General features: G+C 48.1%; 3 protein-coding genes and 1 long non-coding RNA gene across 16 annotated transcripts in view; 1 reads left to right on the forward strand and 3 right to left on the reverse strand.

Annotated features, from left to right (window-relative positions):
- ZNF853 (zinc finger protein 853) overlaps positions 1–3,332 on the reverse strand; it is a 9,504-nt gene extending 6,172 nt beyond the window's left edge. Inside the window, exons 1-3 of one of the 3 annotated variants that reach the window (XM_078074293.1) lie at positions 3,120–3,332; positions 1,957–2,151; positions 1,092–1,209 (exon numbers count right to left, since the gene is read on the reverse strand). In XM_078074293.1, the coding sequence (XP_077930419.1) occupies positions 1,092–1,209; positions 1,957–1,968 (130 nt within the window). In that variant the 5' untranslated portion in view covers positions 1,969–2,151; positions 3,120–3,332. Of the gene's footprint in view, positions 1–1,091; positions 1,215–1,956; positions 2,468–3,119 lie in introns of those variants that run through there. The other 2 variants (XM_078074292.1, XM_078074294.1) reach the window with 2 other exon arrangements.
- Positions 3,333–24,573: 21,241 nt separating this feature from the next.
- INTS15 (integrator complex subunit 15) lies at positions 24,574–37,807 on the reverse strand. 3 transcript variants are annotated; one of them, XM_036103006.2, is made up of 6 exons: positions 37,514–37,807; positions 36,783–37,004; positions 34,673–34,838; positions 30,250–30,774; positions 29,454–29,493; positions 24,574–25,349 (listed from the first exon to the last, which is right to left on the reverse strand). In XM_036103006.2, the coding sequence occupies exons 1-6, from the start codon at positions 37,673–37,675 to the stop codon at positions 25,148–25,150; spliced, it is 1,317 nt and encodes a 438-aa protein (XP_035958899.2). In that variant the 5' UTR covers positions 37,676–37,807; the 3' UTR covers positions 24,574–25,147. The 3 variants fall into 3 exon arrangements, with proteins under 3 accessions (XP_035958899.2, XP_035958898.2, XP_035958900.2); XM_036103005.2 differs by having other exon boundaries at positions 37,484–37,807; XM_036103007.2 differs by lacking the exon at positions 37,514–37,807 and adding an exon at positions 37,206–37,477.
- A 1,343-nt stretch (positions 37,808–39,150) lies between these two features.
- ZDHHC4 (zDHHC palmitoyltransferase 4) lies at positions 39,151–51,620 on the reverse strand. 7 transcript variants are annotated; one of them, XM_036103012.2, is made up of 8 exons: positions 51,431–51,620; positions 50,956–51,054; positions 50,716–50,839; positions 49,883–49,956; positions 48,778–48,956; positions 46,486–46,611; positions 44,944–45,188; positions 39,151–39,493 (listed from the first exon to the last, which is right to left on the reverse strand). In XM_036103012.2, exons 3-8 carry the CDS (start codon positions 50,830–50,832, stop codon positions 39,203–39,205), a joined length of 1,032 nt encoding a protein of 343 aa, XP_035958905.2. In that variant the 5' UTR covers positions 50,833–50,839; positions 50,956–51,054; positions 51,431–51,620; the 3' UTR covers positions 39,151–39,202. The 7 variants fall into 7 exon arrangements, with proteins under 7 accessions (XP_035958905.2, XP_077930428.1, XP_077930427.1 ...); XM_078074302.1 differs by having other exon boundaries at positions 50,952–51,054; XM_078074301.1 differs by lacking the exon at positions 51,431–51,620 and adding an exon at positions 51,141–51,413.
- Positions 51,621–52,262: 642 nt separating this feature from the next.
- Positions 52,263–60,684, forward strand: LOC118542628 (uncharacterized). Of its 3 annotated transcripts, none has more exons than XR_004920690.2 (3): positions 52,263–53,148; positions 57,505–57,631; positions 58,292–60,684. It is a non-coding gene; the product is annotated as an uncharacterized LOC118542628 (long non-coding RNA). The 3 variants fall into 3 exon arrangements; XR_013448671.1 differs by having other exon boundaries at positions 58,428–60,684; XR_013448670.1 differs by having other exon boundaries at positions 58,833–60,684.
- The last annotated feature ends 264 nt before the right edge of the window (positions 60,685–60,948 follow it).

The following is a 60,948-nucleotide window of genomic DNA, read 5'->3' on the forward strand; positions in this document are numbered from 1 at the left end:
AAGGACAGGTATTTTTCACATACACACACTAGCCAGGAGTAGGCGCATGGTGAGCAAAGATAGCCATGCAAACCTGTCCTCTGTCCCCCAAGCAGGTCTGAGCCACTCCAGCCTCCCGCCACCTCTGAGAGCAGCAGGGACACATCGCGCCTCTGTTTGAGTCCTCACATTTCTAGCCCAGCATTTGGCCGTGTGGCCAGTCCCGGCTTCTTGCAGCCACGTCAGCATTTTTAACAATGATGTTTTAGTAAACATTAAGTTCACCTGATGTGTATACCCTTGCAAGACTTTTCTCGGTCAAATATTTGAGCCGGAAGACCCCTCATTTCCTCCACACATCCCCACCCAACCCCTCCAATTTCGTTGGTTCTTTTCACGCTGTTCAACCTTGAGCCAGCCCTCACTTAGTGCCCTCAAAGGACAGAGAGGGAAACTGGCTCCCAGGAGCATGACCACCATAGAAAGTTGGCCCAGAGTGGGTGCCAGAGGGAGAAGGCATCTTGGAAGGTTCTACAGGCCACATTTGGCTCTGGGCAAAAGGGGAGAAAGATGGATGGAAGCAGAGGTCAGGAAAAGCGGACAAGGTCAGAGAAGGCCACAGGAAAAAGAGAAGCCAGGGGGCCAATGCCTGGGGCACAAGGGAGAGAGCCCCTGATTTCAATCTGAGAACTTGAGTCTGGAGCCCGGGACAGGTAGGAGGGCAGTGGAGACTACATGACCACTGAGGACACAGCAGCAGCTCCCAGCCAGCACACATCCGGGGTCCAGGGCATGGGCTGAGAATGTCTGCACTGTCAGGAGCCTGTCACCAGCAAAACCACAGCCTGACGGAGCCGCCTCAGAAAATCCTGAGGCCAACCTGCCAGTGTTACTGCAGGCAGCTCAAGTCAGCTGGCGTGAGAGGTTGCAGCCTGCCCTCCCCACCTGGAAACCACCAAGTGAGCGCCCTTGCAGACAGCAGGCTGCCCCGCACCCTACAGCCCCCCCTCTCTCGGCCACAGCAGGCCTGGGGCCCTGTCAAAAGGTCCTCCCAGGGGCTGAGGACTATCTCCTGCTCTAGGTCAGAGCCACACCCCTCACAAGCCCCTCACCTGAGAGGGTGCCAGGCCCTGGGCCCCCATCTTCAAGACACCGAAGCTCCAGCACGAAGGTCTCAGTGGCTGCCCCCAGCTCCATCCTAGCGTTCAGACCAAGATCCCGGGGGGGCAGCTGTGCTGAGAGGAATGAGGAAGCTGTTCAGGTGGGCAGGAGTGCTGTGAGCCCCCAGCCCCGTGGCACTGACTGCCAGAGAGCCCTCCATCTCCACCCAGGCTGGAAAGGAGGACGGTGCAATCCATAGCTGGGGAAGGGAGGCGCAGGGCTGCCTGGAGGCTCAGCTCCCAGGGCCCATTCATCCCCCCCTCCGCTCCCCCCCAGGGGCAGACCTTCCTGTCCCAACTTTGCAGGGCCCATGCTCAGCCCCAGGCTTAGGGGCTGCTGGTACATCTGCTCCTCACTGAGAGCCGACTGTGGGAACCGGCTTTCACTAGGGAGCTGGAGTCCCACAAGGGACATTTGAGGAAGTTTGCAGAAAAAGAGAGACACCTCACATTCCACCGCCCCCTTCAAAGCACTGACAAGTGTGTTCACCTCCCTGGTTTCTTGCCTCCCAGAGCGCTGTTGGGGTTCACCCAGCCTTCCAAGGCCACAAGCAGGCCACAGGTTCCAGATGCCACCTCAGCTCCCTAGGAAGGCAGGTTTCCAGAGCACAACCCATGGAATCAGCTCTGGCCCAGGGGCTCCTGAAGTCTGGAAGGTTCCCCACCTCTCTCCTGCATCCACTCCGGCCCCTGCAGAGGTATCCCCACATCCAGTCCTGCCTCCCCTCCGAGCAGGATAACTCCAACTCCCCTTTGCAGAATCCAGTCCAGAAGCCCTCCGGAGAGCGCCCCCCGCCCACCTCCCCGCTGGGCCCACCTGGTGCAGCATTTCCTGCTCTTCGCAGCGGCCTCGGCGCCAGGGGAGGTGTGGTCAGCAGCGGCGGGAGCGTGCAGGCCGCTAGCTCCTTCCTGAGGCGCCTCCATCCAGAAAGAGCCGGGGAGGCGCTGGGCCACAGGGGGCCTTTCTGGGCACCGCGGCGGGCCTGTCGCTGTCAGGGCCGTCGAGGTCGCCCTGGGCCAAAAAAGGGGCAGAACGGAGTTCGCGAGCAGAAGTTGGTGTCGGCGGCCAGGGGAGGGGGGGGTAGGGGGCTGGGGGCCGGCCGGGGCGGGGGTCCGGCCCCAGGTCCCCGGGGGGGGAGAGGGAGGGGGCCGCCCGGGTCCGGCCGGGGTCCGCCGGCGGCCACAGGTGCCCGGAGCCGGCGGGCGGGGGGCGGCCCGCGCCGGGGTCCCGTTGGCTCGCCCGCCCGCCCGAGCGTGTGTCCGGCCGGCAGCGGGCAGCGGGCCGGGGGCGGGGGCGGCGGGGCCGGCACAGGAAGTCCCCCCGGCATCCGCATCCTGTCCCCCGCCCGCCACCCGCGCGCCCCGCGCCCCGGCCCCCGCGCCGCCGCCGCCGCCGCTCTAGGCCGCCGCGAGCTCGGTGGGCTTAACCCTTCCCCGCCCGGCCGCTCACCCGCGGGTGGCGACTGTCGCTGCCCCGGGGGGGCGGCGGGCGAGGCTCCGGGCCCGGGCCCTGCCACCCCCCGGGGGGCCGGTGCAGCCTCGCGGCGCCCCTGGCCCGGGTCCAAGCTGTGGCTCATTAGCACTCCACTGGAGGACACTCACCTAAAGAGGGGGCCCCAATCCGCCCCCCAGCGGACCCAAGAGGGGCTGCTGCCTCCGCCCGTCGAACCCCTCCTCCTGGAGCCTCGGATGGTGAAGGCAGGGCTGGGGGGGGGCGGGGCGCGGAGTTTGTGCGCCTTTGGACAGTGGGCTGGGACCCCAAAGGACCAGATGGGGCCGTGGGAGCCACCCTCGTTAACTAAAGGGTTAGCCCGGCTCGCCTCCTCTACGCACAAGGCCTGCGGTCAGGTCCCCCCTCTGTCGCCCCCAACCTCTGCCCTCCCCAGGTCCCCACCCCAGGAGCCATGTGCAGAGGCGTCCCTGGACAGGCCAAGCTGACCCCTGCCTGGGTCAGGGGTCTCCTCCTCAGGGAGGCCTTACCTGACCATCTTGATATCCCATCACTTTGCTGCACTGTCTGAACCTGGAGAGTTCACATTAAAATCGGGATACTCCAATTCTCTTGAAAAATCCCAAGATCTGGCCTTAGAGAGCTGTTCCTGGGCTAGAGTATGGGAATGCCTCACTGGAGGTGGGCACAGCCCTCATGTGGTCACAGTCCTCTTCCCTCCTTACTGTCTCCATCCTGGCCTGGCCGCCCCGCCTTGTTCCATTTTTGGATGCTTCCTGGCCCCACAGGCTGTGGAGTTTAGGACTTCTCCTCTAGCCCTCTGAAAAGCTTGCGCTCTGGCTGGCAGCTTCACCCCCAGACTGGAAGCTCCAGGCGGCCGAGGACTGCCCCTGCCTCTGCCTCATCAGGGGAACCAGCGCAGCAAGAGCCTAGCTCTGGAGGCAGAAAAATCTGGATTCACAACGGCCTCTTCCAGTTGGGTAATGAGGCAAATTATTCCCTTGCATCTGTGGAATAGGGACAGCACTCTGCTAGCCAGGAGTTTAAGGAAAAGCGAGCATCTCCCCTCTGGCCAGCTAGGTGTGCACCTTCCCTCCCCCCGGAGGGCTGGGAACAGAGCTATCTCTGCCTGGTCCTTCCTCCAGGGAGACCTCATGCCCAGAGGATCCAGAGGATCCACTCACTCCTTGAATCTTTAACCTCTCTCTCTGCTGGCTTCTTTCCAAGAGCATTTGCTCATTCTCCCGGCTCTCCCATCTTAAAAACATGCAACCTCTTCTCTCTCCTGCCCTCGGTGGCCAAACTGCCTAGGAAGATGCCCCATAGCAGTTCTGTCCATATCTCCATCTACCTGTCCCTCCCCCTTCTCCAACTTGGCCTCGGTCCCATCACTCCACCCAGACAGTTCCCTCCAATGTCACCAGTGACCTCCATGTCACTCAGTCTCATGCTATTCCACCTCTAGGCAGCTTTGGACAGTTCTCCGGTGGCTGATGAGAGGGACCACCCTTGGTTCCCCCTTCCTCTCGGTCTGACTCCTTAGCAGGTACGTTGCTCACCTTTACATCATCAAAACCTGCATAAGGTGTCTTCCCAATCAACAGTTCTATCCTGGAGAGTATTTCTCCTGTCCATGACCATGACTGAGCACCTCACAAACAACAGCCACCCTTTTCCTCCTCTTTCTCCCTTTAATTTTTTTTTTTTTTTTAAGAAAGTGAGAGCAAGCAGAGGGAGTGGGGAGGGGCAGAGGGAGAGGGAGAGAGAAAATCCCAAGCAGGCTCCATGCCCAGTGTGGAGCCTGACATGGGACTTAATATCATGACCCTAAGATCGTGACCTGAGCTGCAATCAAGAGTCGGACACTCAACTAACTGAGCCACCCAGGAGCCCCTCTCCCTTTAATTTTTTGTCCAGGCAATACATATACTGAATTGAATAAGTCAAATTGTTCTACGAGGCTTTAGCAACAACAAAAATCTCTCCTGGCTTCTGAGTCCCGTCCCGTTTCTTCTGATATTTTTTTTGCCATGTTTCTAAATAATATGCTTATAATGCTATTACTTGGTTTTTCCATTTTACGTAGTATCTATGGACATCCCACTCTGGAAGATGCAGATTTAACTCTTTAAGCCACACATACACGTTTTCTTCCTCCCTATAATAATTTGTCTGGTCTTTATCCAGTTTTCTGGGATAGAGCCCTTGCAATTTCTCCAGTGATAGGAATGTCTTTGTTATTCGGGGGGCAAGGGGGCTGGATTAGCTCCAGGATGGGGGCTGGTGATACTAGAAAGACCAACCATATGATTACAGGGTTGGGGCTCTGAGCCGGGTGATATCAACCCAACCTCTGGGGCTAGAGATTGAGGTCAGTCACATGGCCAATGATTCAATCGATCATCCCTACGCAATGAAACACCAATGAAAACTATGGGCACCATGATTCAGGTGAGCTTCCTGGTTGGTGATAGATTCTCCATGTCCAGAAAGAGGACATAGAAGCTCTACATTCAGGACTCTTCCTAGACCTTGGATCTCTTCAGGGACCATGGCTGGTCCTGCTTTGTATCCCTTGTAGTAAAACTACTCGTAAGTATAGCACTTTCTTGAATTCTGTGAGTTGATCTAGTTAATGATCCGGCCTGAGTAGGTCAAAGGAATCCCTGAATTTGTAGCCCGTTGGTCAGAAGTGCCGGGGGCCTGGAGACTCCCAAACTTGCAGATGGTGTCTATGTGGGGGCAGTCTTCCTGGGCGTGATGCCCTTATCTTGTGGAGTCTGTACCAACTCTGATGGTCAGCTGCAAAAGTCCAGGACGGGACCACACCTCTCCACAGTTTCATCACAGTCAGTGGTAAATCCACATGTACTGTTCCCACGAGTACATCTCTGTAAATATTTTTCCCCGCTGAGCCCAGTAAAAGGATTTGTATTAGTTCCCTTCTTGTACAACTCTTAGTTCTTCCTAGAATTAATCTCTCCTCCTCTCTTTTTTTTTTTTCTTTTTAAAATTTGCTTTGATTCAGTCTTAGAATCTCCTGAAAAGTCTTTCCGCATCCTCCTTTGGCTCTCTAAATGCCTGTGAACCCAAATTTCCACCTGGTCAAACACATCAGAAAACCTATTTGTTTCATTTTGTTTCCAGACATCCCTTCTGGAGCCTCCTTCCTTTGGACCCAAATTGGGCAGTTGGCCCTCTGGAGTGCTCTGTCAGCCTGGAACTCTGGTGTCATCATCTGGGACTCTGTGTCTCTTACTCTCTCTCTCTCTTGCATCAATCTGTTTCCTCACACGGCATCTCTCTCCTTTGGAAGTCCTAATAGAGACACTTAGTGCTCACCAAATATTCCAAGTCTTCTCCTATATTTCCAAGTCTTATATGCAGTTCAACTGGGATTAAATGATTAATTTGGCCAAGGGACTATGACAGGAAGTGACCTGGGCTATGTTTAAGCCAAAGTACTTAGGAGCTGGTGGGCCACCTCCATTTCACGTCTCCCCTGCCGCGTGGCATTGGAGGTGATGTGTTCCTGATGGTGCAACCCTGAGCTGTCCCTCCAGTCAGGAAAATACCAGAACTCGTAAGTAATTAAGCAGAACATTTAATACAGGAAAATGGTCACAAACACGTTAAAGGGGCTGGAGCATGACACAGGGATGATGGGACTACCTAGGTTAGGACCTCTAGGGCCAGAGGGGCAAGAGGGCAAGAGGGGAAAATGGTATTATAGACACAATTGCTGCATCAACGAGGCTGGGGTCGGCATTGTGCGAACTGGGCCGTGTAAGCAAGAAACAACCAGCCCAGACTCTCCAGCCAGCGACGGCTCCACCAGAAACAGGGAAGGTCTTTGCTTGCATCTTGACTTCTGATCCCTCCTTGGTGCTTTCCATTAGCAGAATCTAGCCAGAGGCCAGCTGGTAAGGGAGCCCAGGGAAATGTCATTTCCCATCTTCCAGCCTCGAGCATTGGAGCATATGGAAGGATGGGGATTGAGTCAAAAAGCAACAGGCAAAGAGCTTGCACATCTGGTGAGGGTAGAGCAAGCCTCCTGCCAGACCAGGTTGGAAATGCAGACATTTCTGAGCTAAGGCAGGGATGGGGATGCTGTGCGGCTAGCGTTGATCATCCTGACCTTCATTCCGGGGAGCACATTCTTTAGTGGTCTTCCTGAGAAAGAGCATACGGCAAGAAAAATTTGGGGAGTCCTCACATCTAAAAAGTTTTTATTTGGGGTGCCTGGGTGGCTCAGTTGGTTGAGCATCTGCCTTCAGCTCAGGTCATGATTCCAGGGTCCTGGGATCGAGCCCCGCATTCGGCTCCCTGCTCAGCAGGGAGTCTGCTTCTCCCTCTCCCTCTGCACGTCCCCCTGCTTGTGCTCTCTCACTCTCAAGTGAATAAATAAAATCTTTAAAAAAAATTAAAAGTTTTTATTCTTACATGTGACTGAACATGGATTCTAGAATGGCAATGCCTTCTCCTCAGATTTTAAAGACACCCTCTCATTGTCTTTTGGCCTCCAGTGTGGCTATCCAGGATGTCCCGTGACATTTTGATAGGGATCCTTTCTGTGTGGCTGGTATTCTGCCTCTGGAAGATTGTAAATCTTTTTTTTTTAACCTGGATTCTGAAGGTCCATGATGACAGGCACTCAGGTAGACACCTGAGTCAGGAGACTCATGCTTTTCTGTTCGAGAAATGAATTTGACTTATTTATTTCATAGTGTCCCCTTCCATTTTCTCTTTTTTGCTTTTCTAGAATTTTGAGTTTTCGGATGTTGGACCTTCTGTTCCAATCCTCTAATGTTCATTGTACTTTCTCTTTCATTTTCATCACTTAATCTCTTAGTTACATTTTCCTTTTTTTTAAAAAAGATGTTATTTATTTATTTATTTATTTATTTATTTATTTATTTATTTATGTAAGAGAGAGAGAAAGAGCGAGGAGAGGAGCAGAGAGAGAGGGACAAGCTGACTCCGCACTGAGCAAGGAGCCCGTCCGACATGGGGTTAAGTCCCACGACCCTGAGATCATATCCTGAGCAGAAATCGAGAGTCTGACGCCCAATTGATGGAGCCGCCAGGCGCCCCTTTTGGTTACGCTTTCTAGAAGAGTTTCTCATCACTGTCCTCTAACCCTTCTGCTTTTTTTTTTTTTTTTAAAGATTTTTATTTATTTATTTGACAGAGAGAGACACAGCGAGAGCAGGAACACAAGCAGGGAGAGTGGGAGAGGGAGAAGCAGGCTTCCCGCTGAGCAGGGAGCCAGATGCGGGGCTCGATCCCAGGACCCTGAGATCATGACCTGAGCCGAAGGCAGACGCTTAACGACTGAGCCACCCAGGCGCCCCCTAACCCTTCTGCTTTTATTTCTGCAAGCCTGTCTTTAATTTCCAGAGCTTTCTTTTTTCTTTTTTTTTTTTTTTAAAGATTTTATTTATTTATTTGAGAGAGAGAATGAGAGAGAGCACATGAGAGGGGGGAGGGTCAGAGGGAGAAGCAGACTCCCCGCCCAGCAGGGAGCCCGACGTGGGACTCGATCCCTGGACTCCAGGATCATGACCTGAGCCGAAGGCAGTCGCTTAACCAACTGAGCCACCCAGGCGCCCTTTCCAGAGCTTTCTTATTCTCAGACTCGGTTTTTCTCTTACACGTTCTCCTGCTGCCCGATCGCAATATTTGCTCCTGTCTCCCCGAAGACAGTAAACTTTGTTCCTGCTTCCTCTGTCATCATTGTTTGCTCTAGTTAATTTTTTTTTTTTTAAGTGTTTGCTTCATTTCTCCTGTTGGAGGATTTCCTAAGATGCCAGGTGGTGCTGGGCTGTTTGATGACGTGTGTAGAGTAAGTCGCTCTGCAAGCAAGAGAGGGACTCCGCCATGGGGAGGGGTGTCCTCCAACATCTGGTAGTATTTTCTCTCGGGCCACTCAGTTTCTCTTGAAAGGACTCATCTGATCTCCTGCCTGGGGAAGTAACTTGGCCCTGAGCATTCTAGGAGCCACATGGGGTGTAAAAAAAGACTGGGAAAGGAGGTCTCATGTTTTGGAAAGCAGATTTCACTAAACCCCCATGGTTTCAAGAAGAACTCTTCCTGCCTCTGATTCTGCCCAGTGTTCCCAAAGTCAGAGCCTGTTTGATACCATGCTTCTGCCAGAGTAGATGGGAAGTGGGAAGGGAGGTATGGGGACTCACTGGCCCTTTGGGATACTTTGTAGCAGTCTTTGTTTTCAGCCATACTTGGGGGGAATCGGGTTGTTTCTTGCTGGCTTCCCCCTCTGACAGCTTAGCTTTCAACTTTCTCTACTCTGCTAAGTCAGATCCACTAATTCATCTGTGTTCCAGTTTCTAAAATCATGTGCGGGACGCCTGAGTGGCTCAGTCGGTTAAGCGTCTGCCTTCGGCTCAGGTCATGATCCCAGGGTCCTGGGATTGAGTCCCACATCGGGCTCTTTGCTCAGCAAGGAGCCTGCTTCTCCCTCTGCCTGCCTCTGTCTCTCTCTCTCTCTCTGATAAATAAATTAAAAAATCTTAAAAATATATATATATATATATAAAAAATAAATAAAATAAAATCATGTGCTTTTGATTTTTCCTCACTGAGAGAGACAGACAAAAGACAGCGAGCAAAAGAGACAGAGAGAAGGGGAGACAGAGAGGAACAGACAGTGGGCCGGGAGCGGGGGCCCCACTGGGGAGAGGAGTGTGACAGACTTGTGCCCAGATGGTGGCCCCTGGGGCTGCAGGAAGTTTATCTTTCCGCTGGGGATGATGGCGGAGGCTTGGAATATGATCCTGGGAAGAATGACAGGCTGGGGAGCAGCACTGATGGCTTGGAATGCGTCTAAAGCATGCACAGTGGTGACCTGGGGGGCAAAGGTGGGGCCTTGCTTCCTCAGGTCAAACCCCCTGTGTTCCCTCTCAGAGCACCAGGAACCCGTGGCCCTTGCCTGATTCCGATTTTACCACCCGATTGGGGTCTGCCTCGCTCCCAAGACTGCCAGCTCCAAGGACAAGGAGTTGGCTGAGGTTGGTCACCCTTGTTTCCCGAGCATGTACCACAGTAGACACTCCATAAGTATTTGTTGAATGAATTAATACAATAATCAGACTGGGGGTGCTTTTTACACCCACTAATATTGCAACGACAACTCAGGATAATAATCCAATCTTCACCTCTGGTCTACAGGGATGGAGCATCTGACCCGAGACGGGCAGATCATTCTCTCCCTCGCCCGGGGGTCTGGAGCAGGGGCTCACTGGAACCAAAGGTGATGGGGTGGAAGGCGCCCACGGAGGTGCCTTAGAGAGAGAGTCCCCTGAGTCCCCATTGCCGCGAATCCCGGAGCCCCGGCCCCCACCCTTCCCGTGACGCGCCCTTGCATGCTTCCACAAAAACCCTTCTTCCTGCCTAATTCACTCAAGGTTGGTCTCTGCAAACAGAGAACCCTCACAAGTGCAGAAATTGGTACTAGAAGTGGCATTTAGGCCCAGATGCCCTAGAAAAATGTGGGATTTGAAAGCGGCTATTGGGCCAAGATGAGGACAAGGCAAGGAGAGTCCCCCATGTGTTCAGGATGGGGCAGCGTGTTCTGTTAAAACAACTCACCCGGGTGCCAGTGAGGGCTGCCTGAGACCACAGGTGCTCCGACATCGAGGCCCTGGACGATCACCTGAAGGGAACAGGGATGCCAGGACCACAGCGTCGGATGGGTCCATTCATTCCCTTCCAGTAAGATCTCCGCGTTCCTTTGCAGGTTGAACCAGGGGCCTTGGTCGGACTGCTCTGAGAGCATCTCAAAGCACTGGCAGCCACGGGCCAAGACCGGGGTCACCAGAAGGGAGCTCCACTTGGACTCTGAGTTTCCTGGTGTTGCCGCGACAACGGACCACACCCTGGGTGGACACCGTGGAAATGAGTGTCGGAAAGTTCTGGAGGCCAGCAGTCTGAGATCAGGGTGTTGGAGGGGTTGATTCCTTCTGGGGCTGTGAGGGAGGGTCTGTTCCTTGTCTCACTCCCAGCTTCTGGTGTTCTCGTCAGTCTGTGGTGTTCCTTGGCTTGTAGAAGCATCACCCCGATCTCTGCCTTCATCTTCACTCGGTGTTCCCCCTGTGTGTGCGTGTCCAAATTCCCCCTCTTTATAAGGACACCTGTCCTATTGGATTCGGGCCCACCCTAATGACCTCATTTTAACCAGTGACATCTGCAATGACCCTATTTCCAAACAATGTCCTGAGGGGCTAGAACTTCAGTAACTTGAATGGTGGGCGGGACCGTAGGAGCGGAAGGAACCACGAGGAAGCTCATCCACAGGGAGCACAATGTGGCTTCTTGGGTCAGGCTGAGTGGGAGGATTAAGTGTGGATGGGAATCTGTATTTTTGGGCCGGCTTGCCCCCAGGGCAAGGTGCAGCATTTTCCAGGGGAGCCGATGCCCACTTGAACCAAATATAGCTCTGTGCCTAGGGGCACTGTCCTTGGCCTGGACTGAGGATGGAATAGAGAGACTGTGGGGCTGGAACACATTCTGTCCCTGCCCCAGTTCCCCCCTCTACTACCTCTCCCAAAGAGGCTCAGGGGACTTCCCCCTTGATTTGAGAAATGGGCTAGTGATAGAAACACCAGGATCATTAGAAAAGCACTTTATCAGCCGGGCATGGTGCCTCCAGGCCATCAAAATGAACTTCCTAGTCTGAGTAGGGATGGAAGGACCTTCTACAGGCCGACACCAGAAGGCAGCACTAGATTTCCAGAAGCAAAGTGGGGATGCTTCGTACGTTAGGTATTGTATGGGTGGCGTGGAAATCAGGTCTCGAGCATTGGTCTGATGCTCAAATCAGTGGGCAGCCCAGAAAGAAAATACCTATGTGTGGAAGCGGACCTTTCTGGGTCTGGAGAACAGCAGCTTGAGCCAGGCCTCCATGCTGGCTGCCATGGCCTGCCGCCCGGGGCCTGGACCTGAGCCTTGCATTTGGCACCGAGGACAGAGGACACAGCCTAGGTAGGCCTGGTGGCAGAGAAAGGCTCTGTTGCAGGTTTGGTCTGCTAGGATGCTGACTCTAGGATGCTAGCCTGCCAGAGCCTCATTACAAAGGGTTGGCCACTGGATGGGAGAAGGGCAGGAAGCAGGACCAGGAAGAGGAGACTCCGGACTGTGGTGTGGTCTCAGCAAAGGCCCCAGGCAACCCAGTGGGGATCTCTGAAGCCAAGAGGGTTTTCAGAGTCGTCCCAAGCTGGGGGCATGAGAGCCAGGACTTTGTAAACCTGCATCAATCATTACATAAGGGCGCCCCTGGGGCAGGGATGTGACCTGGGGTGGGGATGTGACCTGGGGCAAGGTGTTGCTCTTTAGCAAATGCAAGTCTGAAGATGGCCAGCAGATAGGGGCTGTCTGGCAACAACGCACTTGGCAGCTCAGGGAGACACATCCTTAAACCCTGAACGGGGGAGGAGAATCTGGATGGTGCATCTTGGCATCCACTACGGGCTCTTGTCATCCCATCCCCAGCCTGGGGTTCCCCACCCAGGCCCTAGGTCAAGGCCACTAGAGAGAGGACTCAGGACTCAGCAGTTAATCAATCCACACCAAGCTGGGTCATCAAGGCAACAAGCAATCAGGGTCCTATTGGGACCCCAAGAGTGGCCCGGCCTGCAGAACCCACTGGCTAAGGCCAATGTACAATTATGTCCCCCAAAATGAAATTAATTAGCAATCAACCTAGGTTTTATAAGATCGTATTACTAGAAAAACCCTAAGCCTGGTGCATAAGGATCTGGAATTAGTTCTCTGCCTCTCAGATAATCCCCAGGCCTGAGGAAGAAGGAAATGGCATCTGTGGGAAAGGTTTCTAAGGAGATAAAAGGGGACTCATCTCCTTCATCTGCTGATTACCACTGGAAAACTGGAAAAACCCAAAAAGTAATGACCTAAAGGCTGTGAAAAGTAAATAGTAGCAGGGAGATTGGGAAAGTCAAAAGGTGAAGAGAAACCAGTATGGCAGAGGTGGTTTCCTGTTTATCTCCTTTATCTACTGGCCTTGGGCTGAGGCCAGCTGAATTAGGGACTTGCATAGCAGGTGGAGACAGTAAAACCTTCAAGAGAAACTAGTGTTTATGGCCAGAAGACCCGGACAGTGGCCCCTGTGAGCAGGAGAGGGGGTGGAGAACCTCCCCATTCTTCTTCTTCTCCCCAGTCCTACCCTGAGCCCAGGGCCATTTAAGGAACCTCATTGTCATGGTGGGGGTGGTGGGGGGCCTGGGCACCTAACATCCTGAGAGATGGTGACCCACATTTCTGGACAGAGGAGTGAGGATAAAGGGTCCCTGCTGTGTGAAGAATGAGGGGATCCCTGTCATTTGCTACCCTCTGTCTTTTCTCTCATTACTTCACCCCAGAGGAAGCCCAATCACACAGAACTGTGCCTACAGCAGGGGCAGGGGTTGGGGGGGGGGAGAAGGGGGCTGACATTCCTAGAGAATCTCATCTTCCTGGTCAGAGGAATCTGGAAAAGGGAACCTGGGAGTCAGGGAGTGTGGAGGAAATTCTGGAGAGGAGGAAGCTTGAGAATGGGTTCCCCAGCTTCTACATATCAACTAATACCCAATGCAACAATGCATTCACGGGGCACACACAGATGTGTAGCCAAGTCTTTGAAAACTGAACTGACATGGGAACCGCTGAACACAGAAGGAGAGAGAGAATCTGTGGTCTTAACCAGCTTGACCACCTGCTTTGAACAAACAAACAAAAAAGCAATATTCCAACATTCTCCAGAGAATGTAACAGGACCCAGAGTCTCAAAAACAAAAGAAACAAAGCAGTATTGCAAATGTATAGCATACAATCCAAAAATACTCAACATACCGAGAACCAGGAAAATATGGCCAATTCATGAGGGAAGACACAATCAGATGTTGAAATTATCGAAGACTCTATGGCAATTATCATAACTATCCTCCATGAGGTAAAGGTAAACATGTTTGAAATGAATGGAACTTGTTTTCAGCAGATAAATATAAACTGTATAAAAAAGACTTTAGAACTTCAAAAAAACAAACAAAAAAACCCCACAAAAAAAAACCAAACCGAAATAAACAAACAAACAAAACAAACAAAACAAAGCCAAATCATTGAATGGGCTCAATAACGGAATGGAGATGACAAATGAAAGAGTCAGTAAAGTTGAGGACAGATAAATAGAAATCACAGGGTGAAAAGGATTGAAAAAATAAAGAGCATCAGTGACCCATGGAGCATCAAAAGGTCTAACATTAGTGTCATGAGACCCTAATGAAGAGGGTCATTAGACCCTAAGAAAGAGACTGGTGCAGAGAAAATATTTGAAGAAATAGTGACTGAAGACATCCTAAATTTGAGTAAAGACTTAAATTTACAGGGGTGCCTGGGTGGCTCAGTTGGTTGGGCATCTGCCTTCGGCTCAGGTCATGATCCTGGGGTATTTATCAAAAATATTTATAGGAAAATGTTTAGTGGTTGCTGGAGGCAATGGGTAATAGTTGGGGCAAACAACAGACTAACTAAAAAGCGTAGGAGGAAAGAGCTTGATAAATAAGAGAAATTTGAGAATGAGATAATTCAGAAGAATAAGGGCTTTGATAAGAAAAATTTGAGAATGAGACAATTCAGAAGAATAAGGGCTTTGAGAAGCTCTGACATATTTCTAGAAATCTAGAAGACCATGGACATGCCTGGGGCTGTGCATTTGCTCAGGAAAGACCTGAAAAGGCTCTACGCTTTCACCCCTGTCTGTAGGCAAGCAGGAAGTGAAAGCTAAGGCAGAGCAGTTAACTGCCTGGCAGAGTGTTGAAGGTGTGCCCCAATACACACATTTAGGTCTTCACTCCATTTTGAGGTAATATTTATATATGGTGTGAGATAGGGGTCCAAGTTCATTCTTCTGCATGTTGAGATCCAGTTGTCCCAGCACCATTTGTTGAAAAGACTATTTTCTCCCCGTTGAATGGTCTTGACACCCTTGCTGAAATATTATTGACCATAGATATATGGGTATATTTCTGAACTCCTATTCTGTTCCACTGGTCTATATGTCTGTTTCTTTACCACTACCATGCTGTTTTTATTTCTGTAGCTTTGTAGTAAGTTTTAAAGTTAGGAATTGTGAGTCTTCCAATGTTGTTCTTTTGTGGTTTTTTTCAAGATTGTTTGGAGTATTTGAGCTCCCTTGTAATTCTATGTAAACTTTAGGATCAGCTTGTTCATTTCTATAAAAAAAGGTGGTTGGAATTTTGATGGGTAGCGCATTGAATCTGTAAATCAATTTGGAGAAGACTGCCATCTTAACAATATTAAGTCATGGGATGTTTTCCTACTTATTTAGGTCTTCTTTCATTTCTTTCAACAACTTTTGTAGTGTTCAGTGTACAAGTCTTTCACTTCCTTAGCTAAATTTATTCCTAGATGGCAGTTCTTTAGGAAAACATAGAGTTACCGTATGACCCAGCAATTTCACTCCTAGGTGTCTACGCATAAGAAGTGAAAACAGAGTGCTTAGGTGGCTCAGTCGGTTAAGCGTCTGCCTTCAGCTCAGGTCATGATCCTGGAGTCCTGGGATCAAGCCCATGTTGGGCTCCCTGCTCAGTGGGGAGCCTGCTTCTCCCTCTGCCTCTGCCCCTCCCCCTGCTTGTGCTCTCCCTCTCTCTCTCTCTCTCTGTGTCACATAAATAAATAAAATCTTAAAAAAGAATCAAAAACAGGTATTCAAACAAACACACATACACATGTTCATAGCAGCACTAGTGATAATAGCCAAAAAAGTGGAAGCCACCTAAATGTCCATCAAATGATGAACAGATACACAAAATGCCGTCTATCCACACAATGGAATATTATTCAGCCATAAATATAAATGAAGTACTGATAGATACCACAACATGGATGACCCTTGAAAAACACAATACTAAGTGAAAGAAGCCAGTCACAAAAGACCACATATTATACGATTTCATGTATATGAAATATATACAATAGGCATGTCTACAGACAGTAGACTTGTGGTTGTCAAGGGATGGGGAGGGGAGAACGAGAGGTACAGGGTTTCTTTCTGGGGCGACAGAAATGTTCTGGAATTGGATAACTGTGATGGTTGCATAACCTGATGAGTATTCTAAAAACCACTAAATTGTATACACTTTAAAACAGTGAGTTTTATGTTCTGTGGATTTGACCTCAGTAAAAAAAAAAAAAAGAATGCAACAATTAGGAGGGTGCCTTAGGGAATCTTGAAGGTACTGGACAAGTGCCCCCAGTGAGCAGAAACAGCCGACCAAGGAACCCCTCCACCGCCAAGCATGTGCATCAATGAAATTATGTCCATGAGGTCTGCTGGTCCTGTCATTTACCAAACTATCCCTGCAAAACCAAGTCTCTAGTGACACCAAGTGCCTGTTGTGGGGTGGCCTGGGGCTTTCCCCCAGGGCCTCTGTCTAAAAGGAAGGCTCGAGGCTAGTTTCTTTGTTTGCAAGTCACATCCCATTTTTTCTCCTCCATTATCTGTGGTGTATTGGGCAGTTTTGATGATTACTGAGCCAAGTCTTTCTTTTTTTTTTTTTTTAAAGATTTTATTTATTTAAAATAAATAAATTTATTCCTAGATGGCAGTTCTTTAGAAAATATTCCCAGGCGCCCCGAGCCAAGTCTTTCTTAAAATGACTTGATTATAGGGGTGTCTGGTGGCTTAGTCATTATGTGTCTGCCTTCGGCTCAGGTCATGGTCCCAGGGTCCTGGGATCGAGCCCCGCATCAGGCTCCCTGCTCCGCAGGAAGCCTGCTTCTCCCTCTCCCACTCCCCCTGCTGTGTTCCCTCTCTCGCTGTGTCTCTCTCTGTCAAATAAATAAAATCTTTTTTTAAAAAATGACTTGATTATAGGCATCACCTGGGGCACTTGTTAAAAGAACAGATTCCCAGACACTCTCCCAGGCCTCTTGAATAAGAAGCTTCTGATTCTCATTTTTAACAAGCTACTAGCTGATCCTTGTGACAAGGCAAGCTTGGAAAACACAGATTCAACCCTGGGACCTGCACATTAGATAGAAGGCCACCGCACAATTCCTAGGTTTCAGCTACATGCAGTGACGCTGAAGTCCAGTCCTAATGCATTGAGATCAGGTCTCCTGAGAAGCAGGTGCCAGGATGGGCCTGACACCTGTGTAGAGTGGGGAAGAATAGGGGGTTGGGTAGGAAGAGCCTTAGACCTCAGAGCCTCCGTGTGGCTCTGACAGTCTCTGCCAGGCTGCTGGGGAGCCCATGACTCAAATTAGAGGCATTCTCTGTCCTGCAAGGATGGACCTATGCTGGTATCCTCAGCATGCTCATCCTTGGCTGGGAGCAGCCTGGAGAAGGCACAACTCTGTTGTAGGATCCTCAGAGTCAGCTACGCTCCCCACAGCGGAAGTTATGAGGGGTGCATTTTCTTGGCCAGCATAACTAAATTCCTAGGAAAATTCTGAGTGGTTCAGCTGTCCAATCCATACCGCCCAAGGGTGAGAGATGATGTACAAGGGAGGCTGGGGAAAGGAATCTAGTGAGGGGTTCAGCTACCATCCCATTATGGTAGAACGAGAGAATGGATCTGGTGGACAACTAGGAACCTCCGCTCTGCAAAGGTAGGTGGGAAGTGTTCGAACCTTTGAGCTCGGTGGTAGCACAAGACCGAGGAGCAGAGACAGAAGGTTCTCCTTTCAGACACCTTAGTCAAGCTACATGTATGGACAAAAATGTGTTTAACCCCATTTTGCGCCTGAAGAAACCAGGGCTCAGAGTGTTGAATTAACTTGCCCAAGGTCACAAAGGGACAGAGCTGGGGTCAGATCCTGGTCTGTGGAATTCCAAAGCCCATGCTCTTGACCCCTCCACCAAACTAATTCCCAGCCCTCTGCAGTTAATGCAAAACTCCCAGGCACTGAGGCATGATTGAGATCACTATGCAAATATTCGCAACTGTGTTAAACATTTTCAAGCTTCGGCTTATCTGATTACAAAGTTAATACTGCATGTTGCAAACATTTTAAACATCATACTCATTCAACAAATATTTATAGGTTGGCTTTCACGAGAAGTCTATACCAGAGCTAAAAGAAATACGATGCAAGCCATAAACATAATTTAAGGAATCTTAGTAGCTACATTTAGAAGAGTAAACAGTTACGGGTAAAATTAATTTTGGAAGTATATTTTAGTTAACTCAATATATCCACAATAGTATCAATATCTAATTGATTTTAAAAATTAACCAGAAATTTACATTCTTTTTTTTTTTATATGTCTTCTTCATGTACAACATACAGCACGTCTTCATACAGCCCAGCCATGCTTCAAGCACTGAAGAGTCACAGAGGCTGCAGCTTACCAACGGACAACACGACTCTATAATTTAGAAAATTTACGTCTTCTAAAACCCCAACCCCCAGATACAGCCACTCTTAACAGCTAAGGGCACAGTCTTGCAGATGTCGCCTATAAAAATACAGAGATGTATGTATTTGTGAATTAATCAAGAATCTTTCAGTTGCAGGTGAGAAACAATCATCTTAAACCAGCTTGGGGGAAGAAAAAAAGGTTGGGAAGCATCTTTGACTCATAATTCAAAAGCCCGGGATGTATAAAAATAAAATGAATGAATGAATGAGTGAGTGAATGAATGAGTGAATGAAAGCCCAGGATATAGAAACCATCCCCAGGCACGTCAAGATCCAGGGCTCAGACATCATCCGGACTCGGAATCTCTTCATTTCTTGGCTTCTCTGTGACAGGACCCTCTGTCCGTGTGATTGCCCTCCACCCCAGCAGCTGCAGACTTACATCCTCCCAGCCTCAGGTGGAAAGAGATATTCTCTTTCCAATAGTTCTAAAGTCTTGGAGTTGGGTTTCCTTAGGGTTCACTGGGTTGGGGTGTTCATCTTCAGCCAACCTCCATGCTCGGCTGTGCCAGGCCTGGGTCCTGTGTCCCTGCCCCCGGGTGTCAGGGATGGAGCCGGGGTGGACCCAGGACGCTATCACTAAAAGGAAAAGAGGGACTGGATTTTGGGTGGGGAGAAACAACAGAGAGCCATCATCACTGGACTATACTGTTAATTGTGTATAATCTGCTTATCCAGTTGAGATCGTCATATACACGTTGACTTGCACCAACTTGCTCTTGGACATCTTTCCACGTGGGACAAACAGCTACCTGATTAGAAAAAATTCCCCCTAGCTTCCAGTTCAAGGATACGCCTTAATATATTTAACCAGGACCCTACTGATGAATATCTAAGCTGTTTCTCATCTTTTGCTAATGCAAACGTGCTTGTACACGAAACGTTAACTGTGAAAGTTCATCTGTGAGATCTGTGTGTGTGTGTTACATTTAGATGCGTATTTTTTTTTTTTAAAGATTTTATTTATTTATTTGAGAGAGAGAGAGAATGAGGGACAGAGAGCATGAGAGGGAGGAGGGTCAGAGGGAGAAGCAGACCCCCTGCCGAGCAGGGAGCCCGATGCGGGACTCGATCCTGGGACTCCAGGATCATGACCTGAGCCGAAGGCAGTCGCTTAACCAACTGAGCCACCCAGGCGCCCCTAGATACGTATTTTTAAATTTTATATATTTATCGATAATTTTGATAGATATTGCCCTGACAACATTGTGCCAATTCAAGTATCATCACCCAAGAATAAAAGTGCCTGTTTCCCCAACACTCTACTGTATCAAAGATCCTTTTAGTTCCAAATTTCAGAGACGCCCAGTTAAAACTGGCTTACGGGGGAAAACACTATTATCTCATTTAATAAGCTGTGCAATGGTAGGAAGTCTTAGGGTGGTCAATTTAGTGGCCTGAGGAGACCCTCCCTGGATTCCCAGTGACTCAGAATACAGGTGCCGTATCGTCCCCAACAATGTCCCCCATCAAAATGGGTGTGTCCCTACTTCTGGTCCCTTTGGGGTTGGAGAACTTTCCAGAAGCCATCTTCTCACACTTGTTCCCACGTTGACCAGAATCACATCCGCTGCCGATTACAGGACCAGATTCTGACCAGAGGCGTGGAAGGACATGCCGGTTCAGACCAATCACAATTCACTCCAAGGGAGGGGCCCAGCCTTCCTAGAGCAGGTGCCTGTCAAGAATGTGCCCCAAACAAGGTTCTTGATCGGAAGGCGGTGGCTGGCTGGCATGACATGGCCAGTAATTCTGCCCCATGCACTTGCTAACAACACATTTTTTTTTTAACCACTGCCAAGGTGATAGGCAAAATTACTTCACTGCTTTAATTTCCATTTAAAAAAATCCTTGCTGATGTTGAACATCATTCCGTAAGGTGAGGAAGGCACAGGTATAATGGAAAGACTTATATTTTAAAATAACTGGACATCTTCTTTTCCGTATGGCTGTGCTAGCAATTCAGATACCAAGTTAATTTCCTTTGCTTTATTTAGTTTGCTTTTATGGTTCTGACTTAATGAGGTTAAACACTGACATGGCCCCAAAGTCAAAACTACAAAACAAGGTACATTCAGCAGGTGTAATCGCTAGAGTCTGCTCCTCCCCGCTTCCCCCCAGGCTACTGTTTTACTAGGCCCCCCTTTATCCTTCCTGCATTTTAATTTATGTTTCCCCCACCTTTCTTATGCAGAGGTAGCACACAGTAAACACTTTTCTGGGCCTTGATTTTTCCTTTTTAATTAGCTGTAAATCCTAGCTGTCACTCCCATCGCAGAATGTATCTTTTTCTTAACGGTTCACACTCCACCATGTGGATAATGCATCTGTTGAGAGGCTCGTGGGAAGTGTTCGGTCTTTGCTCTTACACAGAATGCTGTAGTGAATATTGGTTTGGAGTGAGTACTCCAAATACTCAATAGTGAGTATTGCTGTATGGATATTGGTTTGTATTTCTGCCACTGGATCGTTAGGGCATGGCCCTGGAAGTAGCGGATTCCTAGGTAAAGGGCAAATTCACATGCAATTTTGCTAGGTATTACCACATTTCTTTCCAAGGGGGTTGCACCTTTTTGCACCCCCACCCGCTCCTCGCTAACTGAATTAAGTAGGTGATTCGACTTTTCATTTCTAGAAGTTCCATCTGGCTCTTTTCCAAATCTACTAGGTCATTCATGCTTTCTTTTTCCCTACAGCTCCACACTTGTCTTTTTATTCCTTTAAACAAAGCAAGCATGATTGGGGTAGAGTCTGACCCTGACAGTTCTGACTTTCTGAGCCTGTTTCCGCTGCGGGCTGCAGCTGCTGGCGCCCGCCCGTGGCGCCTTGCTCATTTTTCACTGTATGCTGGTCGCTGTCCTTGAACAGTTGTTTATGGGCTCCTTAAAGCCTAGGATAAATGCCTTTCCTCCGGAGGATATGCATTTGCTCTGCCAGGTACCGCGGAGGACTACAAGTCTAGGGATCCCCGAGAATTGAGGTCATAGAGGGAGGTTTCCTCATGCTATCAACAGGGGTGAGTTCTGGTCCCTGTCCCTCACTTCTCAGGAACAAGACTTTCATTTTATGCCCCCATGCTTCTGTTTTTACTGAGGGTGTATGATAGCCCTTGACATAGCAAAATAGAGAGGGGGGTCTCCTAGTAGACCCTTACCTTGAACCCTTAACCCCTGAGACCCTCAGGGCAAAGGGCTTCAGTGCACCTTAGCTGCCTTTTGGTTGCTGCCCACCCCCCCACCCCCCCGCCAGCATTTGACCTGGAAGTTCTTTACAACCTGTTGGCTCTCCCATACTTCAAGATATTTCTGCATTTTATCCAGCATTTTTAGTTAAAGCAGAAAGGTTGGTCCGAAAGATCTGGCCCATCACGACCAGAGACAGAAGTTCTACCATGCACTTTTTAAAAATTAGCTTTTAATTAGCCAAGTAACAAGAATACATTGTCCTTGTAAAAAAGTAAAATGTGTGCAATATTGGCTAGTAGATCTGTCAAAAGTGGGCTTCTCTTCTAGTAGTCAGGGGCTAATTCAAGTCTTGTCTTTCATTATGACTCAGAATGGTTCTTTTCATTAAAAAACTTAAAACAAAATTGAAACTTTAAAACAACAGAGATAGGGCAAGGTCTCCTTTGGCCATTACCCCATTTCCAGGACACACAACTAACACCTACCCTCCACCACCATCTTGACTTCTAACATCATAGATTACTTTCCAAGAGATGTTTTCAAATTAGGAAAACAGATCATAAAAAATTGATTTCCATCTTCTCTTGAATACTCAGAAGTTCTGGCAACATTCACCTTGGCCTGGGTGCCCAGATATGGCTCCCCTAGAATTTCCCCAGTTTGACACAGCACTTGGTAACCCCCGGTGTCTAATTCTGGAAGCTTCTTCACCCACTGACAACACTCGCCTGGTCTCTAAAGACATCTGAATTTACAACTCCTAGTTGGCCAGTCCTCTCCTGAGGCTATTCAAGCAGTTTCTGGATTTTCCTTTAAAAAAAAAAAAAAAAAAATACTGCACCCAGCATTTCCATAGGGGTGTGTGTGTGTGTGTCCGAGAACACTGAAAACATATGCCCACACAAAACCTTGTACACCAATGTTCATAGCAGAAACGTTCATACAAGCCAAAGCATTCAAGTGTCCATCAACCAATGAATGGATAAACAAAATGTGACACATCCATACAATGGGGTATTATTTGGCCGTAAAAGGTAATGAAGTGCTGATTCATGCTGCAACGTGGATGAACCCCACACACATGATGCTAAGTGAAAGAAGCCAGTCACAAAAGACCACGTCTGTATGATTCCATTTATATGAGACGTTCAGAACAGGCAAATCCAGAGAGACGGATAGTAGATTGGTTGCCGGGGGCTGCAGCGGAGAGGGCGAGAGGGTACTAGTGGGTGCAGGATTTCTTTTGGGGGATGATGAAATGTTCTAAAATAAGGAGTGGTGATATTTGTTTGCACAACTCTGTAAATATACTACAACCACCAAATTGTGCACTCGAAATGAGTGAATTGGGTAAGTGAATTCTCTCTCCATAAAACTGTTACTTAAAAGAACAAACTATACTGCTATGAACATCCTTGAACACCCCTTTTGGGTTCTGGGATTGCTGGGCCGTGGGGCCATTTTATTTTTCCATTTCTCCAGAGTGGCTAAACCAGTTATCTACATAAACAGTGTGATCATTGTTTCTTCAGACCATTAGCTACTTCCAATTTTGCCAATCTGATGGGTAAATGGAAATCATGGCATCTCTTTTTAATTTGTATCTCTTTTTAATTTCTATTTCCCTAGTTACCAGTTTTAGAATCTTTTTTTTTTTAATTGGTCGTTTGTATTTTCGATGAACTATCTGTTCCTGTCCCTCACTCATTTTTTTATTGGGATGTCTTTTGATTAATTTGTAGTTTTTGATACATTCTCTATAGAAATACTTCGCTTTATGCTCCGCACAAATTTTCTCATATACAAATTTTTAATGTACGTATAAAATACTCATTAGCAAGAGCCTGGCACATAATTAGTAAACAGGAAATATTTCTCATTTTAATAGGTGAAAAGGCAAGAATTGGTAAAGGTGTAAAGAGTCCACGTACACCTACATTTTTAATAAGTTGACTTAATTACTCACGTACTACTAGAAACACCGCCAAAGAAAGTCGGGGGCTCTAGTGGCTCTATTTCCTCAATTTTTCCTTCCTCCCTCCCGTCCCCTCCTTAGTCCTCCCCTCCCCTTGTCTGTTCACCTAGTCATTCATGGCAAAAACCACCTTGGGTCTGAGAGGAGCTAGGCCGTAACTAGTCCCTGGAAATTTGGTCCTTCTGGGACAGAGCCATGCTCACAGACCTCCTCTAACTACACAGAGATAGGAGAGCTTCTTTTCCATGCTTTTCAAAAACACTTGGCACCAGATTTGAACACCAAGCACAAGCCAAGTGCTCATCTCCTTAGTTTCATGGGTGTGTCCCCCCAAGACAGGGAAGCAGATATTTACTTTTACTTTTTTACTTCAGTTCCTGATCCGACCTCAGCAGATAAACACAATCAACCAAAAATAATGAAATCAAAGTCAAAGAAAGAGCAATTTCCTTTCTAGTTCATGGCTCTCAAAAGCAGTTTAAAACCTGATTCCTGAGAGGCTGGCTTGCAGGCCGGTTCCTCCCCACCCACTGCAGCTCTGGGAACCCAGCTGAGCACTGCCGGGGCCCAAAGAAAGCCACAGGAATGGGGCGCCTGGGTAGCTCAGATGGTTAAGCGTCTGCCTTCGGCTCAGGTCATGATCCCAGGGTCCTGGGATCGAGCCCCACGTTGGGCTCCCTGTTTGGCGGGGAGCCTGCTTCTCCCTCTCCCTCTACTGTTCCCCCTGCTTGTGCTCTCTCGCTCTATCAAATAAATAAATAAAATCTTTAAATAAAAGAAAAAAAAAGAAAGCCACAGGCTTGCGCGGCTGAGAAAGCACAGGTGGTCGGGACCCTTTCCAACCAAGGACGGCCCCTACGCTGCAGCTGCATCAGCTCATACTCCTTATCTCGAAGGATCCCCTGAACCCCAGACTTAAACACACACACACACACACACACACACGGGAATTTATTGGGCAGGCTGGTTTGGTCCGGTCTCCCAGGTCATGGCGTGTGGCCAGGAATAGAAGCGTAGACAAACCACAAGGTTCAATTTCATCCCCACAAGTTCATCTTAGCCCGTTATTGCTCACTGTCTCTCATGCCTCACTTCTAGCCCAGGGGAGCTGTCATCATTTCCTTCCCAAAACTAGTAAATGAGAACTCAAAGCAGATAGCTTCCATTGTGTGGAATGACAAAAACAGAGGGAAGCAGACAGACTTGCTGGGCCGTCAGGGTGGAGGGGATAAGGTCAGCAGTGTTTCTGTTAAGACAAGTGCCTAAAATTGTATTCAAACTTCTTACCCCATCACTGCAGACCCACAAGGAAACTACTGCCGCTCAAAACATTGACTGTGTTTTAAAAATAGTCCATAAAGTCTATAAAACTGTTTAGAAAAAAATTTATTTGAACATATGAAAGGAAAATTTAGACCCCAATAAAACAGAGGAGCTCTTGGGCCAGACGGGCGGTCCTCGAGTGGCCCCCTGCCCCGCTCCCTGCCCGGCCCACGCCCGGCCCCAGCTTTGAGCTCACGGAGCTCCCAGGGACACCGGGTGGCGGGGCCGTCACATTCCCGCGCACAGACGCCGAAGGGACTTGCAAATGCTGCTCATCACAGCTCTGCTCGGGGCAGCACGGGCTCCTGGCGCGTCTGAAACGACCCACAGACACCGGCTGGTGGAATCGGCGACTCGGCAGGACGCCCACGTGGCTGGGCGGGTGCCTTCCATCCTTCCTTCCATGCCTCCCATCTGGACTTCTGCGATCGTAACCCGGCGGGGAGGGCCCCCGGACTGCGACGCCGCGCAACTCCCGCACCAAGACAGTCCCGCCGGGGACGAGGGGCCGCCGGCTGCCCCCGAAAGGTCCTCTTCGATGGGGCGGCTCCCCCCTTCTCTGGAAGGCTTCCTCTGGCCCGGGGAGGGCACACTGCCCCTTGGCGGCACCGGGGCCGGCCTAGCGGATGGGCCTGAACGGGAAGGTCATGCCCGACATGAACGTGTGCCCCGGGTGCGTGGGCAGGGCGGGGTGGGCAGCGGGGTGGGCTGGCACGGCCCCGTAGCCCAGCGGGGGCGTGTGGATGTGAGGGTAGAAGCCGGGGGGCAGCGCCGCGTGGGGTGCCTGCTGCACGGGGCCCGAGATCACCAGCTGGAGCAGGCTGCGAATACAAGGACAAGGGTTAGGCGCACGGCGGCTGGGCTGGCCTGTCCCCTCGTGGACGCGGCACCCCCGGAAGGGAGAGGGGGCCTGGGCACGGCCGTGGCCTCACACAGGCACAGCGACAGGCACCAGATGCAGGCACAGAACACGGAGGTTTCCAGAGGGGGGACATCTGTCAACTTGGGGCAGATGGGGGTGGCTTGTTGGGGGGGAACCGAGCAGAAGGTGACCTGGAGGTGGCAGGATTGAGACCGGCCCCAGACAGAGGGGCCGGCAGTAGGAAAAGTAGGATCCTGCAGGCGACAATTCGAGGGGAGGGAACTGAGGAAACCACAGGGCAGGTGCCCAAGGCCGGGCAGGGACAGGACTGCGGAGGGGGTCTGCAGCAGGGCTTAGCGTCCACGGAAGCTCTGGGCACAGCCTCAGCATCTGTGGCCTGGGTTCAGCCCCAACTACCTACACTTGAGAGGGTTATGACCTTGCACACGGCAAGCACACAGCAGCTCAGTGTTCTCAACCTCACTCGTCATGACAGTCCCAACTGAACTGCAAGCACAGCCACATGAAAGCAGGCCTTTCGGAGACTCTGACATGAGCATGGGATGGGCCCCGCCCTCAGCATGACCCAGGCCCAGACCCAGCCCTTACCCACCTGTAGGGGCCACCCCCCCTCCCTCTCTGCAGAACTCCCAACCCTCCTGCTTACTTGCTCCTTCACTTCTGGGATGAGAGCCTTCTGCAGCCACACTGCAGCCCTACGCATCACACCCAGGGTCTCCGCAGGAGGACCCCGTCACTCCTTCACCAACTCCCTTCCACCCATGACCACCCCAAGCCCTGGGAGCCATGCGCCCCCTCGGGCCTGTTCTCTCCTGCCTGTGGCTCAGGACCCATCCACGGCCTCAGCCTTCCCCCTGGAATCCCTTTTGGTTTCCAATATTGGTCCCTTCCGAGACTCCCTGAAGAGTTCCTCTGATTGGTCCCATCCTCTCCAACCCCACATTCCCTCCCAGCGAGATCGGCAGATTCCTAATTTCCCCACCACCACGAGCTTCCCAGGCCTTAGCTGGCCCACATCCTGCAGTCAACCCCAAATACCCAATCATGCCCTAATCAGAGAAACTTCTGCCCTCTCTTCTTCAGGACAGAGGCCTCCTTTCCCAGCCCTGCCTCTCCCCTTTCCCCCCTGAGGACAGACCAGCTCTGCTCGTGCTCTCCAGCCACACCCCAGGGTCTCTGCAGTGTCTAAGCTGGTCTCTCCACACCACCAAATCTGCCTGCCAGGCCCTGTTCACGCCCATCACTCACCCTGAGGACTTCCTCATCCCATGAGGCCACACCTTCCCTGCACATGGCCCTGCTTGACCCAGGAACAACCCCAGGCCAGTTTGCCCTGGCTACTGTCAGCCACCCACCTGGAGCTCTGAGAGTGGGGGCTAAGTCTTCTGCAGACTGACCCTAACCCCCTCCCAGCCCCTGAGTAGAAAGTCTGGTGCTCAGAGCCCACAGGATGGGCTCAGAAAGTAAACCGAAGGCACGAAGAAAGCTGGTGGCCTGAAGCTCTTCGGAGCCCCTTTTCATTTATATTACCACTTTTTTATAACTTGGGGTGAGAAAGTCACTCAAAATAAGCAAACAGAGAAATAAATCTAAGGAGGGTATTACAGAAGCAAAATTTAAATCATTTAAGTTTGGCTGAATCCGCATACCCTGCCAGAGATAAAAGGGGTTTCAAGAAGTTTCCAGTCTAGGGACAGCTGGGTGGCTCAGTCGTTAAGCGTCTGCCTTCGGCTCAGGTCATGGTCCCAGGGTCCTGGGATCAAGCCCCGCATCGGGCTCCCTGCTCCGCAGGAAGCCTGCTTCTCCCTCTCCCACTCCCCCTGCTTGTGTTCCCTCCCTCGCTGTCTCTCTTGCTCTCAAATAAAATCTTAAAAAAAAAAAAAAAGGTCCCAGTCTATTCAGAAAGATAATTAACGGAAAAGGGACTATCAGAAGTCAAAGAAGTTTTCGAAGCGGCTCCGCGTCTGGTCTTTCCCCACACTGCCAGGCTGCCCCTGGGAGGCCGGGTTTCAGGACGCACGGGTCAGGAGGACAGGGCCCAGCTTAGGCTGTGAAGACGTTCCACTGGGACTCCAACGCGGACCCCGGTCATAATGCTAAGACAAGAAAGGCCTTAGACCCTATACTGCTCTGAAACATTACATGTTAGATTACAGCTGTCCACAGAACAGGGCAACGGTACAGAGGGATTACTGCAAAAGGAGCAGAAAAATGCCAACTTAGTAACTATGTCCGGAGATGCCAGGGAATTTTTCTAGAGCCCACGGGGGAAAAAAGAAAAAAAAAAAAAAAGGGACAGTGTGGGCTCCTGAGAGGCAGGCGGCCCTCTGGACAAGCTGTCCATTCTGCTGACAGGGTATGTCAAGCGGGACCATTACGTTCCACCAGGAGCCAGCACACTCCACCTATTTGGTTTCCGGATCGGCCCAGATACCCGCCGAAGCTGCCCTCCCGCCGCAGGGCCCGGCGCCAAGATCCCCAACCGTCCTTGGGCCGCAGCTACTCTCGCCGTCAGCCCGTGGGCCGGCATCCGGCCGCTCCTCTGGCCTCAGGTGACGCGTGGTATCAGCCTGCCACACGTGCCCAGACTCGCCGGCCCTGGCAGAGGCGGCGGGCCAGGCCCTGGGCAGCTGTGGGCTCACCCTCTGCCCACTGCCTGCCAACGCCAGCCCTGGAGCCCCAGCCCCTCTGTCCCCGATAAAGGCCAATGTGAGCCTCAGAAGAAAGGAGAGTGTTAGAAATCCTACCAACTTCACTCCACTGTTTCCTGTCCCTGTGCACACTAGGAGGGGGTTCTGCGCTCACCTACAAACACTTTCTCCCTTAGGGGCCACAGTCGCTATTTGGAGTGGATACATAATTTCTGTCCTTCTGATGTATCACTCCTAATTTACTAAGTATCCCCACGCTTCTGGACCACGAGGTTGCTTCTGGTATTTTGCTACTAATAATACTGCATTTGCCTGAAACGTTTCAGCACACACAGCTTTTGCTTCTTAGAGTCCGTGAAATTAATTAGATTAAGTAACATTCCTACATTATGACAATAATAGTAAGCCGAACAGCAGCTCTAAAAATCCTATTGGGAGATTGGCTGCAATCGGAGTATTTAAAAAAGTGATGAGCACTTCTTAGATACTTGCTACACACCAAGTATGCAGCAAAAACACAAGAACGCTGTTCCAAGCACTTTGTGTTTTTACTCTCGTCCTCACAAAAATCCTACAAGGGGTGGGGGCAGGAGAGGCAGGGGGACATGAGGCAGGTACGATTATTTTCCCGATTTTACAGACAAAACAAGGCAGTGGAAGATCAGGAACGTGCCCAGGGTCATACAGAGAGCGAGCAGCCAGCCCGGACCTTTCCCCAGGAGCCGTGTGACCACACAGCCCTGCCCTTCACCACTGTTCGCACTGCTTCTCCTGAATGATGACAATAAGCACCATTTACACTCAGAGTCCCGCGTGCCAGGGACCAGGACCTCATTTAATCCTCACTACAACCCTGTGACACAGGCGAATAATCCCCCCAGCTGTACCAGGGAGGAAACCGAGGCTCAGAGACAGGAGAAGCGACTGCCCAAGCATCACGGAAAACCAGTGAGAATCATGCTCAGAACCCACTCAGTGCTGCCACCCATCGACAAAGCCTGACAGACACACGCTGTGCCCTAGGGCCGCGACTCAGCAGGATTTCCCAAAGGGCTGTGCCACCCACACTGTCACCCACAATGTGTGTGCACGAATGTCGGAAGTCACCCTGAACCCTGTATGCTAATTTAGCGAGTGACTAAATGACTCTGAGCTGACTCTGGTTTCTTCCCTGGACTCCCAGACAATATGGCCACACCTCTTCGATTTACTCTCCACTTGGGCTTTCTCTCATGTGGGTCATGCTATCCTATCCCCGACTTACGATCAGGTCCTGAGGGGCTCCTTACATACAGAAGCTCTAAACCCTGCAGCCCAACTCTCCCCAAGGAGGCCAGGATAAGGGGTCCACCCCCAGCCCAGCCCAGCCCCAAGTCTTTGAGAGCACTTACTTATTATGGGGCAGCCTGGAGCACAAGGTTCTCAGGTCATCTGAAATCAAGGAGATACACAGTAAGGAACAGACTGGAAACAACAAGGTGAAATGTTCCCTGAGTTCTTCTCAAGGATGCTGGCAAGACGGCGATAGCGTCTTAACTATATTTTTCTAGCGTCACTTAGAAACTGCGTTCTCTCTTCCTTCGATTCTTGCTTTAACTAGGCCCCAAACAGAATACATGACTCAGGAAGGGAGGGAGGTCTATCGGCCACTTGTCAGATGGCTGGGAAAGGGCCAGGGGCAGGGCTCCCGCTGAGCGGATCAGCTGCCCAAGGCACTAAGTGGGAAACGCACCACAGTGACGACCGCCTGGGGCCACAGGCGACGTCTTCAAGCCCACAGTCCCTAAACCAGCACAGGTGCTACTGGACACGGGGAGCCCTCCAGCACTGAACTGCAGGCGAATCACGGACCTGGAAACAGGTGCTGGGAACGCTTCATGCACTTGAACCTGTGCACTGTGTTGTACAACTTATGCCTCAATAAAAAAGGGCTGCAGGAAAAGAAAAGATTCTCTACGAGGAAAGATGGTGAAGAATCCCTGGTCCTGGGCAAAGCAGCCGGGAGATGCAAGACATCATGGCTGGTGCTCTACCTGGTCCGCTCTGCGACTCCACCCTGGTCCCGTGCTAAGAGGAAAGAGGTCGTAAAAGAGCAGAGAACAGCTATGCGTCGGGGACTCCCTGCTTTCCTTTGGGCGGCGGTGGCAGCCCCGCCCCCGGCAGGGCCCGGGCCAGGGAGTCACCCACCTCTCGTGCACAGCAGCGCCCCGGAGGCCATGGCCACCTGCAGAGCCTGCGCTAGCCGGTCCAGAGAGAGCTCGATCTCCTGGGAGGCGTTGAGGGGGTTCAGTTCATCCGCCAGCCTGTTGATCTCCTCTACCAGCGGGACCATGTGGTCAAACAGGATGAGGCCCAGGCGCCCGTAGAGATTCTTCTCGGTTAAGTGCACCTGGAGCATCATGAGCACCTGCAGGACGCTGAGGTGGAGCTTCGAGTACAGGAGGTGGGAGTCTCTGTCCATCCCTCCCGCGTCCTTGGTAACTTTGGTAGTGACGTGGCCATTAGACAGGGAGGGCTTCTTCTTCCTTTTATAAGCCAGAGGGGCCTTCACACACCAGCAGATCAATCCAGTGAGCGGGGTGAGCTCTAAAAATCCTATTGGGAGATTGGCTGCAATCGGAGTATTTAAAAAAGTGATGAGAATCAACCTCGGGTCCTCGAAAATCCAGCTGACAATCATTTCAAGCAAGTCCAACGGTGGGATGAGGTCATCTGCCAACAAAGACGCTTTAAGTCAGATGTGTTTGTAGCCCCAGTGACATAAGTGGATGGCGGAGAGATGGACCCCTATGGGCACAGTACTCGGCACCTGACATTCAGACTACATGCTCTGCTTATCTATTTTCTGTCCCCTTTCTGAGAACGTCCCCTCTGTCAGGGCTGGGGCTCCCGTCTTAGTCAGTGATTCTCCCCAGAGCCAGGACTGTTTGGCCACAGTAGGGTTCGAAAACGTATTTTTTTTTTTTAAGATTATTTATTTATTTATTTGAGAGAGAGAGAATGAGAGAGAGCAAGCACATGAGAGGGGGGAGGGTCAGAGGGAGAAGTAGACTCCCCGCCGAGCAGGGAGCCCGATGCGGGACTCGATCCAGGGACTCCAGGATCATGCCCTGAGCCGAAGGCAGTCGCTTAACCAACTGAGCCACCCAGGCGCCCTCGAAAACATATTTGTTAAATCAACAATCCCCTAGAACTCGACCTCGCCTTGAAGTTTGTCCCCTGGGTCAATTTAAATAAATTCCCACACTCTTTATGTCCCAAACTGCCACACCTCAGCCTCTCCCAGAGAGTAGGGCCTGTCCCTCTGCGGGTGTTCCCTCTGTGGCCCAATGACAGCTACCGTGGCCTTCACAGAGCAGCTCAGGTGCGGTCAATGGTCAGTCGGCTGCCAAGAGCCATCTCAGCCCCAGATCTGGAATCTTTGTCTAAGCCTGACCTCCTGTGACCCTGGAGACCTGGCACATTCTACGGCCTGGACAGAGAACAATAAAAGCAAATGTTGACGTTTATCTCGGGTTTACTACGTGCCCGGCACTGGTCTAAATCCTTTACACAGATCAACTCACTCCTCCAACAACCCACCTGTTATCGGAAGGAGGAGGCACAAGGTGGTATTAAGTCACGTCCCCAGGACTCATGAAAAGTGTGTGGTGGGCCCACATGTGGCCCCAGAGGGCCTGGCTCTGAAGCCCTCGGCTGCACTGCCCCCCGGAACTGGCACACAACGCCCTGAAGTTGTCTACGAGCGTGGGAGTGGGTCCCCGGCCTCCTGTCCCTGGGGCTGTGCAGCCCTCAGCTCACAGAGAGCTAAGGATGACGGGACCCCTTCCGGGATGCTGAAGCCAGAGCCATCACGAGACAGGAGTGTGGGGTGAGTCAGACATGTGTGGGTGGAGGCTCCTCTTTCTCCAGAGACATGGCCCTTCTTCCCTGAGATCATGCCTACCTACTGACCGGGTGTTCGACTGCGCCCTGCCCTTCTGTTGTAAATGAGGACAACAGTAGGTAGCCGCTGTCGTCCATGATCTTCACTTGGCAAAATACACGGTGGTGGACCCCGCGTCTGGCCCCTCGAGCCCCCTGAGGGGTTTCTGTCTGAGGAATGCCAGTCTCACACCCGCACGTCCAGGACACCGCCCTCTCAGCCGTCCCCCCCCCACACACACACATCTGGGCAGAGGCGTCTCCAAGAGCCGGAAAGCCGCATGGGCCCGGTGTACAGGGAGCGCGTGTGCTTGAGCGAATCACCTCCACGACCTTCCTACTCCAAGACCCAAGTTCTCTGCACCATTTGGGCAAGAGAAGGTTCTGTCTCCTGAGGTGAGCTGCTTCCGTCTTGTGACTTTGGAGGCACAGACTCCCCAGGAATGCTGTCACCAAGAGATCAGTCACCATCCTGACTGTGGACCCCAGCTCCGCCTCCAGGGTTACCACCAGGCGCCCGCTGACCTCCCCATCTCCAAACTGACCAAGCTGGATATGTTAAAGATGCACAGCTTTTGGTACATCAATCATACCTCCATAAAGTGGTTGTAAAACAGTCACCAACATGTCAGACGGACAAAGTGCCTTAAGAGAAAAACACCACGGCTCACATCCATTCTAGAATGCTGGCGGTATGCTCTGAACATTACCGCCTTTTGCATGCTATTTAATCTGTCCCAGGGAATTTCTGTCCTTGTTGGTCTGGAATAACTGATGGCTTGGAAAAGTACAATGGGTTTAATGAAACCTTTCACGGGAAAACAGAGGGCCTGACTCGTGTCCCCAGCTAGGAACAGCTCTGAGGAAGCCTTTGCAGGAGAGCACCAGGGAACAGCCTACTCCAGCAGCAGGGCACCCACCACTCACAACACCTGCCTCCCAGCCCAGGGGCACACTGCCAGGACAGAAATGGTTTGAAAGTACATGTGCCAATGATACGCACTTCAGTGTTCACACTCTGTCCACATAAACTTTCCTAACAGAACTAAAAAACTGAACAGCAGGGGGAAAAAGGTACAAATAAAAGGAGAATCAAATATAATCCCGGTGCCGCTGGACTGAACACAAATGGAAATGTTGCTGAAGGCTCTCCAGCTGCTGGTTTAGCTATCAGACCAGAGTAAGAGACGATCTGTCAGCCCTCTGAGCGGCAAGAGCTGAGGGCAAAGGAGGAGGAACCTGAAACAGAAGAGCAGGCTTGGAGTCCAGCTCTGCAGAAAAAGTGCTCACCACGGTGAGGCCCGAAACTTCCCCATGTGGAAATCCAGGACCAGAGCCCCTGCCCAGGGGCCGCACGGGCTGTGGGGCTCACACAAGGACACAGACGTGAAAGGACGCTATGTTCCACAAAGTGTTGTCTGTCAATTCATGTTCCTTGGAACCCACCCCTGTGGGAGGCAAGCAGGCAGCAGAGCCTAGTGAGCGTGGGTCTGAGACTCCTGCTCTAATTCAACCAGAGCTGGTCAACCTGTATTGGTTTTCTTTATTCGGAGCCTTCATAAAATGATCTGACCAGAGGGCTCTGATGCTGGACAGGGGACAGGGGCTTCTCCCACTTGAAGTCAAATGCCATCTATTGGCTGCCCTGAGGACTTCGCCAGGCATCTTCCAAAGAAGCCTCAAAAGCGTTACCACGGTAGAAGCGACATGCATGCCTCCTGGCGCAATGTGCCCAGGACACATCACCGCCTAGGCAGGATTGTTGCCAAAAATGTTTAACTTGAATCTTGCACAAGGAAACAATCAGATAAATCTAAATTGAGGGACATTCTGCAAAACAACAGGCCCGAGCTCTTCAAAAAACATCAATGTCCTAAGAGATTTTTTTGAAATGCTTCATCTGTTCAAAATTTAAAAAGACCAAAGTGACATGACAACTATGTATAACGTAGGATCCCCGATGGGATCCTGAACTCTCCTGACCCTTCAAAGCGGGGGGACGGAAAAGGCTATAAAAGATATTACTGAGACAGTTAAGGAAATCTGAATATAGGCTATATAAGAAATAACAGAATTCCCTCGATATTTAATTTCTTAGGCATGATAATGGTACCATGGGCTACGTAAAGGAAAGCTCTTTTTCTTGGGGGAGAGATACGCGCTTAAGGACTTGGTACATGATGCTGATAACAAACTCTCAAAAGTTCAGGAAAACCAAATACTTTGGAGTGTGTGTGTGAGAGGGGAAAAGGAAGAAAGTCAGAGAACATGGCAAGTGTTAACAGGGGGTGAATCTAGGTGAGAGTCTCCCAACTTATAACAGTCTTGAACCTTCCTGAAGTTTTGCTATTTTCCAAAATAAAAAATGAGGGATGGAAAAAAAGCAAGTCACGTCTGGGGAGAAACCACGTCTTCCCCAGACATCAGATGCCAGCACTTTCAGGCTGCCTGCCACTCGGACCATCCCTGAGCGAGGCAAGTGGGAGGCACCAAGGAAAGCTCCCCTGCTGGCAACTTCCAGAAGTCCAGGTGGTCCCTTCCTTTCACTTTCAGCCTAAAAGAAAACACACATTTCAGAGAAAGAAAAAAAAAGGCCAAAGCGACCCCTGGGCATTTCGCCTGGGTGTTCAGTGGAAATAAAAGTGGCAGTCGCCTGAGCTGCTTTAACGGCCCGTCTGAAGTTTACCTGAGGATAGGTCATACAGCGCGGTGACGGAGGTGATGAGCTGGCAGCAGAATCGAGGGCTGGCACTGAGTATCTGCTTCAGCGTCTGCACGGATCCTGGCACCAGACAGCAGTAGTCATCCACGAGGGCCCTGGCTAACCTCACGCAGTAGACCACAGGCGTCCGCTGGAAAGAAGCCACAGTCCACGTAACTACAGGTGTCGTGAGCTAGCGGGTGACAACGACGTATGCATGGTGGAGACCATCGAGCTGGCAGCACCGCTCCCAAGAGGGGAAAAAGATGTTTGGAGCTCAGTCTGAAGCCGGGCCAGGACAAACTAAAGCCCACAGGCCCAATCCATCCTGCCACCTGCTCTTTGCAAATAAACTTCTACTGATACATGCATCTGCTCAGCTGTTTGCTTACTGTGTAAGGCTGCTCCCTACGCTGCAAGGGCAGAGGTGAATGCTTGTGATGGACTATATGATCCGCAGAACCTAAAGCATTTACTGTCTTGCCCTGCACAAAAAAGGCCTGCTGACTCTTGCTCTGAAGTTCACTTAGGAAAGGTAACTTCTGACTTCAGGCGACAAAATGACAACTTTTGTGACCCTCCAGGTGAGACTCCAAAGGCAGAAATGAGCAGCTGGTACCACTTTAAAGAGCTTGCGGAGAGTTTGTAAGCACTCCTGTGATTCTAGAGCAGCGCTTCCTCACTTCGCGATCCTACCCTTACAGGTTTCCATAATACTTTCAAATCCTACGTCACCACCCTCCCCTGCCTTTTTCCTTCCCACTCAGAGGCCAATCTGTAGCTACTGCCACATTCCACAGCTGCTCAGGATGCTCCAGTTCCAAGGCCCCAACGTGGTCTATAGGGGGGTGGAGGCTGGGGAGAACTGCAAGGAGACAGCAGGCCAGATTGTTCCCTCAGGCTGAAATCTGCCCCCACAACCTCCAACCAGCCACCCCCGCCTTCCCCAGTAGGAAGCTGCAGCCCCTCGCCCCGGTGTGGCTAATCCTGATTTAAACCACTAAGACCCTTTCCTGTCATTGACATCTGCCTTTGCTTTGCAAAAAGCCAGCAGGACAGCATCAGGAGAGAGAAATGGGAAATTACGCGATGAATTACAAGATGCTAAGCCTGGCTTCACTAGGTGATCAAAGGAGAGTGGTAACTGTAACATTAAATACAACACACATGATCAATTCAGATGCCCCAGAAATCAGACTGGTGAGAATTAAGGTACAGATTCCACTGAGACTTACCTGTGTACCAGAGAGAATAATATATTTTTTTCTAGCCAAAATTTGAGGATAAACAGATTTCAAGGAAAACATTTACATAAATTGGGGAAACAAACCCAACACCAAAGACTTCGAGTACTTGAGAATGAAGCAGGTTTGTGAAACTGAATGTGGTAAATTGTTAGCTTAGTTGAGAATCATGTTAATCTGAATTCTGAGTTAATAATTACTGGATTATCAATTTTCTAAAACCTCTGAGTAACCGAAAAGCAAAACAAAATGAATCTTTCAAAATACCATCTGACACAAAATCTACTGATATTCTTTGATATTTAAAAACACTCTAGAAGGCTCTTACATCCATATCCATTAGAAGAGCCACGATCTTTATAATGTCACCCTGGAACAATGCAAAACAATTGACATGCTTACCGACCTAACTGTATAATTTAACTTACAGTGATCTTTAAAAAAAAAAAAAAAATTTATATATATATATATGATCTTTAAAAAAAAAATATATATATACGATTAAAAAAAAAATATATATATATATATCTCCTATCTTTGAGGCTGCATCACGCATAGCTGTTTTCAAAATTCTACCTTATCATTTTCAACTAAGGAAAATGATTTTTCGCTTGTCCTGGAGATGAAGACTTTTTTTTTTTTCTTAAATTCATTTACCATTACAAACTACGGTTTTGTCAGGAATGGGTACTACCTGTATCTAAATGTAGGTGTAGGGTATTAGCATACAGGGTGGTGACATCAAGGAGATAACACACAGAAAAGGCCTCTCCCGAAATCCAAATAAGAGAAGATTCCTGAGGCTAAGCTCCCTCCGGAGACTCAGGAGAAGGCTATTCCTAGAGAAGTACCTGGAGCCAGGAGGCTGCACACTCCAACACTGGGATTCGACACACAGCCACTGCCATGGACACCAGTTTCCCCAACAAGCTCATCCGGCTGTCATCAGCCTTGTTCCCTTGGGGGCTGAAAAGGGATGAGAAAATAATCTGCCGGACAGAGTCCTTGGTTTGCTCCTGGAAATAATTGCACATGATTTCAAGAAGTTGGAGCTCCTGAAGTGAATTCAACCTCTGTAAAACAAATCCAAGAGAAGCGATAAGAAATTTAGCTTTAACGTGCACATTATGCACGTTATAGAAATATCCTATTTTCTCCCTGGGAACCGTTCACCCCTCTAAAGCCCGGGTCCCAGGCGAAGAACTCGGTTAATCCCAGGAAATGTCACTATCAGAATTCGACATCATCCTGGGGCACTCAGGGTGATGACCTACTGCGGTGTGAGACTCGATTACAGGCCTTCGACGTCTCTCCCGGCAGCACCACCGAGACCTGGGCTGCCGCGCGCCCGGCACAGGCACGCAGCTGAGCAATGCTCAGGAAGCCAGAGCAGGCGGGCCGGGGCTGCTGCGAAGGAGCGCGGCCAAGGGCGAGAAGCGAGCCGCTGACGGCAAGAGGGTCTGTGGCTGGCCAATGCTTGTCACCGCGAGGGGCGGAAAAGGAGCGGGAGTTTCCTCCTGGCGGACGCGGGCATCCCGGCCGCCCGCCGCACCTTGGGCTGCGCGCCGCGCTCCTTGGGCACCTGGAACACGAACTCCTCGAGCAGCTCCACGGGGCCCTTGTCCACGATGGGCAGCGGCGCGCTCTGCAGCTGGCTGCTGAAGTAGATGTCCAGGTGGTACAGCACCTCCTTGGCGGCGCTCAGCGCGTCGCGGCGCAGCAGCGAGTGGCGGATGTCGCTCATGGTGCGGCCGCCGCGGCCCGGGGCGCTCGGAGCGCGTCGGCACTTCCGCCCCGGGCCCCGCGGGCGCGCCCGCCGCCGCCGCCGAGACAAAGAGGCCGCGACCCGGCCTCCGCCCGCCGACCCCGGCGCCCGCCCGCCCGCCCGCCGCTCCCGCTCCGGCCTGCTCAGGGGGCCATCTGCGCCACCGCCGGCCAGCGGGCGCCCGGCTGTGCGACTGCGGCGCCACCGAAGGCAGCGGGAGCCCGACGCCGCGGAGCCGAACGGCGGCGGAATGCGGAGCGCGGCGACGGCGGCCCGCAGGGGCCAAGCGCAGGCCGCGGCGAGGGCCGGCTCTCGGGAGGGCGCCACCTGGCGGCTCGGCCCGCCCGCGCGGGGAGAGGTGCGCCCCGCCCCCGGGCCCCGCCCCCGGGCCCCGCGACCGCCCTGGGACCTGGGGCCGAGCGCGTCCCCAGGGGCCGAGCTGGGCTGCCACGCCCACCACCGAGCGCTCTCTGGGCTGTGCGCTCCACCCGCCCGCGCGCCGGCCGCGAAGCTCCCCCTGCTTCCTTTGCGCGGCGCTCCAAGTCTACTGATGTCACCGCGCTTTTCCACCTGGAACAGAGGCGTGGTGCTGCAGGGCCGTGGCTCAGGCCCCAGCAGGCCGGCAGGCCGGCAGGCCGTGTCAAAGATTGTATCTAGTCTGGAACTCGGGGCTGCACTGACAAATGATGCCTCCCGAACCCCGGCCTCCAAGTTCTTGTCCCCCTATTCCCCGATCCCCTCCAGTGCGGCTGGCCATGGGAATCATAGGTATCCTGTTCCTGAAAACTGCCCCCTCCTAAAATCCCTCACCGCTTTCCATGAAGCTCTTCTGCATCCATCTCTTTGCACTGAATTAACGGGTCAGTGGCAGGATGGGGACTCTGGGTGTTAGTTTGGAATTTTAAAAACAGGGCAGGAAAGACTTGAACATGGTCACAAGAGTCCAGTGCAGGGCAGGCAGAGGACCACAAGCACAAGACTGGGCCTTGTAAAAGGCCCATGCCAGCTACAAGGAGGGCCCGGGTGAGGGTGCTGGGCATGATTAAGGAGATGAAGAGTCAAGGCCTTACCCTGAGAGCGATGGAAAGGGCATCAAAGAGGGTGCAGCCAGGCACAACCCCACCTCACTGAGACTCTCCTGCACATCAGGGGACACAGTCAAGGCCCCTCCTGTCAGGAGCCAAGAGTCTACAGTGGGAGACCAAGATTAGCGGAACCTCTGAGAAGTCATCTTTGATCCCCTTGGCACCAGGACTTGAGATATACTCTGTTCCAACAGGCTGAAGGAACAGAGGATGAACAAGGGGAATTTCTACCACGGGATCTAGCATGGCAGCTGTAAGGATCAGGCACCCCTTCCTTAACCACTGAAAGCCGATTTATAAACATGCAGAAGCCAGATAAAAAGACCCCCGAAACCAAAAAACACCACACCAATGCTTAGAAAGTAGCTATATGTATAAATAAATGTATACTATATTTAAGTGGCAGTAACACTTCCCATTCTTAGTTCTTCTTTCTCTCATCATGTGCAGTGGCAGGTAGGAAGATCTCCCTGAGGTTGCTCCAAAGCCCATGGGAGTGAATGTTCCGGTGGACCTGGGGCTCTGCTGATGGCGGCCGGGCCACGTGGGGGCAATGCTGACACCAGGCCCAGTCACCTCTGTACCACTCGTTAGTGGTCTGGTTGGTGGCAGCCAGGTACAAAGTAAAGCACAGGTAGCCCCCCAGGAGGAAGCTCAGCATGATGACAAAGCCCAGCATGAAGACAATCCTTGGGAAGGTCAGAAACAGGTACTGGGGGTAAAGAAAAAACAGCGTGTTAGGCAGCCAGGCTGGGACACAAGAAAGGGTCGCACCCACCAGCCGCAGCCTGGTCTACAAACACGCAAGAGCTGCCCACCCAGCTCACCCACCTCCATACACATCTGACTGCCTAAACACAAAACAAAACCATAAACGGCCCTGACTAACAGCCCAGGAGGAAACCCGAATATGTACAAGAGTTTCAAGTGAGATAAATGAAACGTGTACATTAAAGGAAAAGGGAAAGGATACTCAGGAGGGGTGCTTTCCTAGTTAGCTGTTTGTAAAACAAAGACATAAATACAGATCTCAGTTCATGCATCAAAATAAAGTCCAGATGGACAGAGAAGATCAGTCTCTCTCTCAACACAACACGACCACAGAAATGCATGCACAAGAGTATTCACTGTAGTGATTTTAACAGCCCCTCTTCCTAAAAGAAACACGTTAAAAGTCCATTCATGAGCAAGAGTAAAACCCTGGGATAGTCACACTCTGGAATAATAAGGAACCGGTAAAAATGAGGTCAATTTCTATGTACTGATTTGGAAAGACACTGATAAAATATTGCTGGATGCGAAAGACAAGAGCAGAGAATCACAATGGGATCTTATTCGTGTAAAAACAAAAAGACTCCATGAAGGTGTGTGACTATATAAAGGCACAGGAAAGAAGCCTGAAATGTACACACCAAACTACAGAAATAGTTGCCTCTGGGGAGTGAAGCTGTTGGGAGGGGAGGGGGAGAACTCCCAGTTTTCCTCTCGTTTTTTTCTTTTGTTTTTTTAAGATTTTATTTATTTATTTGACAGAGAGAGAGACAGCGAGAGAGGGAACACATCGGGGAGTGGGAGAGGGAGAAGCAGGCTTCTTGCTGAGCAGGGAGCCTGATGCGGGCCTAGATCCCAGGACCCTGGGATCATGACCTGAGCCAAAGGCAGACGCTTAATGACTGAGCCACCCAGGCGCCCCCTTTTCATTTTTTTCTAAAGATGTTTTAAATTTTATGCTTCTCCCCCCCCCAGCTTTACTGAGATATAATTGACAGGACATTGTGAAAGTTTAAGGTGTACAACATGACATACAGCAAATGATCACAACAAGCTTAGTTAATACATCCATCACCACACATAGTTACAGTGTTTTTTTGTGATGAGAACTTTTAAAACCCACTCGCTTAGCAACTGTCAAGTATAGAACACAGTATTGTTAACTACAGTCTCAGGCTGTACATTACATCCCCAGGACTTACTCATCTTTCAAATATGAGTTAGTGCCTTTGACCACCTATGCCCACTTGCCCTGCTTCTCCGCCTTTTCATTTTAAACACTTCTGGACTGCTTGAATTTTTATGTTATTTTTTATAGTAAAGAAAATGAATTTTGAAAGAGGTCAGTATTTTTAAAAATACTTTATTTACTTGAGAGAGAGAGAGAGCACGAGTGGGGTGGGGCAGAGGGAGAAGGAGAAGCAGACTCTCCACTGAGCAGGGAGCCCGACAAGGTGGGGCTTGATCCCAGGACCCTGAGATCATAACCTGAGCTGAAGGCAGATGCTTAACTGACTAAGCCACCCAGGCACCCCAAGAGTTCAGTATTTTTGAAAGTCAGGAGTAAGAGAGAAGTAGATGCATCTCTTGACAGGGGAGACTTTCTAACTGAAGTTACAAAGAAAAGAGATATCTGATGAGAAAGGATGTCTAAATTTTTTTATACAAAAAAGATACACAAATAAAAAACAAATATAAGAATAAACTATCATTATTATATGATCTCAAATCAAAAGTAATTCTAGTATCAAATAAGTAAACAGTTGAAGGACATAATTCATAAAAGATCTACAAATGACTAACAAGAAAAGTAACAGAAAGTAATGAAAGAAATATAATTTTTAAAAAGGATACACTGTATTTTCCTACCAAACTAGAAGCACCTGCTGCCACTGGGCATCCTCAATGTCTGCTCTGACGCAAAATGGAACACTGACAAATCACTCTAGGCACAAAGTTTTAAAAAGCAATCTGACAATGTATATTAAAATCAAAAGATTTATAAATGTCAATAATCTCTGATCCAGTACGTATTTTTTTGGAATCTATCCTACAGAAAGTCCTAAGTACAAAAACAAAACCATATACACTGCAAAGGGGAAAATGCACTTTACCCATGGAGAGAGCTGGGTATCACTGGTCCTATGTTCTACATGATGGGAAGCAACATGAAATACACATCCCTACCCAGGAAGCACTCTTGCCAAAAATAGTTAACCTGAATCTAATCAGGGCTCTAGAACTTCCAATTCACAGTAATATGAAGGAATAGAGGAAAATCAGTTGACAGAAGTAGGAAAAAGACAAACTTAGAATAAGGGACATTCTAAAAGACAACTAAACTACTAAATGTCAATTTCATGAAAATAAGTGGGGGCATTATTTTTGACAGAGAGACTAAAAAGACAACATTCAAATGCAATGCCTAACAATGAAGTGGATTCTGGTTCAAGGAGGTAAAAAAGCTATAAAAGATACATTTGAAAAAAATGAAAAAAAAAAAAAGAAAAACGGGAAATTTGAATATGGACTAGATGATTTATTATGCATTTATTACATATCTTATGTTTATTACATAGATTTATTATTACTTTTTTTAGGTGAGATAACATAATTGTAGTTATGTAGGAGAAGGTTGACATTCTTTAAAAATGCATGTTCAAGGGACGCCTGGGTGGCTCAGTCGGTTAAGCGTCTGCCTTCGGCTCAGGTCATGATCCCAGGGTCCTGGTATCGAGTCCCACATTGGGCTCCCTGCTCAGCAAGGGGCCTGCTTCTCCCTCTGCCTGCCTCTGTCTCTCTGATAAATAAATTAAATCTTAAAATAAAAATATTAAAAAAAAAATGCATGTTCAAGTATTTAGGGGCAAAGCAACATGATGTCTCCAATTTATGAGCCCAACATGGGGCTCGGTCCCACAACCCCGAGATCACAACCTGAGCAGAAATCAAGAATCGGATACTTAACCGACTAAGCCACCCAGGCGCCCCATAATTGAAAAAAATTTTAAGAGCAAAACTACTCAAGGTTGAAACAAGGTTATCGCTACACACCTATCAGAATGGCTAAAATGAAAAATAGTGATAACATTAAGTGCTGACAAGGATGCAGAGAAACCAGTACCTCTCCCATCACTGGTGAGGATATATAATGGTACAAGCACTCTGGAAAAAGAGTATGGCGGTCCTTTCCAAGATCTAAAATGGACTTATTATCAACCCAATGATCATAGTGAAGAAAGATCATCACACAGGAACTTGTAAATGGGAATGTTCAATGCAGCCTTTTGCAGGGTCCTTCAAAGCGTGAATGGTTAAACAATGTGGAATACTATACAGCAGTAAAAAGGAAGGAACCCTAGACCCATGCAACCACTCACATGGATCTCAAGAAATTGCACTAGTGAAGAAACCAACCTCAAAAAGATACTGTATGATCCATTTATGTAACAACTATGAAATAACATAGTAACAGAGGTGGAGGAGCGAACAGGGGTGCCAGGCATTAGGGATGTGGGGAGGAAGCTGTGGCCGTGAGGGGTAACACCAGGAAGTCTCTGACAGCGGATAATAGCGCATGTTGACTGTAGCGGTGCTTGTACCCAGCTGCACATGTGACAAACTGCACAGAGCTACACACACACACCACAAATAAACACATATGTAACTGGTGAAATCTGAACTGGCTCTGGGGATTGTGCCAATGTCAATTGCTTGGTTTTGGCCATGAGCTGTGATTGTATGGGGATGCTGGAAGGGGGAGGTACTTAAGAGCACATAGGCTTCCTGTGTGTTTCTTTGTAATCTCCTGTAAAACTGTAATTATTTCAAAATAAATTTAAAAAAAAATACTGGCTTTAAGACTGTGTATTTTATCATATTAAGACAGTATCCTTCCATTCCTATTTTCTGAGTGCTTTTATTAGAATGGATGTTGAATTCTGTGAAACGCTTTTCAACATCTAGAGAAATAATCAGGTCATTGTTCTATTTAATAATGTATAAAATATTAATCAATTTCCTAATATTGAACCAACCTTACATTTATGGACTACATCCCACTTGTTCATGGCATTTTCTTTTCTTTGAAACCAAAGGAAAAAATCACTCAAGAAGTAAGCAGTTACCGGGGCGCCTGGGTGGCTCAGTCGTTAAGTGGCTGCCTTCGGCTCAGGTCATGATCCCAGGGCCCTGGGATCGAGCCCCGCATCGGGCTCCCTGCTCCACGGGAAGCCTGCTTCTCCCTCTCCCACTCCCACTGCTTGTGTTCCCTCTCTCGTGTCTCTCTCTTCAAATAAATAAATAAAATCTTTAAAAAAAAAAAAAAAAAAAGTAAGCAGTTACCTAAAATAGTGACTGCTCATAAGCTACTTCCCATAAATGCAGTAGAAATCTTTTAGTCATCAAATGAGTTTTTAAAAGAACTCTACATTACTGTAAATTAATTTTGGCAAGGTGCCAAAACAATTCAATGAGCAAAGAAGGGTCTTTTCAACAAAACATGCTGGGACATCTGGATATCCACATACTAAAAGTATCAAGTTAGAGCCCAACCCTACAGCACATATAAAAATTGACTCAAAAAGGATCAAAGACCTAAATGTAAGAGCTAAATCTATAGAAACACTTAGAAAAATATATAAGTGTAAATCTTCATGACCTTTGTATTAGGCAATGGGTTCTTACATATGACACATATGGACGAACCTTGAACACATTATGCTAAGAAAAAGAAACCAGTCCAAAAGGCCACAGATTGTACAATTCCATTTATGTGAAATGCCCAGAAAAGGCAAAATAAAAGACAGAAGGCAGATTAGTGGTTGCCAGGAAAGACAGGAATGGGGAATGACTGCTGATAGACAAGAGTTTATTTTGGGGATGATGAAGTGTTCTGAAATTAGATGGTGGTGGAGGTTAAACAACTCTGAACCACTAGACTATACACTTTAAAAGGATGAATTTTAGGGGCGCCTGGTTGGCTTAGCAGGAAGAGCATGTGACTCTTGATCTTGGGGTCATGAGTTTAAGTCCCACGCTGAGTACAAAGATCACTAAAAAAATAAATAAATAAACTTAAAAAGGATGAGTTTTATGGTATATGTATTATATATCAACTAAAAAAATTATATATTGGGGTGCCTGGTTGGCTCAGTCGGTTAAGCATCCGATTCTCCCTCTGCCCCTCCCCTTGTTCACACGTGTGCATGCGCACGCTCTCTTTCTCTCAAATAAATAAAATCTTAAATAATTAAAAATTTTAAAATTATATGTTAATTTTTGAAAAAGGAACAGCTTCATCTTTTGACTAGGAAAATGTCCTTCTTCCAATTTTGAAACCTGAAGTCAGAAACATACACCCTACAACATAATTACCTGAATATTAATTACCTGAATAAGAAAGACAATGTCAATAACCTGGAAGTGTCCAAGGGCATCAACGTAAGTCTCCAGATACAAGTTGGATGCCACCACCAACTGGACCAAAAACACAGAGCTCACAACAGCCACGGTGGCAGCTGAGGCCGTCAATGTCAAGAGGTAGAGGAGGAAGTACCTGGCGTTCCAGGCCCCGATACAGTTGTTCACCCAAACACAGTGATGGTCAAAGCGGTGCACACACCTGTTACACACACCTGCACAGAAAGGGGAAAGCCACAAGCCTGACTTAGTCCTTGATGGAACAATGAGACCAAGCACATCTGTGGAGATTTTCACAAACTCTTGGCAGTATGAGCTGAAAGAAATGGCAGCTGCTATCACCGAGCCATTACAACCGCAGGGTCCAGTACAAGTGGCCACGAGCCACAGGTGGGTATTAAGCCCTTGAAATGTGGCTACAAGAAAAATTTGAAAGAATACTCTGTTGATATTAATAAAATCAGGGTAGTTTTTCGATTTATGCAATGCTCCTTTAAGTTCGATGTGAGCAATACTTGAACAGACATAATTTTAAAACTGATGCTTTAAAGTCAAATCAATTCTTCTGATAAAGGTGAACCATATGTGGGCATTAAAGGACAATGATTTTTGGTACTGATTCAGTTATTAAAAAACGTTTAAGAATTTCTGGAATAACTTGGGTATGTGAATCTGCTCTTCCAACTGCAAATTTTGTGAAATCTAAATATAGATCAAGTATTTCCAAGGAAAATTTAGTGTCTCAACTGAGATGTGCTGTAAATGGAAAATATATCCCAGATTTCAAAGACTTAGTAAGAAAAAGAGAATATAAACTATCCATGAATGATTTTTTACATTGACTACACATCAAAATATTTTAGATATGTTAGGTTAAATAAAATATATCATTAAATTTAATGTTCCTTCATTTCACTTTTGTAATGTGGCTACTAGAAAATTTAAATCACATATGTGGCTCACATTATATTTTTGTTGGACAGCACTGGTCTAGAATCTTGGTTATTCCCCAGAAGAGTAGGCTCTGCCACGACTGAAATCTGCAAACACAAGAGCCCACAGAAATTCCTGTTGGGCAACATGGCCTGCCACGTGGCAGAGGAAGGGCTGTTATGCCCAGGGCTGAGTTGCGCACTATACAAGAACATTAAGAGCCTCACCTCCAGGGCCGCCTGGGTGGCTCAGTCGGTTAAGTGTCTGCCTTCAGCTCAGGTCATGATCTCAGGGTCCTGTGTTGGGCTTCCTGCTCAGCGGGAAGTCAGCTTCACCCTCTCCCTCTGCCCCTCCCCCCATTCCTTCTCTCTCTCTAATAAATAAATAAAATTAAAAAAAAAAAAAGAGCTCACCTGCAGTCATCTGAAAGAAACCACTCTCTGGCCTCTACGAGCAGTGGCTGCCCCCTGTCTGGGAGACAAATGACCCTGCTTCTGGATTTCTGTAACATTCCCTTACTACAAGGCCCACATGTCTGCCATACAAGGACAGAGCTGGGGGCACCAAAGCCAAACTTACTGCAGTGCTTGGATCGCGCCGGTTTCCTTAAATTGCAAGTCGAGCACTTCGTATTCTTTGAGAACATCACTTCATCGAATTCATAAACTTGAAGAAATAATAACTCGTTAGCTTTTGTTATGGTACCTGAAAAACATAAGGACAAATGTCGGTTTCAAGCAATCCGGTGGACTGAACGTTCACAAAATCTGTCCTGAAAAAGTGCAACTAAAACTTGCATGTTTAATATTCTAAACAACTCATCTAAAAATAAACAGCTTTACTGAGATACAATTCATAAGCCCAATTCACCCATTTAAAGTGCACAATTCAATAGTTTTTAGTACATTCACAGAGTTAGGCAACCATCACTGCCATCAATTTTAGAACATTTCTATCACTTCAGAAAGAAACCCTTAGCAGTCACCCCCCATTTCTCTCGAATCCCAGCCCTTGGCAATCATTAATCTATTTTCTGTCTCCATGCATTTGCCTTGTTTGGATATTTCTTTTTTTTTTTTTTTTTTTAAAGATTTTATTTATTTATTTGAGAAAGAGAGAATGAGAGAGAGCAAGCACATGAGAGGGGGGAGGGTCAGAGGGAGAAGCAGACTCCCTGCCGAGCAGGGAGCCCGATGCGGGACTCGATCCAGGGACTCCAGGATCATGACCTGAGCCGAAGGCAGTCGCTTAACCAACTGAGCCACCCAGGCGCCCCTGGATATTTCTTATAAATGGAATCATACAACTTGTGGTCTTTTGTATCTGCCTTCTTTCACTTAGCATAGTTTTTCAAGGTTCCTCTATGTTCTAGCACATATCACTCCTTCGTTCCTTCCTGTTGCCAAATACTGTTCCATTGAATAGGCACATCACATTCACCTATTCGTCAGTTGATGGACAGCTGGTGCTTCAAGGATAGAAAAGCTTAAAAGTAAAGGCATGGAAAAAAGATACCAAGCAAACATGAATCAAAAAAAGGGTAACGGGCACCTGGGTGGCTCAGTCGGTTAAGCATCCGACTCCTGATACCAGCTCAGGTCATGGTCTCAGGGTTGTGAGATCAAGCCTTGCGTTCAGCTCTGTGCTGGGCATTGAGCCTGCTTAAGATCCTCTCTCTCCCTCTCCCCAACCCTCTCTCCCTCTTAAAAAAAAAAAAAAGTGTAATAATATTAACATCAGACAAAAGAGAATTGAGAGCAAAGAGCATTACTAGTGACAAAGAGGCTCATTATATCTTGAAAAAGATTCAAGGAAAAGAGAATACCAACTCTAAACTTGAATGCATATAATACAAATACATACATAACTATTATATACACCTACACACACATACACATATAAAATAGCTTCAAAATAAGTAAAGCCAGGGGCACCTGGGTGGCTCAGTTGGTTGGGCGACTGCCTTCGGCTCAGGTCATGATCCTGGAGTCCCAGGATCGAGTCCCACATCGGGCTCCCTGCTCAGCGGGGAGTCTGCTTCTCCCTCTGACCCTCCCCCGTCTCATGCTCTATCTCATTCTCTCTCTCAAATGAATAAATAAAATCTTTAAAAAAAAAAAAATAAGTAAAGCCAAAACTGACTGTAAGGAGAAACCTCAAATCTATCATCAGAATGAGATAACAGGGGCGCCTGGGTGGCTCAGATGGTTAAGCGTCTGCCTTCGGCTCAGGTCATGATCCCAGGGTTCTGGGATTGAGTCCCGCATCGGGCTCCCTGCTAGGCGGGGAGCCTGCTTCTCCCTCTGCCTCTGCCTCTCTCTCTCTCTCTCTGACTTTCATGAATAAATAAATAAAACATTTTATAAAAAAAAAAAAAAAAAAAAAGAATGAGATAACATACCTCTCTCAGTTATTGTAAACAAAAAAATTAGTGTGAATATAAAAGATTTGAACATAATTAACAAACTTAATTTAATGGACTCACATGCTGTCTACACCCAAGAACTAAAAAATATATACTTTCAAGCTCACACAGATCACTTAAAAAACAACACATAACCGGGCATGATGCAAATATCAATAAAATTTTTTAAAGAAACAGTGCCATAGAGACCACAAACTCTCTATATAACACAATTAGTGAAAGCATCAAAAAATAAACTAAAAAAGTATATAGAAAATTTTAAGTAGTTCTAAATAAGCCATGGGTCAAAGAAGAAAAAAATAAAATTAGAAGACAATCACAATGAGAAGATGATAACACTGCGTATCACATCTTTTACAAAGTCCCCAGGGGGATCACTAGTCTGTAACACTGTAAGACGGACGGTTGAGTTGTTGCCAGTCTCCATACTAAGAGCCTCAACTTACCAGGGTTGCTCACACAGCTGAGAATGAAAAACACGAGGTTTACAATCAGCAGCAGATAGGGCAGAAGAAGGTAATGCAAGGAGAACTCCAGCTCTTGACAGTAGTCAAATATTTCCCAGGTGTATTCACTGTAAACCATCCCTTGCAAGATGAGGTGCAGGAGAATGAAGGTGTGGTTTCTGAAAGGAAAAAGGCACGTGGCTTGTTCACAAGGCCTTCTCCATGAAGAAATCATGTCATACTAAAGTTAACCCAGGGCCAACCACTTCCTTTGGGCTTGAGATAATAGCATGAATTACGTAAGAGACAATATGAGACAGTTCTCACAGTGCCTCGAAATACTCAGTACTCAATAGATATTATCTATTATTATTAACTTTATTTTTTAGGATTTTAATTATTCCGAGAGAGAGCACAAGCGCATAAGAGCAGGGGGAGGGGCAGAGGAAGAGAGAGAATCTCAAGCAGACTCCGCGCTGAACCAGGAGCTCAAAGTGGGGTTCAATCCCACAACCCCAAGATCATGACCTGAACCGAAATCAAGAGCTGAATGGCTCAACCGAATGAGCCACCCAGGTGCCCCTATTATCTTTTTTGGGGATTGAGGTATCAGGATGTATCTCTTTTTATAGAAATGCATGTAATATTGCCACTCTTTAAATATTTCTGTGAAAACTCCAGAAATAAAAGGCAGATTATTTATGAGCAGAGGTCCTGAACCCAGGACTCTTGATCCTTTCCAGCCTCCTTCCCCAAACTACGGCTGGAAACCAACAAGGAGCATCCTGAAGCTAGGGGACAGCAACAATTAATAATCAAAACAGAAAAGAAGATAATATTTATATTTTTATTATTTTTTTAAAGATTTTATTTATTTATTGGGGGGAGGAGAGAGAGAGTGCAGGAGCAGGGGAAGGGGCAGAAAAGAGGGAGAGAGAGAATCTTAAGCAGGCCCCATGCCCGGCAAGGAGCCCGACTTGGGAGTCAATCTCATGACCCTGAGATCACGACCTGAGCCGAAACCAACAGTTTGGTCACTTAACCGACTGAGCCACCCCGGACGCCCCAAAAAGAAGATAGTATTTAAACTCTGAAATATAAATACCGTGTATGGAAGAGATAATGAAGCAATTTTAGCACTGCTCTCTGAAGGCATTCTGGAATTATATAGGAAATTATCTAAAACAAAAGAGAAGGATTCAATGTCATTTCTCATTCCCCCCACTCCCAAACAAATTAGATGCTTCACTTTAGCTGGCGATCCTGGGGATTTGTGTTTCTGCATACGGACAGAGAAGAGATTTAAGAGAGAATAAAATGCAGGGTTTCCCTCAGCTAGTCTTCCCTTGATACCAGCTCCTCCCTTTCCACCCTAGCTCCAAAGAAAGCACCATGTCAGGGTCTTCAGGCAAAGGGAGGAGAGCAGAGGGGCTGGATTAGGTAATGTTAATGTGAACTCCACTCCTTTCCCTGCCTTGGGTTCAATCCTAGGTTCCAGAGTCCATCTGCAATCACTGGGCATTAGCCCAGGTCACTCCCAAGTCCACCCCTTCCCAAAGGCTGCTGACCCCAATTCTGCTCACTTTGACCCCTGAAGGAGTGTGGGCAGCCTGATGCTCAGCTCCCTAGTCATACAGCCCCCCGTTCCACCCATCAGGCCCCTCCAGGCAGACATTGCTCACATCCGGGCCCAAGTACAGGCATCAAATTCAAAGAAAAAATAGCCAACCTTGAGAATGTTATCGTCTCTCAAAGCAACATCACAAGATTACTTTCAACATTAACAAAAAACAGAGACTTTTGAATGTACCATAACTACCATAAACGAAAGAAGTGAACAAATAATAAAAATGGCATCTCTTTTTTGTTCCGTCAGGGAACTGATGAGCCTTTTAGACTGGTGGTAGTCAAAATCCAGTGGTCTCTAAGCATCATTACCTGTGCTCCCCCTCTGACCAGGCCTTTCAGGTAATGGGTTTTCGAGCAGATGCATATCATAACAACACCAATGAGCACCAAAGCCAGGTAGAACAAGAAGAGAACCAAGAAGTCCATCCTGGTGCTACAAAGAAACAGAAAGAGTGTGACTACTACCGAGGGGTATGTTCCATGGTGCGTATTCTCAGACATCAACTCCGTAAACAGCTCCCCAAACAGAATTCATCAGCCCTTACGCACACACTGCTTTGCGCTGAGGCCTCCCAGATGGTCCTGAGTTCTCTCTCCTTCAAGAGCTTCCTAATCAAACCACTGTGATTTATTTAGGGCATCTCCTGCCTGCAAATTCCAAAAATTAAAAATGGAAAATACGCAAAATGCATACATCTTCCCTCCCACCAGCAACAAATCATCTTTGTACTTACTTAAATATAAACCCCGGTAGTTACTGACACAGAATGTACCCAAAAGAATCTGCTGACAATGCTACTGGAACAAGCATCCCCCAGAGGCAGTGGGGGGGGGAGGGACTCACTCCCACAACAATCGTGGATCACCCACGGGGATCAGAGTCAACACACGGGTCTGTATTAACTGGAAACGGTTACTTTTGGCCTTGGCAGATAGGATTCCGGGCCGGACTTCCAACTGAGATAACCAGACTACAAACTATTCACGAGATAAGACAGAGGAAACAAAGAGCAGCGATTCTCACGAGGTGATTCAGGGTCCCCGGCCTACGTATTTCTCGTTTGGATAGTTTTCTAGCGGCAGCTCGGGCATTCCTCCTCCCAACATTCACGGAGAATTCAAACGGCATCTCCTCCTGTGCGGCGGCGTGTGCCTGGCACATCGGGTGCCACCCAAAGCTGCAGGAGGCATGGTTCTTCTAGAAGGCTGGATCTGGCTGCAGAGACATCGATAAAACACTCATACAATAAAACAGGGTGGGAGTCAGGGGCGGTATAAACTGTGAAAAATAATTTGAAAGTTGGGGGATGCTGAGATCCCGCGGGGTGAACGGGGTTATAGGATTTCGGGAGGAAAAGCTAACGGGGAAGATTAAGCCAGGAGCCTGGGGTCCCAGTTCCCATCCCTAATCCCTGAGGTGCCCACGCTGGCCACCAGACAGAAAGGCTTATCCGAGGCCACACCATCTGAGGGTCCCGGCGGACGGACCTCGCCGGAGCTTTCCTCGGGGGCCGGGACCCTGGGTGGGGGACGGGGTGCAGAAGGCGCAGAGGGAATACGGTGGGTGCCTGAGCACCCGGCGGGGTGGAGGTGGGGCTGCGACGCCCCCCCCACACACACACACACGCAAGGTGGAAGGGCGGATCAGACAAGGAGACAGACGCCCCTGGGCCAGTGGGTGCCAAAAAAACCCTCGGAGGCGGCCTTACCGCCGGGATGGCCAACCGCCAGCCGCTCCCAGGCGGCGCCTTCAGGGCGCTTCTTTAGACTTCCGGCGAGCCTGTGACGATAGCACGCGACGCTGGCAGCCAGGCCGGCTTCCGGCGGAAGGGGCGGGCGGAAGGGCGGGCGGCAGCTGGGGGCGGGGCTCGCGGCTGGTGTTCGCGCTCTGCTGGTGTCTCTAGTTCCGCGCCTTGGCCGCTTCAGAAGGGGTGGTCGGGTCTGGGGGCCGAAAATCGAGCCTTGGAGCACAGTTGCCAGAAAATCTTACAAAAAGACCGTCCTAAGTCAGTGCGGGCGTTGTAAAGCGGGCCGAGCCAAGCGGGAACCCCGGCTGGCCCATGGCGGGACACTTGGGGCTCCTATACTGAGTCTTCGCGATGGGCAGGACTTGCTTTGCGTTCTGCTAACCACACCGTTGGGATCCGTCCGACCCGTTCCAGTGTCTTTGCTCCTGCTGTCTCGGAACAGCTCTGAACATCCCGCCCCTGGGAACAGTGACAATTGCTTGACTCCAAACCTGGAGGATAAGAAGGAAGGCTGTTTAATGACAGTTGAACCTGGGGTGAGAAGAGCTGCTTCCAAACATAGCATTGAGAAGTCCCCTGTGGGGTGTTCCTTTGCTCCGAACACCTCTGAATCCGCGGAGACCAGTCTATTCTTGATGCCTCTGAAAATCTATCAGGCTTGTCTTCCCTTTGAGGGGAACCGTCTGATCTCCAAACACTGGCTTTCAAGCTCTTCTCTTTTTTTGTCTTTGCGACCTACCCCAGCTTCTTGATTCCTTCGCTTTTTCCTTTTTAAGAAACTTACAAGCTGGGCGCCTTCTGGTACATGGTGTGCAAAGCCTTCATGAACTCGTGGACACAGAATTGAAAAAACAAAAGCCTGAAATCAGAAGCTGTGAGGACACCAGGGAAGACTGTGGTTATGGATGGAACCTCATCCCACATCCAGAGTGGGCTGGATCACATCAGTGTCTCCAGCTGACTCATCACCCTGCTGATTAATTCTGAGCTGGTGGTTAAGTATTTTGGGTTACTTTTTTTTGGCTCATAAATGCAGAACTTTATTTTTATCCCCATTCATTTTTCTCCGGATGGTTTCAGTTGAGACTTAACTTTGAATCTGGGTTTGATCACCTATGGCATTTTGTGCTGGGTTGTCTAATTGTTTTTAAATGTACACAAGTACTACAACACTATGTTCTTGTAAAAAAAAAAAATCAAACTATACAAAACAGTTCCTTGAACACCATCCCCAAATCCCAGTCCCTTGACAAAATTAATCACTTATTCACTATGTGTCCTCCCAAAATTCTTTTATACATTTATTCATAAATATTCAACAGATATATACTGAGTACCCAGTGTATGCCAGGCACTATTCTAGGCACGGGGAACACAGCAATAAAACAGAAAAATTCCTGAACTTTATAGTTTACATTCTAGTGTATATATACAAATATATAATTTGTTGTTGTTTGCAGAAATGGCATCATACATAATGGTCCTCCATCTTCCTTTTTTGTTTTTTTCTTTTTCAGTCTTGGTGATCTTTCCACATGTGTATCTACTATATTGTTTTTACCTCATTATAGACATTTCATTACATAGCTGAGCCACAGCTCATCTGCCAGGGCCCCACATTCCACTGCCTACAGGGGCTCTGCAGGTAGTAAGTAAAGTGACAACGTGGAGCAGGGGTATCTTGTTGTGAGCAGAAATAGCTATTTCCGCAGACCACAGGATTGTTAACTTGAATTCCAGTGTTTTTTGTGTTTTTTTTAAAGATTTTATTTTAGAGACAGAGAAAGAGCAAGCAAGTGAGGGGAGAGGCAGAGGGAGAGAGAGAATCTCAAGCATACTTCAAGCTGATAGAACCCGACGCGGGGCCCCGAGATCATGATCTGAGCTGAAACCAAGAGAGGGACACTCAACCAACTGAGCCACCCAGGCACCCTTTGAATCCCAGTGTTTTAAGGGTATTTGAAAATCTGGATTTTTATAACGTAAATCTAATTTTTGTAATGTTGGCAACTAATCCAGGATTCTTAATTTTATTTTATTTTTTAAAGATTTTATTTATTTGACAGAGACACAGCGAGAGAGGGAACACAAGCAGGGGGAGTGGGAGAGGGAGAAGCAGGCTTCCCGCGGAGCAGGGAGCCCGATGCGGGGCTCGATCCCAGGACCCTGGGATCATGACCTGAGTTAAAGGCAGACGCTTAACGACTGAGCCACCCCGGCGCCCCAATCCAGGATTTTAAAACACTGTTCAGACTAAGCAGAACATACCTGCAGGACAGATTTAGCCCAAGGGCCCAGTTTGCATTGTTACTGTTCTATTGCTCAACATTTAAGTTCATTTCAGTTTTTGCTATTACAAACAATGCTGCAGTGGAAATACCTAAATGAGGTTCATTACACACAAGTAGGTGTATTTTTCTAGGGCAGCCACATGACGTAGAATTCCCGAGCCAAAGAACATATAGGCATTTTAATTTTAATAAGTACTATTAAATTGTTCTTCAGCCACAAATATCTGAGCGAGTCTGTCTCTCCAAACCCTTGCCAACATTTAATAGATCAGTTCCTTTAGTATTTACCATTCTGATGGATGAAATGACATTTTATTTATTTATTTGCTTAACAGACATTTACATAGTGATACCTGTGTTCCAGGTACTGTTCTAAGCACTTAAAATTTTTTTAAGTATTTATCATTTAATCTTTATAGGAACTCAGTGAGAGAAGTATTATTATTATTATTATTATTGTTATTATTATTATTATTATACCACTTTTATAGATGAGGAAATAGAGGCACAGAGAAGTTATATAATTTTCCTAGGGACATAGAGCTAGAAAGTATTAGAGCCATGATTCAAACTCAGACCACTGGACTAAGACTCAGTTGGTGTTCTCAATTACTATGCTGGGCTATCTTAATTACCACTGGCCAGTTCCTAGTGATGAACATCTTATGTGTTTATTGGCCAATTGTCTTTCCTCTGTTGTGAGTTGCTTACAATTATCCTTTGCCGTTTTTATTTGAGTTGTTTTACCATTTTCTTGCTGCTTTCCAGTACTTACTTACATATTTTATGTATTTGTTAAGGTACGGGCTAGCTGCTTCTCTTAGTTTAGGTACCCCCCCCCCAAAAAAAAGCAAACTCCAAGACAAGGATTTGGTATAAGTAGCTTGTTTTTGGAGATATTCCCAGGAAACAGGGTGAGGGATTGGGAAAGTGAGAGAAGAGTAGAAAGCCAAGAAAGCAGATGTTGATGAGTAGAGGTGGCCGTTTGGGGCTCAGTCCCACCAGGGATCCTCTGAGAGGTTCCACAGACTATGCCTCAGAATTGTTCCACTGAGAGACAAAGCAGCAGGGGTCTTCGCCCAACCACTCCTGGGGCAGTAACTCCCTGGTCTTTCTGGCCTGCCCACACAGAGGCCAGCCCAGCCCCAAGCGGAGAACCCTCTCAGGCAGAGTCAGGAAACCATCAGCATGTACAGGTGACCTCTCCGGTGGGCTGTGGGGATATAGGCAGAACACCTACCATGTCTGTATGCTGTTGTAACAGAGAGATCCCCAAACATGATGGCTTTGATAGGAAAGAAGTCTATAGTCCAGAGGTAGTTGCAGTCCAGCAGCGGTAGGCAGTTCTGTTCCAGGAGATCCACAAGATCACATGAGGACCCAGATTCTTCCTATCTTGTTCTCCACCACTAGGCACAAATTCCCAAACTTTCTCTGTACACAGCACCCTTAAGTGTCTTAGAAATTTTTTCACAGCTCCTCAGCCAAAAGAATAACAATCCCTTCTATTAAATAAGGAGCTCTAAACAGTTTCATAAATATTTATGCCCTAGCAACTTAGCACCCCTGGCACAATTTATCAAACTTTAAAATCAGATTGGAAACAACATTCTCATTTCTTGCTCAACCTAGATATTCCTAGTGGCAATTGCTTCCTAAATCCATCCTCTCAAAGATGTGCTGTCAGGAATTTAGTGATCTCACGTTGAAAATGTGAACTAGTTCAAGCTATCATGCTATGTACGACACAGATGTAGCTTCATTTCCTCAAACTGTTAAGATATCCCACTGCTCCCCTCTGAGTTCTCTGCAGTGCACCCAGGCACTTTGTGCACAGTTTGGAGTTACAACACTAGGATGGTATCCTTCCCCCAAGGTCAACACCTTCGAGCCGCTGAGAAAGCGGAAAGAAGGAAAGGAAAGAAAGGCTGTTTACCCTTGAAAATGGAACTTGTAGGTTGTACTTAGCTTTTCCTGCTCAGATCCCACCTGCAGGACCTTAGTCACATGGCCAAAGGGGAGCCGGGAAATGTAGCCTCTGGCTGTGTTGCCCTGTGTGCAGCTAACACTTGGTAGGTTGTTATTACTAAAAGATAGAAATAGATATTCTCTATCACATTCTGAATATTAATCCTTTGTCTCTGACATGAATTCCAGATATTTTCTTCTATACATTACGTATCTGTTAACTTGGCTCATGGTGTCTTTGTCATACAGAGATTTTAAATTCTGAAATACATTTATCAGCCTTTTCTTTTGTGGCTTTTAAAAAAATCTTACTTAAAAAGGTATTCTTTACCCCAAAATTACACACACAGATACACACAAATTCACAAATATATTCTCCAATATTTTCTTCTAGTTGATTTATACTTTTATCTTTAATTCATCTGGAATTTCTCCCTGTGATGGCTGAGATCATTTCAGAAGGTGTGGGGCACCTGGGTGGCTCAGTCATCGGGCGTCTGCCTTCGGCTCAGGTCATGATCCCAGGGTCCTGGGATCAAGCCCCGCATCGGGCTCCCTGCTCAGCGTGAAGCCTGCTTCTCCCTCCCCCACTCCCCCTGCTTGTGTTCCTGCTCTCGCTATGTCTCTCTCTGTCAAATAAATAAATAAAATATTTTTTAAAAATAAAAAATAAAGAAGGGAAGGGGGACACTTAAAGTATGTAGCCAAGGCATGATGTATTTATCAAATTCTCAACTGCCTTCTAACTCACATCCCAGCTTGTCATGACTCTCTTGTGCACATACATGGTTCAATGGACACTGAGGTTTCCTACTCAACATGTAAGCCACACACCTCCTTACTGTGCTCTTAGGGTAGGATTGAACTACCCCCAGCTCTAGGGGTGGGACTTAATTGGTATCAGCCAATCAGGATAATCCTGTCCTTCCTTATCACAATAATTTTTCAAAACAAAAGCCAGCCTCTGAAATGCGAGGGACCCAGTTAGAATGAAGCTAGGATTCCCGTTCAATGGTGCCTCCTCTCCTCTAGATTGAATAAAGATATTAAAGAGGAAGCCTGTAACTTAACTTCTCTTATCTTGGGACTAGGAGGAAAGCCAGTCCAAGGATGAAGTCTACGCACTGGGGAGGGCAGACCTGAGAGGGGCACACAGAAATGAAGTCAGAGCCCTGAGCAAACTGTACCTGAAGCTCACACCACCTCTGGACTTCACAGGTGAGCCAAAAGTCCCCTTTATTTTCTTTAAGATTTTATTTATTTATTTTAGAGAGAGAACGAGCAGGAGGTGGGGTAGTGGAGAGGGGGAGAGAGAATCCCAAGCAGACTCTGCCAAGGCACCTGAGCTGAAATCAAGAGTTGGATGCTTAACTGACTGAGCCACCCAGGCACGCCAGTCCCCTTTATTTTTTAAAACCATGTGGAGTTACATCTTCTGTAACTTGCAACTTAAAATATCCTAATCCTAACAGAAATATGTAGTCACTCAGCTCTTCTTCCCCCACCTTATGTTTTTCTTTTTAAACTCCTTTTACACTTTATAGAAATATATAAATAACAGCAAAGGAAAAGGCTATATTTTGCTATCTTAAGTGCTACTTTATTACTGTGCATTTCTATAAACACATAAAAACATGAATTTTATGTATTCATTTAAATGGTTTACATAGATATAATCGTAGCATCTAGACAATTTTTGAGTTTTGCTCCTTTTAGTTTGTCGTAAGTGCTTTTCCTCTATCTAGTTTTAACCATTATCCAGGGATGCAATATAATGAACTCAATATTACTGTTGGACATTTGTATGATTTCCTACTTTTTAGTACTATAGATAGTTTTGCAAGTAACATATTCAGAGCTTTTAGTTTTTTTTTTCAGTTGAATTACTTTCTCAGGATAAATCTCTTGGTGGTTTGTCAGTTCCTGAAATTCATGTGTTTCCGGCATTTTACTCCTCCCCTCTGTTCTTCAAAACCTCCAAGCATGAACCTTGACACTTACATTTTATAAATAGCATAGAAGAAAACCCTACTTAAGCCTAAGATCAAACACTGAATTCAAAAGTGATAGGAAGGATGGTATCTCCTGGGAAACTCGTGGCAAAGAATCTCTCCTTGGAGCGTCCCTAAACCCTCCCGTCAGCCCCTGAAACTGGACCTGTGCTATCAGCTTTTTACCTGCTGCAAGATCGGTTGACAGGATCAACCACCTTTTATACCATGATCTCCTGTCCCCAAGGGAATGACTGAGGCTCTATAAGGAAATGGGATACAGGACTTCATAGCTTCCCTTGCAACGAACAGCCCAGGAGGCTTGTTTACAATCCGTGATTTATTGGTCAGGAGGAGTTTTACAATGGAGGAAGAAAGAAGAACAGTTATTTTTTTTTTTTTAAGATTTTATTTTATTTATTTGACAGAGAGCAAGAGAGGGAACACAAGCAGGGGGAGTGGGAGAGGGAGAAGCAGGCCTCCCGCTGAGCAGGGAGCCCGATGTGGGGCTCAATCCCAGGACCCTGGGATCATGACCCGAGCCGAAGGCAGACACTTAACGACTGAGCCACCCAGGTGCCCCAAGAAGAACACAAGTTTATTTATTTATTTATTTTTATTTTAAAGATTTTTATTTATTTATTTATAAATAAAAGAGAGAGAGAATGAGATAGAGAGAGCATGAGAGGGGGGAGGGTCAGAGGGAGAAGCAGACTCCCTGCTGAGCAGGGAGCCCGATGCGGGACTCGATCCTGGGACTCCAGGATCATAACCTGGGCCGAAGGCAGTCGCCTAACCGACTGAGCCACCCGGGCGCCCTGTAACACAAGTATTTTTGTTGGAAGGCAAGGATCAAGTCTGTATTTGCTTACTATTGTATCAGTAGCAACTATTTTAGTGCCTAGCTCATAATAGATGCTCAATAAAAATATGTTGCATGAATGCAAGGAAAAGGATGAAATCTACCCAGAGGAAATCGATATCCTGGACATCACCAAGACACGGAGTCCTCCGGCCAGCCCCTGGGGCTGTGTGTTGCACCATTGGCCAGCTTGGAGCACAATGTAGCTTATACTTTGGAATTTCCACTTGGCCGTTACTGCCTTGATTACTGCCCCTTAAAGCAACTGTGTTCAGCTACCAGGTTAAAGGGGGTTGTCAGGACAGAACCTCCATTTCCTGATCACTTCTGAGCTGGTCTTGACCTGGTACACTGCTCAGCTCTCCTCACCCAAATGCTCTGTTACTCCGGTCACCAATACTGCAATTCACCATCAGTTGTGGTATCTCTCGAATGAGGGGATAAGCATACATATACTCAAAAATTATCTCTTGTTTATCTAAAATTCAAATTTAACTGGGTGTCTTGTATTTTTATTTGCTAAATCTGGAGATCCCATCTTCAGCCACCATCTTAATGCCTCTCAATTGAGATTCTAGTTTTCTGTCTTGGTTGAGACCAAGAATTAGTCTCACAATTGGAGTCTGGCCATCCCTCGGCTAGCAGTGCTGAGCAAAAGGAGCATCCAGCCCTGGACATTGAGTTGGGGCTGAATTGTCTCAGGACAACCACTGAGACATTTTCAGAAAAGAGAAGCCACCTGACAACCTGGAGAAAAGGCAGACAAGCAAGAAATTACAGGTGGGCTGATGGAGGATGGCCCCTCCATATAAAATACACATTTTGTGCTCCACTCGTTTATTTGTAAGCCACACAGAAAGAGGGTAGAGAAGGACAAGGGACAATATTGTGAATGCTTTCTCAGAGCTGTGGGGAAGAAATGAATGGCACTTCGTGGTAATGAGGCAGGGAAACTGGAAAAAAACTGCTTTTTTGCTCCTTTTCCTGCTCCTATTCTTGCTAGGAGCTGCACTCCTGTCCTACACATGGCTTACAGTACCGATGATATATGTCCTTCTTATAAAGGTCAAGGAGTTAATTTATTCCTTTGGAGTCTTCCAGCACAACAGATAACACCTATGAAGTGACCGGGTGAGGTCATTCTGTACATTTTCCAAGACTGCTGACTGCAGACCCCTGGACACCAAGACCCCTAGCTCCAGGGCACAAGTGACTTATAGAGGACACTGGAGCACTCCTCCTTGTTTTGACCTGTTCCTGGATGCCTGAGAGGACACATATGCCAGACCACCACGCTCAGTAAAAACCCCAGGCTGCAAGTAAAGATGAGACTCATGTTCCTTTTCCATTCCAAGTGTCCAAGACACTCTGTCTGTATGTGCTCTCTCTGTAACTTCAATAAACTCTGCTCTCACTTCCTCCTGGCTTGCATTTGATTTCTATCCTGCACAAAGCCAAGGACTCTCTTGGCTGGTCCTGCGGGACCCCCTCTGGGTCCTCGGATCCAGCCTGCCTACATCAGTTAGTGTCCCAGAGTCACTCTGGACACTAAGTGAATTGGGACTGACACTGGACTCTGTGAGGCACAGACATGAGTGTCATTCCAGGAGGAGATTCAGAATGAGAATATTAGATGGGAAGTCGTGTAGGCGTTAAGAGTATGAGCTCTCAGGAATCAGGCT

This window comes from Halichoerus grypus, chromosome 6 (assembly GCF_964656455.1).
Source record: "Halichoerus grypus chromosome 6, mHalGry1.hap1.1, whole genome shotgun sequence".
NCBI lineage: Eukaryota > Metazoa > Chordata > Mammalia > Carnivora > Phocidae > Halichoerus > Halichoerus grypus.

Bases quoted from the DNA above. Each gene is read 5' to 3' on its own strand.
- INTS15 (XM_036103005.2), bottom strand. From the start codon at position 37,675: ATGAGCGACATCCGCCACTCGCTGCTGCGCCGCGACGCGCTGAGCGCC. The intron at 29,494-30,249 runs GTGGGTGACTCC...CCTTGATTTCAG, and splicing joins GGCGCTGCTGTGCACGAGAG to ATGACCTGAGAACCTTGTGC. The intron at 25,350-29,453 runs GTAAGTGCTCTC...TTGTATTCGCAG, and splicing joins TCCAGGCTGCCCCATAATAA to CCTGCTCCAGCTGGTGATCT.
- ZDHHC4 (XM_036103011.2), bottom strand. From the start codon at position 50,832: ATGGACTTCTTGGTTCTCTTCTTGTTCTACCTGGCTTTGGTGCTCATT. The intron at 46,612-48,777 runs GTAAGTTGAGGC...TATGTTTTTCAG, and splicing joins CAGCTGTGTGAGCAACCCTG to GTACCATAACAAAAGCTAAC. The intron at 45,189-46,485 runs GTAAGTTTGGCT...CTTTCTGTGCAG, and splicing joins GGCGCGATCCAAGCACTGCA to GTGTGTGTAACAGGTGTGTG.